This window comes from Mustela nivalis (genome assembly GCF_964662115.1).
Source record: "Mustela nivalis genome assembly, chromosome: 15".
NCBI lineage: Eukaryota > Metazoa > Chordata > Mammalia > Carnivora > Mustelidae > Mustela > Mustela nivalis.
In genome coordinates, this window is record NC_139034.1 from 84101004 (window position 1) to 84173092 (window position 72089).

General features: G+C 42.7%; 2 long non-coding RNA genes across 2 annotated transcripts; both read left to right on the forward strand.

Annotated features, from left to right (window-relative positions):
* The first annotated feature begins 1597 nt into the window (after positions 1–1597).
* On the forward strand, positions 1598–3338 carry LOC309848739. The gene is made up of 3 exons (XR_014303251.1): positions 1598–1680; positions 2341–2411; positions 3149–3338. It is a non-coding gene; the product is annotated as an uncharacterized lncRNA (long non-coding RNA).
* Positions 3339–27207: 23869 nt separating this feature from the next.
* On the forward strand, positions 27208–29353 carry LOC309849075. Its single transcript, XR_014303471.1, has 2 exons — positions 27208–28636; positions 29098–29353. It is a non-coding gene; the product is annotated as an uncharacterized lncRNA (long non-coding RNA).
* The last annotated feature ends 42736 nt before the right edge of the window (positions 29354–72089 follow it).

Sequence of the window (72089 nt, forward strand, 5' to 3'; positions counted from 1 at the left end):
ACACTACCCTACCAGACTCAGGGAACAGGGCAGGATAAAATACCATTAGGTAAATCACAGACCATTGTAGAATTGCACCAGCTTTCCAAGCAAGGCCTGTTTTCGGCTCCAATCCAGGATTCCATATTGAATATAGTGACCCATTGATTCTCTGTAAACTATTTCTCAGTTCCTTGTCCTTCATGTCCCAGGCACTTTGGAAGAGTACTGGTCAGTTTTTTATTTTTTAGAGATTTTATTTATTTATAAATAGCGTGGTGAGCGGTGGAGGGAAAGGGACAGAGAAACTCAAGCAGACTCCGCACCAACCTTGGAGACGGATGTGGGGCTCTACCTCATGACCCGGAGATCACAGCCTGAGCTGAAATGGAGAGTCAGATGCTCCACCGACTGGGCCACCCAGGCGCCCCTACTGGTCAGTTATTTTGTTGAATGTCTTCATGAAGTTTGGGTTTGTTGTTCCTTTTGTTCCTGTCTGTGCCATTTTCTGATCTGAATTCCAGTTCCAGGCCTGTCCGGAGATGGGGCTAGCCACAGGAGGCCTGATGTTCCCTTGGCTTTGAGGGGGCATTTATGTCTCTGAAGATTTCCAGATGGAGTGACACCAAGTTCAGTAGACTTTTGCTTTTCACAGGTAGGATTCTCACGTGAGGATCCTTGGCAACCCTACTGTTCTTTCCAAAAGTCTCTTAAGCAAATTCAAAACAGCTGGAAACAACTGCATGCCGAAGAGGAAGAGAAATCATTTCAGTGAGTCAACCAAACCTGGGTCTGATTAGCGCATGCATGCCTCATGGAGACAGTGAGCTGGGAGTTGGGGTACAATAATAATAGCTAATAATAGCAAACATTGTTTAGTAATTACTGTGTGCCAGGCTTGTGCTAAATGCTGCACAAATGATCTAATTATCCCTCACAACCACCCCTTGAGGTAGATAGGAAATTGCAGGACTGGGCAGTTAAATAATTTGCTTATGATCATGCAGTTTGGAAGGCATCACTGTCTGAAACAGAGATATTCTGTTGATGAAGGAACAGAAGCAAACAGTACTATCTCAGCCAGGTTAGAGGAGGGTAGATTGGACGGTGGAGTTAGGGGACATGGGAAGAAGACCAGAGGAAGTCAAGTTCTCTCGAAGCTGAAATGGTCCACAGCTATTATTCAGGTCAACAAACTTCCCCGTTGAGCTATCTCTGCGTTATTCTTCTGTCGGATCAATAACTGTCTTTCCTTCCTTCTTTACCAGGCGGCTCATTCTATTTTTGGACAACCGTGACTGCGGAGGTCTTTATCCTTCTCCTCTGCTGAAGCCTGCTTGGTCCTGGTTAAGCTGTCTGAAGCTAACAAGATGTATATAATGTCACTTTCACTTGGCAAGCCTTTGGACATTTGAAGATAAAAATAATGTTCTGCTTTCCTCTTTTTGTTCTGATTTGCATGTTCTTCATGTAATATGACTAACAGTGGTCTCACCACGCAGGTCTCTCTCATTTGGTTAGAAGTAGGCAAATCGTAGAAGACAATTCAAATTTGAATTTGACATGAAAAGCAAATGAAAGCCATCGTCTAACTAAGGGGACTTAGATGTCAGGAAAAGGGAACTGAGTAGCCATTCGAGGGTGAGAACCAAAGCCACGGGTTCCTCTTGTGTGTGCAGTGACGGTCTGGAAGAGCTCAGGGTAATGCCACTTCAATAATTATTCCTTTCAAGGTTTCCCTTAGAAGAACATGTAACGTAGATTTCCTGAGGACATAATCTGGAGCACATCTGCATTTACAGACTGGATTCTGCCTGGCACTTAAGATGTTTTCCCATTTAGGAGACGTGATTGGCAAATGAGACTTTTTATCTTTTGATCCCATCAACGGGTACCCTCAGCAGGAGTTGGATGATGGATTTCTCTTGGAACACACGATCGTTCTGAAACTTTACGGCTCTTTCCGTCCCTTCTTTCTTTACTTGTAACTAAGCCTTGAAAGAGAACTTAACCTGCTAGATATACGCTGCATTTGGTCTTTACCCAGCAAACACGATCATTGCAGATGCCTGAACTATACCTTCTCCTTGAAATGAAATTAAATGTAGAGTCATTGAAAGAAGAAAGCAGCTCCTACAGTGTATTTGAAAACCTTGGTGTTTGCTATACTACTTCAAAATAGTGTCTTTTAGCAGGCAAAACAAGACAAGGCAAAGTCTTTTCTTTTTTTTTTTTTTCGTTGCCTAATGATAATTAAATAATCAGTAAACTTAAGTGTTAAATACTATTGAGATTCTGGATCAGCTAGAAATCAAACCGAGTCACACATAATTCTCTTCTAAACTTGAATTCTCTTTGCAGCTATTCTGCAAGATGTCCTGAAACGCTGACAATGTGTGACCGTCCCATTTCTCAAGGGCATTCCCTGGAAGGTGAGGCAAGTGATTTGAAACGTCTTGGAGATTTCAGGAGTCCATGCACGAAAGAATCAGAGCAGTTAGATCCTTCAGTCTCCTTAAAATTTGTTATTTAACAGAAATAGGAATTGATTAAATAACTTCAAGTCTAATAGCCAACAGTTTATTCCATTTATGTTTGGAAATGCAGACATATCTGTATTTACTAAATGGAATTTTCTCTTTTTACTGGCAGAAATTCTTCAATTTCTTCCCCATGAAATGTGTAGATGTCAAAATTTTATTGGTATACAGTTAAAATGAAGAGCTCATCTTAGTAATAATATGGTACAGAAAAATGAGCTTTGGATGCTATATGAATGCTTTGAAAGATTTATGAAAAAAACATGCTCGAGACTTCATTTCTCTGGTGTATTTTTAGCAAGATCAGGTGTCATGGCGTTTAAATGAAAAATTTGCTCCGTGTAATTACTCATTGATCAAAGAAACGACTTTGGTTTGGGGGTGAAAATAGCAAATTCAGTTAAAATGTTCTGCTACAATACTTTTGAAATCATTTTGTAAGGTGTTCGCTAAGGCATAGGACCGTGATTCTTGGATACTACGACTTATCAGTGTATCGTCTGAGTAATTCAGTTCCATGAGCTTGAAGAAAGTCTGTAACCCTCCCAGAATTGAATTTTCTCCTCTGCTTTTGTGCAGTGTCACCAGTTTTCTGTTGTAAACAGTAAGAGCATAATTGTCTTCCACAGGGACCACAGAGTCTGGGGCCAGCTCCGCCTGGGGTCATGCAGCCACATCAGCATGAACTTGAGCATTATCTGAGCTCAAGTGATGCCCAGTAGCTGATTGGGTTGTGGAAGAAAAATATTGGAATAGGTAACTTCAGTTTTTACTTAAAAATGAAGGAAATCAAGCACATTAAATATTAAATATACTAAATGGACTGATAGCTTTCCTTGCTTTCACGAGATGGTGCTTCTCACGCAGAGTCCCTAATGTGTGGTGAAGGCACAGTGGGCTCTTTCTTATTTACCCTTGCCTATACAACTCATAGGGTAGAGTGAATAGCTTGCTTGTTTCTGACTTGAAATCAATTCTGCTTCCTGCTCAACTGAAATTCGGGGCAACGGAGTTGGGCTGTCTGGTAGATGCCCATTATTTACTTGTCAAGTAACATCACAAGGCATTGATAGATAAAAGATGAAGCATTGTCTTTGTGTGAAAAGAAGCCAACTTCTGATATTTAAAAACACTATAAAACTCGACTCTTTTTCTTGTTTTTTTTTTTTTAGAGAAGAACATTGTCAAACTCAAGAAAATACATTCCTTTAGCTTTACAGTAAGAGGCTAATTTTGTTGTGCTGTTAACCAAATTCGCCAATTTTTTTTGTTTCATTTTTAAATTGGCCTCTGACTAGGTTTCTCTGTCCTTTTTAGTCATTGTCCCTCTGTCTGTCTTTTCATTCTGCTTCTCCCTTCTTATCAGTCTAGTCTCGGGGCAGTATCGCAGCCAATGTTAGACTCTTGGTAGATGTGTACTTTACGTGAATGGGTATGTGCTATTTTTGCTTGAGCAGCATTTTCCCCCTTTCTTCTGGGAATAGCTCCTCTGTAACTTTGGAAGGCCCCTCCTGTTACCAGTAGGGCTGTCAATCACACATCCCCCAAACCTCGATCAGTGTCCTGGTGGTGGGGCTGGGCTCAGACCAGGACTTGGTGGAACACAACCAGAGACGGGATCCCTCTATCTGCTGGTATCTCTCTGACTGTTAGGACCAGGGAGACTCGGAGCATTCCATAGCCAGCTTTGTACTACACGAGGGAGGCTTGCCCAGTTACAAAATCAAGGAATGTCCAGGTAAGGGGAGCAGAGGGTGACTCCATGTGGGAGTCTCTGTCCGTCTCCACTGGACACTAGCTACGCCGCAGGATTCTCCGTGCCTCCAGCAATTCGATTTCCTAGTTTTGCTTAGACTAGCTGGTGACGGTGTGTCTTACGTGCTGCTCCATTGTGTCTGGGTAAGATGGCATCGCAGAGACAAAACCGTATGATCTCATCAGTGCGGCTACAAGAATGACAATTTCATTGTGTTCAAATAACAGCCGTCAGGTGGTCAGAGACTCTAAAATCTCATCCCCTCTCATTGCTTTGGTCTTTCTGAGCACTTGGAGCCTCAGTTTTCTTGAAAAGAGAGGGAGAAGCATCTACCTGACCTTCTCACACAGAGACTCTGGAAGCCAATAAAGCATAAGAGAACATTTACAAACTGTCGGCCTCTATAAAAATGTAACCTGTTGGGACATACTGGGCGTCTCAGTGGGTTGTGCATTTGCTCAGGTCATGATCCCAGGGTCCTGGAATCGAATCCCACATCAGGCTCCTTGCTCAGCGGGGAGCTTGTTTCTCCCTCTCCCTTTGCCTGCTGCTCCCCCTGCTTATGCTCTCTTTTCTGTCAAATAAATAAAATATTTAAAAAAAATGTTACCTGTTATTACTGGTGGGAGTGTCCAATTCCCCAGGCTGTGTTATAGTTTATGAGGACAATCTTTCCTGTGGTGCTTAGGCAGATTTCTGGAGTTGCTGGTACATGGAAGGCTGTGAAGGTGACACGGTTTGTTCCAGGTCATTATAAAGCCCTGACTCCTAGAAAATAATCTCCTCCCCATTTAGGTGCCTCTCAAGGCTCACGGGTACCTCCCTGGCTCCCTGTGGAGCTGGTAACCGCTGATCAGCATAAGGTTTCCTAACTTTGGGATGGTTTCCAGTTTGTGGAAAAAAACTAGGGAAGGACCCTGTTAATGAGGGTATTCTTAGGAGTCGGGGAGACACTGTTGGGGTTAAGAAGAAGCTATGAGGAATTTGAGAGGCAGGGCGGGGGGTCGTGGGGGAAGGTAGGGAAAAATGGAGCAAGATGGGGCTGGAGAGGGAGACAAACCATAAGAGACTCTTATCTCAGGAAACAAAGTGGGGGTTGCTGCAGGGGAGAGGGTGGAGGAAGGGGGTGGCTGGGTGATGGACACTGGGGAGGCTATGAGCTATGATGAGTGCTGTGAAGTGTATAAGACTGACGGTTCACAGACTTGTACCCTTGAAGCAAATAAGACAGTATATGGTAATTAAGAAGGAGGAGGAGGAGGAGAAGAAGAAACCACTACTGACTGCGTGCTTACTCTAGCTGGCCCTCAGCTAGGACCACGGATCTCACAATAACCTCAGAAGATGGGGGTTCTCCTACAACAGATGAGTTAACAAATACTAAGTATCTCTAACAAGATGGCAACAAGCTGCAGAGGCGAGCCCCCACCAGAGACCGCCCAGGCTCTGTTCCCGCGTTGCTATTTGTGAAGCAAAGACCATCTCGTTCAGCTCGTTCTTCCCCTGGGGCAGGTCAACAAAGGCACCAGGTAGATGGCTGAGGGGGGCTGTGGTCGGTTCGAGTATTTCCGGTCCCATGGGGAAATCCACGTTCATGTCAGAGATCTCCACAACTCCGTAGAAATATTTAAAAGAGGGCAAAGTTTCTAAAAGCGTAATCACCATCTTTTAAAAAGGCCGTTTTGACACAACGTGTGTATGTATGTCCAGACACACACACATACCCACTAAAGTGGAAGCGCAGTAGGTCTATGTTTCCTCTCTATAGGACTACATGATACATAACTCAATAATTAGGATATAAAGTACCCTGAAAAATAAAAATGGTAGAAAACATGGAAAACACTGCTTTAAAGAGACATAATGAGTCCCATTTGGGAGGGAGAAAAACAGACAATAAATCAGTTGAATAAATACAGACCAAAATCTGGATAGAATTATCTCAAATGAGTTAATAGCCTAATTCAAAATAATATTTTAGGCTTCCAGCCACAGGCTCACAGATTCACTAAGTCTGTCCTCAGCATCAGTTTTCTGAATCTGTTCTGTATTTATTTTAGTGGAAATGAGTGAAGAATTAAGACATAACTAAATTACTTTTCCATGATGCATATGTTACGGTGGTGCCCTAAAAACATAGTTTCCTCCAAGTTTAATTTATCAAGTGGAGTGTAAGATTAAAATAAAGATATTCCTTAGACATATACAAATATACACATATGTACACAGATAGACATTCACTTCTCATGAAGCTCTCCCTCGTACTATGGACAGAGAACAAATTATGTCACCAAGAATGGGATTTGTTTTATAAAGTGATTTCTAAGATAAGTAGTTGTTGGAGGAGATTCCACTGGCATTCTCCCCTCCAAACTCAGACTCAGCAAACACAAAATCGGCTTTTCATTGTATAAATTAATTTTAGCAATATCCATAAACAGAAAAAGGACGTCAAGAAGGTAAGAACCTTAAAGTCTGTCATCTTTTGAAACTACTCAAGAGTATAACATTTTAGATACACGTAAGGGGACTTATGCTCAGCCCTGAAAAGAAGGAAATTCTTTCTCCAAAAAAGAACAATCTCTAGACATTTGTTTAAGTTATCCAATATTAATGTCATAACTCTTCTATAAACACTGGCTTTCCTTCATATTAATTGGATAACCAAGCTGGAGAAGGTATCTGTAGGCTGCATAGCCAAGATTCGTATCCAAAATATATAAAGGACTCTTATGAACCAAGAGGAAAAAGCTTAAATACCTAATGGGAAAATCATGGCAAACGACATGAAAGAAGCACTAACGGAGGATTGGTCCCCCACACCAGCCTCCAGGGAGACGCAAGATAAAACAGTAGATTCCTACTTGTCTCATGAACTTGTGGGGGAACGGGAAGGTGTACACATCCCTGGCAGAATTGCGAGTTGCTATCACCTCTTGAGAGAGAAACTGAACAACATGGAGGAAAATTGAAGGTGCCAGCCACTTCACCGCTGGGAGTCTCATTCTAGGGAAACTTCCACGCGAATGTTCAAGAAGGCGTGTAAAATGATGATCATTGCAGCCCTGCCCATAGCTGCAAAGAGAAGAAGCAACTACCCATCCTTGTCTGAGTGTGAGGAATAAAGAAACGAGGGCATAAGCCTAGAATGGGACAGCAGACCACTGACGTAGAACTAGATCCATGTGTAACGATGTGAATCATGTGGAAAAACATAATGGAATCTAGAAGCAGGCAGTGAACTGAACTGACAGCATAAAAACATTTCTATAAAATTGACAACACAGAAGCAGTGGCAGATATAATTTGTATGTGCAATTCTTACACAGATAAGGCACCGAAACAACCATAATACACACCGCTGTTAGATTAGATGCTACCTCTGCAGAGAGAGACGAGTAAGAGGTGGAAGAAGCACATTGTTTAATTTAAAATATTTAACTTCATCTCTTCAAACTAAGAGATTGGAAGCAAATGTTGAAGAAGGATTGCGTTCGTTTAATGTCTGTGGTAAGTCAGTAGGCATGTGCTACATTTTTTGGCACTTGCCCACAGGTGTGAACTATTTAGAATTAAATAATTAAAAGTGTAACTAATTGAATATGACTTCTCCTTGAGTGTACTAAAATATAAAGCTTTGACTCTTTTCTTCAGCTTCCCCATTAAACTTATTTTCCCCAAAGTAAATTCTGAGCAAATCTTGGGGTGTGTCAGTGGCTCGGTTGTTAAGCATCTGCCTTCGGCTCAGGTCATGTCATGATCCCAGTGTCCTGGGATCAAGCCCTGCATCAGGCTTCCCACGTGGCAGGAAGCCTGCTTCTCCCTCTCCCTCTGCTGCTCCCCCTGCTTGTGCTCCCTCTCTCGCTATGTCTTTATGTCAGATAAATGAATAAAATCTTAAAAAAAATTCTGGGCAAATCTCATTCTGATACAGTCATAGAAGAGAAGTCTTTGCCGCCATTGAGTGCGTGCGTGAAGGTGTGGCACATCCCTTCCGCCTCCCTTAGGAAGCTCCTGACCTCTCCATCACGCCTGGTGAGAAGGCAGTGACATGCCTGTGGATCCTGGGTGGGAGACATCGGTCTGAGGAAGGTGTTTTGGGGGTATCAGGCGGGGGCACGTGTGAGGACACGTGTAAGGGGACAGTACTTGACCTGCGGGTTCTGCACCATTTATGGGGCCAGGGAAGCTGCTGTAGGCACAGCACAGCCCCGTCTAGGTTGGAGTCATGAGGATGCCTCTTCATCTGTGGAGTCTGGTCCCAGATCTGCAAACAGCACTACGCTGGAATCCGGGAGCGTGGCCTCCATCCAAGTGGCCTGCAGGTGGAGTGCGCTCAGGGCGTGGAGAGAATGTCCCAGGTTGAGAGATGAGGGTGTATACTGGACGATAGAGCTGAGGTTGGTATAGGTATAGAGTGCAGGTTTTGGAGCAAACACTGCCCACTGCCCCAACGGTGCTGCTAAACTCACCGTCTTCTCCTTGCTGCCAGGCTGGCATCAGGTGTGCCCAGCAGTGGCAGGGTGCCAGCTCGAAGAGGAGTCCTTTGTTCTGGTGGAGGTGGACTGGAGCAACTGACAATTCTTGTCAACAGCTCGAGGCAATGCCAGTCATTACCGAGCTAGAGGAAGCACCTCTAAGTCGGGGTGCACGGTATATAAATGTATGAGGTTTCCAGAGGGTCTGGTACCGTCTTTGTTCTGATCTCCTAAGGCCAGAAGTCGGTACCCCACAACTAAAGGGGAGTCGGAAATAGGTGTGGAAAATGACCAACAGGTTGCGTTCTCCAAATACAGTTGGCATGTAAAACAAACAACAAGCCTGAGTTGGATGGCTTCGCATGTTTATGAAACAATAAAGAGAACGGAGTTTGGGAAATGATTCGGGCCATGTCACCCCTTCCACCCCCAAAAATGTAGTATATGTTTTCTTTGGCTTTTTCACAGTCAGACGTTAGCTCTGTGCCTGGTCCGGTATCCAGCATGTCGCAGAGCTGGGAAAACTATTCGTGATATCCCCCCTTCTAAGCCCGCGCCTTGGTGTCCTCTCTCCGCTGCGTATCAAGAGCGAAATAAGTATAGAAACTTCTCCTTTGAAGATTCTACTAGAGTCTGTTGCTGGTTAAATTTCCCTTGCAGAAATCAAACAGGGTTTCCTGTTGCATGTTTACCAAACCCTTTTTCTCCATAAAGTACAAAATACAGTGCTGCAATTTTCCCATTTGTTAATTTTTCCCATTGATCTCATGCCTTCCCTCTAAATATCTTCTTTCTTGTAGTCCACCTCGTTTAGCGGTAAACGCAGAGGATTACAGACATTCTTGTTAGATATAAAACATTCCAGGAAATTTAATTTCTTTAGTCATGGATTTTAGTTGTAATGATACTTTGCATTTGTATAACATCTCTGCTCTGAGAAATCCAACCCCCCTGATTCATTATCTGGAGACAAGCATTATTATCATAACTTTGCATCCTGTGTAACTGAGTCACCGGAAATGAACCAGAAATAAATCATACCTGGAGTGTAACTTGCAAAAGAACCTAACAACAAGGAGACATGATTGCATTGAGCCCTGGAAACCTTCACACTGGGTGGCAATTGGGCTGGCTTACAGTTCGGGGAGGACGAGGGTCTCAGTTGGATCTGGGGTGAAAGTAGAGCTCGGGAGGGGGCAGGGGGTGGGGGCACAGAGACAGTGAGGAATGCTTAGGGTTTTCCCTGATGCCTGGTAATGTTCCCTGAAAGCCTCTCCCTGACCTTCCACGGTGCCCCTCTGCCTGTCCAGGCAGCAGGAGGCCACACTTTCTGGGCCTGAGAGCCTTGCTGGGCGCTGGGCCAGGGCACAGCTCCTTCCCTGGGCTCTGCTCCCAAGTCCATGGCGACGGGCGTGGTCCTGACCTCAGCTGAGCCGCTCATGGCCCTTGGCACCCGACAGATCTCTGGTCCTGTCAACGCGCCCGGAATCTCCAGTGGTCTTAGCCTTCTCCCATAGGGATTTTTCTCTGATCAAACTAGTTTCCCCAAACAGACCTGACGTTTTGGAGAAAGAGGGGTGAAGAGGAAGCCATGACGTGAGGGGTCGTCCCTGTGCGCCGCTCGTGCGGTTGAGGTCAGCCCTGAACTTCTCGGTCTCCCCAGACACTCGTCTCCCCTGGAGAGTTGAGAGCAGAGAGGCTCTGCCGCAGTTTACTCCACTGAACTGGTCCAGAAACACTTGGGACCACGGGGATCCCTCCGGGCACGGGTAGGAGCGGCGACGCAGGGGGGTCCACCGATTCTCCTCCCACAACCTGGAAGGCACAGGCTCACCCCACCCCGCATGGGGCTCCATATTCAGCCAGTTTCCAGCCATTTCCACTTGTGTTGCGTGTTTCAGTGGAGAGATCTAGGAATGAGTTCTCCAGCAAGCAGGGCACACGGACCCGTTCTTGAAAGTGAGATAATCACCCCAAGCAGGGAGAACGCTCTCTGCCCAGAAATTATATCATTGAGGGAGGGCACAAAAACACGGGCGTTATCTGCAACTCCCGAAACACTAGATACTCAACTGAGCTCCTTCATTTAAAAAAAAAAAAAAAAGCCAACATGTAACCCAGTTGGCACAGTCACAAAGGGATTCTGCCACAATCCAGCCGTGGATTCGTGTCTCATGAATTTAGAGCAAGTTACTGGAATTTTGAGGGGCTTTCTTATTTGGCTTCCCCGCATTTTATTCAATTCGCTGCTGTGTTGACCAGGGAGGCTCTGGCAAAAAGGAAAGCAAACAAGAACCAGGGGAAGAAGAACATGCAAATGTGTTGTCTTTTTTATTGATTTTTTAAAAATTTTTTATTTTTTTGGTGGATATCGAACATAGTACAAGAAACTCTCATGAGAACTTCAGGAAAGGAAACACACCATGTCTGTCAGTAAAAGGGGAAAAAATGTCACTGGGCCAGTGAGCATTGATTAGAACAATAAGAACTTCCTGGTGCCAAGAGTCAGAACAAATGTGTGAAAGGGGACGGAGGGACATTACCATGCAGCGCCTTTCACAGGAAAATGCTAAGTAAACGGAGGGATTCATGTCAATATTTGTGTGAGGAAACATGGGTCGGTCCAATTCCAAGGCCTGCTACAAAAAATTCCTGAGAAACTTTGTACAGTATTCACAATAACAGCAAAAATAATACACTTGAAGTCGGGGGTGGCCATTTTCATGGTAATGAAATGTGTTTCAACACGGATCCCTCATTGTGAGCTTTGCGGGGACAAGTCTCGGGGCTGTAGTCAAAGGGAGGCCCCAGGCCTTGGCCCCCCTCCCCCCACTGCTTGCATTGTGTGTCCCTGGGCCTTTGAGAGCCTCAGCTGGGAGGTTCTCGGGTCCTCAATGGGCAGGCAGGGCACACTAAATTAGGAGGGATCGCAGCTTCCTTTCTCTACGAACAGCAAGTTATGACTTGTTGGATGTTTTATTTGTTCGGATCACTTTTAGCAAAAAGTTGAGCACAGGGACCCACATATAGGGCAGCGAGGCCTCCAGTCAACCCAGTGGGAAGAAAATTGCCAGCATTATTGAAATGAAATCGGGCGGTGCCTTGTGTCAAGGGGCACAGCCTCCCGCACGGAGGCTCCGGACCCCGCTTGGGGGAACTTGCTTGCGTCTTTCTCCGCGTCCACCTCCCTCAGAAGCAGGCGTCTGGGTCTGGAAGGAAAGCGCGACGATGCGCATCCTTGGTCTGAGGTTTTGAGAGGTTCCTTTACTCTGGGAATCCGAAAAGGAAAGCAGAGAAATCCAGAGGAAAGAAACAAAAAAAAGCTTCCTCCGTTCTCTTTAGCAATAACAAAGAGAGGGAGGGGCAGAGGCTAGAGAGAGAACGAGAGGGAGAGAGAAGGGAATAAGACTCTTTTCTATTTTAACACTTTAGTGTATAATGGCGTATGAATAATATCATTTTTCTGCCATTTATTCAGATGTGAAGGAACTCAGTGAATAATAATAGCTGCTGTCAAAGGTATTTATATTTAAAAGGTCTTTATGTAAAAAAAAAAAAAAAATTTGTCAGGACTGATTTTTCTCTAAGAGAATCCCACCATCTCCTAGCAACCAACCTGGCCATCTTTTTTGAATAGATGCTGCGTTTACAGTGGGTGCGTAACCTTTATGGGGAAGCACTTGCAAATTTAGCAGTCAGGACTCATATGCATTCAAAGCAAGTTGTTAAATGGATCCCAGAGCCAGACTGGTGATAGAAGTCTCAGGGGGTCTCTCTCTCTCTCTCTCTCAGCAGAACCTGGCACATGTGATGTACACTGTGTCCCCTTCCTCTGTTGCCCAAGGCTCGTGTGTTCTGCAAATGGAAATCGGCCCCTTAAACAACCTGTTCACAGAACTTTTATCTATTTAAAAAGAGGAAAAACAAGCTAACCCAAGGAAAGACAAAGGTTTTGCTTTGCAAATTACTCGACTAATAGAAAGATTATCTCTCCAGAAAGAGAATGTCTAGCAGGAGTTCATTTATTAAAAAAAAAAAAATTGTTTTTGAAAAAGAGTAATGGCAACATTTGGAATTCAATCATCTCTTTTGCTACTGTGTTTTCATTATTTGTAATATATTAATGTCATTTTCATTCCTTCTAAATCTTACAGTAGGGACTTTCTGAATAGTCTAAAAACATTGGCTAAGGCTCCTAATCTCTCTCTGAGATAAATATTGTAATAACCGAATTATAAACGACTCATCTGAGACACAAAATTCATAGAATGAGAGTAGATAGAGACAGGAGCAGAAATGGTTTCCTGCGACTTCTGGGTCTAAGAGGCGGTTCGAGGCAGAAAAGATATTATCATTACAATGAAAGGCAATATTTGTTTCATGTAAAAATCACACCTTCTTTGAATGAGGATATGGTTTTAAAAAAAGAGCATGTAACTAACTAAAAATTTCCTTAAAAGGCACTGCTAGACCCAGACTTCTGTAGCTGAAGTACTCCTAGTATAAAACAAAACAAAACAAAACAAAGCAAAACAAAACAAACAAACAACACAAAGATCTCCATTGCTGGTCTGGGCTTTGCAAAAAGGAGAAACCCTGAGCTCTTTCATCCTTGCTCCTACGCTTGGTTAATGACGTTAGGCAAGGTTGTGACGCGGGCCATTTTGTCTTCAGGACCTCCTCTTTCCTCTTCCTGCACTTTCTCCCCCTGCCTTCTCAGGTTTCTGCCTCTCTTTACCGTCCAGACCGGAAGCACTCCGCTAGCCGGGTAGGTTTCTTGTTTATATCTTGAATGTTTTACTCAAGTTTCCGTTCACTCGCCTTCCATGTAGCTGTGCATTTTTGGTCTTCTCTTTCTTTGCTCCAAAAGGATCTTGTTCCCTTTATTAAAACATTTTCAGGAATGTGTAATAACAGTTCTTGAAATTCCTATTGGGCTTTTTGCAGCTTCAAAGGGACTTGGCTTTGTTGTTGATCTTCACTGAGATGTTATAGAGGTATAGAGTGTATTTTATACCGCCACCGTGTGTATACATAAGGAGACCGAGGTTTGGAGAGATGACCTGACGTACTCAAGCTTGGAAAAGGAGTAACGGATGGTACTCGAGTTTGGGAGCAGGAAGACCCTGTCGAAATCATTTGCTCTCACCTGTAGATCACAATACCTTGCAAAAAGTAGTTGGAAAGGTACTTCTGGAGACAGACATTAGGTGACATGTTGGCCAGGGTGTGGAGCAATAGGAACTCTCCACACTGTTGGTGGGGAGGCAAACAGGTGTAATCCCTGTGGAAAACAGTACAGAGGATCCTCAAAAAGTTAAAAATACAACTACTCTAGGATCCAGTGACTGTACTGCTCGGCCTTTACTCAAAAAATACAAAAATACGAATTCAAAGAGATACATACACCTGTATGTTTATTGTAGCATTACTTATAAAGCCAAATTATGGGAGCAGCCCAAAAGTGCATTGACAGAAGAATGGATAAAGAAGAGGTGGTGTGTGTGTGTGTGTGTGTATACGCATGATGGAATATATATATATAATGGAATATTACTCAGCCACAAAAATGAATGAAATGTTGCCATTTGCAGCAACATGGATGGAGAGAGAGAGTATAATATTAAGTGAAATAAGTCAGAGAAAGACCAATACTGTATGATCTCACTCATGTGTGGAATTTAAGAAATAAAATACATGAGCAAAGGGGGGAAAAAGAGACAAACCAACAAAGACTCTTAACCACAGAGAACACACGGATGGTCACCGGGAGGGGGAGGCAGGGGAGTGGCGGAGATGGAGGACGGGCATTAAGGAGAGCCCTTGTCGTGAGGATCGTCCAGAACCGTACAGAATTGTTGAATCACTATATTGAACAAGCGAAACTATTAGAGCACTGAATGTTAACTGTGTCGAAGTTAAAACAAAAAACTTAATTAAAAAAGAAAAGTATTTAGAAGGTGTATAGTTAGACGGGGTTTGGCGAGGAACCCTGATCTAGTCCTTTGGAGGTCACCAAGAAGGCGGGGAGAAAAGGACAAATCAAATTTGCTCCTTCCAGATGTCACTGGGTTAGAGAGACTGACTAAGGGACCTGTCCCGCTGGAGGAGGCTGGCCGGCGGCAGCCCAGAGGCCGGTAAGTTCTTCCGTCGTGAAACCAGCTTCATCAGCGTCATCACTAGGCTCAGAAGTGCAGTGCTAGGTCTCACCCCAGACCAACTGCGCCAGAATCCCGGGGGGATACTGCCCAGAAATCTGTTTTCACAAGCCCTCCAACCAATTTTTGTGCTCCAGTTTGATGATGCTCCTCTCGACTCCTGCTCCCTATGATGTCTGACTAGAGAGGGAGCCTTCATTCCCCGAGTCTGAAATCTCAACCCTAAAAAGACTCCCTCTGTCTTTTGTTCTGAGACTGCCACATGTGTATGTAGCTTCTTTTTGGGAAAATGTGTTTTTACTTCTACTTAAAATTGATGATGTCCTAACTTCCTTAAATGCCCTTGCTTTGCTCCCAAAGTCTTTTTATCTCCAATGTGAAATTCCTAACTATGTGTTGAAACGTAATGCGTTTCCAGGTTTCTGAGAGGTATTTTTACCTTTTCAGAATAGAGGTGGAAAGAGAAAGGAGAATGGTTCTGGAATAAAACAGAATTACACAAAATAAATTAGAAAGGAAAATGTCTCGAAATGTATGTTAGATATTGCTATCGATTTGTGCTGGGAGTGCCTGTGCGGTCCTTACACAGGACACAAATAGATGGGCTGTACGAGGCTCTCGGAACCGCAAAGCTGACTCTGGCTGCCTTCCTGTAAAGACGAGTCAGCGGATCAATTCAGTTCAGAATCTAGTTAATTCAGAGAGAAAGATCGGATTGGTCATTTGCGGTTCTTCTGTTAACCTTCCGACTCACTCACCCAGTTGCACGAGGCATTCTCTTTTAATGAACTATTTTGAGACCCTAGAGAAGATTTAAAAACAATGTCATTGTAATTGACATGATCCGCTGTCCCCGTCATTACAATGTTTAGAAGACACTCTATTTTATTCTTTTCAGCCTTTATTTAATCCCGAACACACATGTATACACATTCAGATAAACTACCCTTTTTAGTAAATGTGTCACAAAGCTTTGTTTCTAACTATGGAGGAAAATAAGACATCTATCACACTGTTTTCCTCCCACTTAAAAGCTTTTGCATTATACATTTGCACAGGGCGAAACCAGATGGGCGCGCTGGACTAAGGCTGAGCGTGCTCAGCAAAGCTTTCCAGAGTCAATGGTCACTCCAATAAAGTTTCTGATTTCTATCCACACATCCTCAACTCAGATAATAAAATGTGGGTTGAGGGGCAATTTGAATACAGTTTTCTGTGTAATCAAAAAGCACATAATTGAAGACTGAACTCAGGCTATAGCTTAATGTACTGTTTCTGTGTTGTTCTATTTTAATAGCTCCATATGGAGACAATAAAGCGACAAGACAAATAGTCTGTTGGTAAATTTCAGAGCTTCTCTCTGATCCCCATTTATTCTCTCTGGTCAGGTTATCGGGCCCATCCCCCAGTGTCTTCCCCCAATTTATAGAACTTGAACAAATACATTTTTCATTTATACCTAACTGGCAGCCTGACTGAAAATAGTCCAGCTACCACGAAGAACTTTTTCCTACGTAGCTTCTCTTTTGAAGAGAAGAGGGAATAGTGATTCAACTAGGTTAGAGAGACACAGAACTTAGTTACCGTTAAATGATACTTCTTACTTTCTCCTTCTCAGGGTCCCTTTCAATTTTATTTTTAGTTTGCAGACTAATATCTTTCTCTAGTTTCTAGTTGAGCTTTCTTGTTGAGCTCACTGCTCTTTGGTTTCTTAAAACACAGGCAGTTTTCTGGGCATTTATAAAGGAAAGTTTTATCCTGATTTTCAGGATTCTGAGAATTTTTTTAAAGAAATAATTCAAAATGCTTAAATGAAAAGCATTCATTGTGGTATTTGATCTGATAAGGTATCATCATCAAGGCTATTTATAGTTTTCACTTTTCTTCATTAATGTGCTACCCAGTAATGCAAAATTGCTAAGTTCAGAGTTTCAGTTCCTAAGAAGAGGATTCTGGATATGAAGAAAATTACTCTGGATAGAATTAGGATAAAAATTAAACACTTCAGCAATCAAAAGAACACTTCAAGTGTCTCTGCCATCCAATGTGATTGTAAGTTGTTGAGTCAAACAGTCTAGAAAAACAATTTTAAAAACCGTGGCTTGTGGGTCCCTGGGGGGCTCATTCACTTGAACGACCCACTCTTGGTTTTGGCTCAAGTCATGATCCCAAGGTCATGAGGCTGATCCCTGCATCTGGCTCTGCATGGAGTCTGCTTGAGGTTGTCTCTCCCTCGCCCTTTGCCCCTCCTGTTCATGCTCTCTCTCACTCTCAAATAAATAAATAAATCTTAAAAAAAAAAAAACATACATACATACAATTGTCTAGTGGCTAGACAGAACTCTGCCTCACCCTTCAACACACATGGTTATTCCAATCCCACTTGGAGAATTCTCAAGGTAGGATCCTTGTAGCTTCTTTGGTGGTCTTTGTTCTCCTAATTGTCCTCCTTAGTAGACTCATACGAGTATAACACAGATGTCACCATCACTATTAGGATGTATTTTCCAGTGTAAGGGAAGCTGATTCCTTTATTATTTCTTTTTGGAAGCAATATGTCAAGGGCCATGATTGTTGGTCATACCATAAGTACTATAGGCAACTTGCCCCACACGGTCTTCCTGAGCTCAGTAAATAACTCTACAGAATCACTTGAGAATAATTCTTAATTCTTTTCTCTCCTTCTTTATCCACTTTTAAATCACCCCAAAACCCTCTATACTCTTCTAGGAGCTTTCTAGTCTCTCCTTTCATCCCCATTCCTATGCTTGCCAGCCTTGGCTGAAGCCATGGCAGTCCTACCCCTTTCTTATCTCAGTTGATTTGTCTGTCTTCTGGTCCTAAATTTCTTCATTGCCTTGTTTTGGATAAACCCCAAACCCTGAAACAAGTGTAAATGGCCCTCTGTGCGCGGTTCCAACCATGACTCTACCCGCAAAGATGGATTCCACTCCTTCCGTGGACTTCGTATCATCTAGCATTCCTTCGTTGTAACAGCTGGACCTTGGTATCATCTCCTCTCACTAACCTACAGTCTGTCCAGATTCAGAAGACAAATCATGTCTTATTTAATTGTGTATTCCCAGTGCTTGTCACCCCATCCACAGTAACTCCTGAAATCATCTCATGATAGAAAAGAATGGTCATTTTGGGCTGTGATGAGAGATGGCTTAAAGAATTATCTAGGATGATGGTACTGGCACAAAAACAGACACATAGATCAATGGAACAGAATGGAAAGCCCAGAAATAGAACCTCAACTCTATGGTCAACTATTCTTTGACAAACCAGGAAAGAATGCCCAGTGGAAAAAAGACAGCCTCTTCAATAAATGGTGTTGGGAAAATTGGACAGCCACATGCAGAAAAATGAAATTGGACCATTTCCTTATACCACACATGAAAACAGACTCAATATGGATGAATGACCTCAATGTGAGAAAGGAATCCATCAAAATCCTTGAGGAGAACACAGGCAGCAACCTCTTCGTCCTCAGCCACAGCAACTTCTTCCTAGGAACATTGCCAAAGGCAAGGGAAACCAGGGCAAAAATGAACTACTGAGATCTCATCAAGATCAAAAGCTTTTGCACAGCAAAGGAAACAGTTAACAAAACCAAAAGACAACTAACAGAATGGGAGAAGATATTTGCAAGCAACATATCAGATAAAGGGCTTGTATCCAAAATCTATAAAGAGCTTATCAAACTCAACATCCAAAGAACAAATAATCCAATCAAGAAATGGGCAGAGGACATGAACAGACATTTCTGCAAAGAAGACATCCAGATGGCCAACAGACACATGAAAAAATGCTCCACATTGATTGGCATCAGGGAAATACAAATCAAACCACAATGAGATTCCACCTTATACCAGTCAGAATGGCTAAAATTAACAAGTCAGGAAATGACAGATGCTGGCGAGGATGCGGAGAAAGGGGAACCCTCCTGTATTGTTGGTGGGAATGCAAGCTGGTGCAGTCACTCTGGAAAACAGCATGGAGTTTCCTCAAAAAGTTGAAAATAGAGCTACCCTCTGACCCAGCAATTGCACTACTGGATATTTACCCTAAAGATACAAACGTAGTGCTCCGAAGGAGAACATGCACCCAAATGTTTATAGTAGTAATGTCCACAATAGCCAAACTATGGAAAGAACCTAGATGTCCATCAACAGATGAATGGATAAAGAAGAAGTGGTATATATACACAATGGAATACTATACAGCCATCAAAAGAAATGAAATCTTGCTATTTGCAATGATGTGGATGGAACTAGAGGATATTACTCTTAGTGAAATAAATCAATCAGAGAAAGATAATTATCATATGATCTCCCTGAGATGCAACATGGAGGGTTTGGGGGGTAAGAAAAGAATAAATGAAACAAGATGGTATCAGAAGGGAGACAAACCATAAGAGACTCTTAATCTCACAAAACAAACTGAGGGTTCCTGGGGGGAGGGAGGTTGGGAGAGGGTGGTGGGGTTATGGACATTGGGGAGGGTATATGCTATGGTGAGTGCTGTGAAGTGTGTAAACCTGGAGATTCACAGACCTGTACCCTTGGGAATAAAAATATATTATGTTTATAAAAAGTTTTAAAAATTAAAAAAAAAGAATTATCTAGGATGGCTTAATCAGTTAAGCATTTACCTTTGGCTCAGGTCATGATCCCAGCATCCTGGGATCGAGCCCCACATCCACCAGGCTCCCTGCTCAGCAAGGAACCTGCTTGTTTCTCCCTCTGCCTCTGACCTTTCCCACTACTTGTGTGCTCTCTCTGTCAAATAAATAAATAAAATCCTTAATTTAAAAGAAAGAAAAGATCTAGGACTTCATGTATAATATATTTTGTCATCCTCTACTAAGCTTAAAAGATGCTTTCCTGGACCACTACAGTTTTGTGTTTTGTTTTTTTGTTTGTTTGTTTGTTTGGTTTTTTGTTTTTTACTTACTTCCCCGCCTTCCTGATTTTCCATTCTTCTACTCTTGTTATTAATTCCTTGGGACAGCAGCCAGTGACGATGCAGCCTTGGCATTATTCCTGCCTCTCAAAGCAAGCTAACACAAGAATGAAGTCCATGCCAGAGATAAGCATTGCTGAAACGTGGGGAAAATGTAGACCTGCATCTCACATTATCAAAGCTAGACACTTCTTTGAATTCATAACTTATGCAACTCAGTAATTTTCCTTAATTTCTTTAGTACCTATCCCAGACCTGGAGGTGTTAGGATGCTGGGGATCAGTGAAAGCTCTCCAGTGGAAGTGATGGCCAGGTCCAACTTTGAAGGGCCGGGGTTAGAGCTACAGAGTGGTTGGGTAGAGGATCAGACAGCTGACATCCTAGGGAGATGGAACGGTATGTGGGATAGTAGAGGTAAGATATGCTCCAGAAACCAGAGGAAGTTAGTGTACAGAGGCGATACTGAGAGATGAGGACAGAGAAAACAGACGTTAGGTTAGGCAGGGCCATAGAAGCCACTGTAAAGAGTTTTAGATTGTGTATTTGGGCAACAGGAGAAGCAAAGGGATTTTAAGCAGCAGAGGGCAAAGTCATACTTACGCTTTGGAAAGATAATTCTGGAAAGTGGAATAGAAATGGACAAGAAGAGAGATTGGAAAAGCAGGACACTCAGAATTCTGGAGAGATGGTAGTGAGCGTAAGCATACCACCGGCCGGAGCTGAGAGCCACTTAGCAAATGGAATGGAGGTGACTTGTCGGTTAGTTTGGAGGGGAATGGAAAAGAATGTCGAAATAGGGAGCCTGCCCTAGTTGCTGGCAAGGGCAACTGAGTTCCTAGCTATAGCTCTCGCTGAGCTATGAAAGTTTCATACTGAGATTCGTTGATGGTGAGAGCTGGTTGGCCATCCAAGTAGAGCTGTCCATTGGGCATTTGGGCCTGTAGGTTTGAAGTTCAGGAGCTCTTCAGCCGGATCGTCATTCAGAGAGATACAGTAACTGAAATTTTGGAATGAATGGGACCAAACAGTGAGAGTATGAGAGTGAAAAGAGAAAACACTTTAGGACAGTAACTGGAAATACTTCACGATTCAAGGGGCTGGCCGAGGTGTGCTTAGAAGGAGCAGTTGGAGAGATAGAAGGGAAACGAGGGGCATTTTGGGGGGGATGGGCATGGAAACCCAGAGAAGAGGGAGTGGCCCACCACACCACAGCACACCAGTGGTGACAAAGAACAAAACAGATTTTTATGACAGTGATTTCAGCAAAGAAACCAGGTAAAAGGCAGATTTTAGTAGACTGAAGACCAGATGGAAGGTGAGGACTAGAAACATAGAGACCACACTCCCAGAAAGCTTGTGTATGAGAAATAGGGGTTTGCTAGAAGAGGAGAAGATCTTGACATTGGGACTCCTTACCTTCCTCTCTTTATTTACATTAAAAAAAAAAACTAGCTGGCATGGAACTGGTTGAACACTGGGGTTTGAAGGAACAGCATAAGCAGCCATGTTGATATGGCAGGGAGAGGGTAGGGTTATATGGGGAGGGGGTCACCCTGGGGCTGAGATTCAGCTTTGGTGTAGTGCCAGGAGGTGTAGTCTAGAGGGAGTGGAGCCTTTTCATTATTATATTTTCACAGAGATGACCAAAGGTGCTTAGCAAGTGTCTGGTGAAGGGAAAGGCCTTCAGTAACTGGTTGAATGAGGCAAGGCTTTGAAGACACAGGAAGGAACAAAGTCTGGAAGATTGGAGCCCGTGAGATTTTTGGGAGACAGGTGCACTTATACGTCAGTTGTCTGGCTTAGTGGTGAGAAGCTGAGGAGAGCTGCTCTCCCCACCCACCTATGCACTCTGTGAAGGAGGAGGGGTGGCGGACTACTGAGACGCTGGGTCAGTGGAAGTTTGTGGAAAACTGAAAAGCTGGGAACAGGCTCTGTGGTAGACTGGAGAGAGAGGTGCCGAGTTCTGGTGGGGCTGTTCAGTTGGTGTGTGTGATGGACGTGAGATTACACGGGTTCCAGCTGTGCTGTCCAGTGTTGGTGTGCGTGACAGACCTAAGATTACACGAGTTCTGGCTGTGCTGTCCAGTGTTGGTGTGCATGATGGACATAAGATTACACAACCGTGTACACAGACACACACATGGTTTACTTGTGGAAACGTGACATCGGCAGGAAGAACGTCATCTCTGGGATGAAGCCTGTTTGAAATGTTTGCTGAGCCCCTTCACTGAGTTGGTCAAAGTGTCACATACTCGTGACTGTTGCTGTGCGCTGGCTTATCTCTGCCTCCCAAGCCTGAATAGCATGAGGGCAGCAGGCCCCGGTTCTGAGGGGGCAGCTCTCTTCCTGTTTACTGCTGCCTTAGACCACGGCGACTTTCCAGGTCATTCTAATGAGATACAATGTGTCTTGGGAAAATACTAGGAAACCGGGAATTTAAAAACAAGAAGGTCGGGTGACATGAGAACTCTGCGTGATGGAGTCTGGCAAAGTGAGAACGCTGACCAGGAGTTCACCAGAGGGCGAGGAGGAGCCGGAAGGGAAACCCTCAAAGCGACTCCTGGAAATGGTGTAGCCAGTGCAAAGCCTCTAGAACTCCCCCTCCTGATGTCTTCCGATACCTCCTTGCTTCAAGTTATGAGTAGTCTTTTTTTTTTTTTTTTTTATCATGGCAACTGTGTGGGCAGACAATCTCCAATCAAGCTTCCGACCCCTCATGAATTCGTAATAGAGTCGATTGCTGTCACTAAATATAGGACAATTTACCTGCACTTAGAAAGGAATTGGCCCGGTACACTGAGTGACCACAGGGCATTTGTCTATTCCACTTCCCCCCTGGCTGTCTTTTCTTTTAAAACCTTCACAACAGCATGCATCCCGAGTGTACAACAAGCAGAACTCCCAGCTTCCCTGAGCAGTCTGTGGACGTTGGTTCTGGAGGAGCTGGTGGCTTTCCCCCATGGCCCACTCCTTCACCACTTAGGGAACGGGAGGAGCAAACTTATTCATGGCTTTCGAGCTATTCCTGTATCAGGAACAATATATTCTTAAGCACTACATGCATCCGAGATTTGTCGCGATGTGGTCCATTTATTTTAATTTGGGACTGTCAGTGGGAAAAAAAAAGAAGTAATTAAACTTGTGACTAGCATGGAAAGCCATTTAAGTCCTAACGTTACAGCCTGATTCCGACTAGTTTCACTATATTTCTTCCACTTGTCAGATCAAAGTCCCAACTCCTAGAACTCAGCCATGCTTTGATTAATTACTTCACACAATGAATTTGCAAATTATAGTTCTATGTGATTTATGTCATTTTTAGCTTCAATCAGATTTTGGCAGGGAGGGGAGGGCTCTCTTCAGTGAGCCAGTCAGCCTTCACCTTGGAGAAAACATGTTTTTAAACTGCATTATAGTGTTTTGTGGTTAGAAAAGAGTTATACATAAAGCTTTTCAATCATATGTTGCCTCTTAACTAGAATGTAGAAGAAACCTGTTATTCTCATTGGAGACCACACTCGAAGGTTACAATTTAATTTCTGCTCTCCACAAGGTCCCTGAGCCATACCTCATTTTTTCTCTTGTGCCTCAGTTTCTCTCCTGTGCTGGACTGAGTCTCTGGCTCCTCCCCACCTTCTCCCCTCCAGTTTCCTGTCGAGAGAAATGAGGGTAAATTTATTTGACACTATTACATTTTTTTCCTCCAAAATTAAACGTGGGGATTGATTTGGATAATTTGCAGTCATTGTTTAAAGGTATTTTAATTTTTCTTCCACCTTCTTCATCCTTTCTCTTTATTTTTCTTTTTTTCTCTTATATATTTCTTTTTCTTTTAATCAATCATTGGATGGACTTTCAGCAAAGCTTCACCAGAACTTGCCACATGGCCTTTGGAATTGAAGTTAGAGAAAGCCCCTCCCTGCTTCCCCAGCCGGATCCTTCATGGAAACTGGAAAAACCACCCATCTGTCACCTCAATCCTTGCTCTGGGAGAGAGGTTTCAGGTAGGGGCTGACAGGCTCTTGGTCCCTGCATTCTGAAAATATTAGCTTAGTAGGGACCCTGCTTATGTCCCAGAGAATCAGGTCTTGATTTTCAAAGAGCTGAGGAGCTTCACAGAGTAGGCAGCTGCCCCAGTCCCTGGTGACTTGGCCAAGTAGGAAAGGAAAAAATCCTAGAAATAAAGATCTTTCAAGAGATTTTCAACTGTTAGCCAAACAAGATTCAGAGCACATTTACAACAACTCACTAAGGTACATGTTTATAAATGGGATAAACCAAGGAACTCGGATCCCAAGATAAATATGTCAGCACACGTAGTCTTGCATTCATTAAAAAAAAAAAAAAAACAAAACCTCAAAACCATAATATAAAGATCATAAATATTAATATTCCCCTTTTTATTCAAAATTGTATTCATGAGAGAATTGTTGTCCATATGGCCCAAAGAGAATAATATTGCCCAAAATATTTAATAAGAACTTCTTTAGTATGAAACGGATACAAACCACATTACAGCTGATAAAGAAAATAGAGGGAATAATCAGTTATGATTCCACCTGACTTAAAAACTACTCCTAATTCTCCAGGTGCCTTTCTTTCCAGGCCCTTTTTCTTCAGTGCAGGTGAACTTTTACATTGTCCTCAGAGCTTGAGTATATTTTTCTCTGTTAATTACTTCCGTCTATACCATAAACATGTTTTACATCCTACTCTGTATCGTATTTCTTCAAGTAAATACACTGTAATTTATCTGACTATTTCACTCTTTGGGGTTATTTAATTTTTTCCCTGTCTTTTAGGATTACGACTAATACTGCAGTCAACAACCTGGGGTGTGCAAATATTTTAGGTTAATTTTTGAAGCCAGATTCCTGTAAGTGCAACTCCCGGGACAAAGTTCTTGATACATACACTGCCAAATTGTCTTTCTTTTAAAGGGTTCCTTCCATGTATAATATCAGGAACAATACATAGAATACCAACCTTGTTACACGGTGCTTGACATTGTGTTACTATAAAAACTTATTTTTATTGAACTGTAACGAACATGCAGCGTTGTGTCAGTTTCAGGTGTATGATGCAGTGATCGGACAGTTCTATCCGCACTCGGTACAGTAAGGGCGCCCCTGATCTCCATCCCTTAGCTCACACACCCCTGCCCCACTTCCCTCTGGCGACCACCAGTTTGTTTTCTGTGTTTAAGGGTCGGTTTCTTCTTCTATTTTTTTGTAAAGATCTTATTTATTTATTTGAGAGAGAGGGAGAGAGAATGAGCGAGCAGTGAGGGGGCAGAGGCAGAGGGAGAAGGGGAAGGAGAAGCAGACTCCCGCCGAGCGGGAAGCCCTATTTAGGGTCCCCGGGATCATGGCCTGAGCTGAAGGCAGAGGCTTAACCGACTGAGCCACCCAGACGCCTCTGTTAGTCTATTCTTGTTCTTTGTTTCTTAAATTCCACATACGAGTTATATCAGATGGTATCTGTCTTAGTATTATAACTTAAAACACCGATTTATTCGTGTTTTGGCAAAAATGCTTCTCATCGGTGTTTATGTCTTTGATTAATTGTGAAGGTTTCTATGTTTCCCATGTAACTCGCCGGCTGTGGCTCTGCCCCTCTGAATCACCTGTTCCCTCAGCTGTACGCTTCCAGAGGTCTTTTACCCGTCACCTCTCTTCCCATCTCAATGATTATTTTCAACCCTCATCTTAGGGATATATTTCTTGAAACATTTTCTTCATTTGGCCTCTCCTGTGCCCCCTTCTCCTATTTTCTTCTCTCGTTGTCACCTTCTTTTCTCCTTTTTTGGGTTCCCCTTCCTCTGTGGCACCTTGAATATTGGGAGTTTCTCTGTTCTGCACACTCTTCTCACTTTCTTCCTCTTGCTGGATGATTTCATCCATCCCCATGGCTATAAATACAGTTCCTGTATAGATGACTTACATATCCAGCCAGAGAGTTCCTCTGACTCATACTTCTAATTATCTACAGCACGTCTCTAACTACACATCTCGAAGTTAACATAGCTGAGGCTGAACTCCTCATTCTCCCCCAAATCTGTTCATCTCCATCTTCCCCATCTGCGTGATGACACCCCACCCTCCGGGCCGCTAGGCTGAGCAACTCTGGCGTTCCCTCTCCCTTCTGCTCAGACCGTCAGCCCCAACCCCCTGCGTCTGCATGTTTCCTTACACGTCTGCCGCCACCTTCAGAGTTCAGGCCATTGTCCCTGGCCTGGACAATCGCAATAATTTTTAGTGAACTTCCTCTCCGCTCCACATTTCATTTTTCACTATGCAGCCAGAATTTTGTTTCAGAAGCAAAATTAGACTGTGTCTCCCTTGCTTAGTATGCTTCAAACGCTTTCCATCTCACTTATAATGAAATCCAAATTCCCTGATCTAGCATAGGCTTTGCCCCTGCCTATGTTACCAGCTTTCTTTCTTGCCTCTTTCCTTCTTTCTGTCCAGTCAGCTTGACCTTCCTGATCTTCTCTTTATTTTTTTATTTTTAAAAAAATTTTGAGACAGGGAGCAGTGGGGGAGGGTCAGAGGAGAAGGAGAGAGAATCCCAAGCAGAATCCATGCTCAGCGCGGAGCCCATCTCAGGGCTCCATCTCACACCCTGAGATCATGACTTGAGCCGAAAATTGGATACTTAACCAACCGAGCTACCCAGACACCCCAACCCTCTTGGCCTTCCTTAGGCATGACCAGCGCTGTCCTGAATCTGGGCCCTAGATGCTCCTGGATCATGGGCTCCCTGAATCCTCAACTGATCTTAACTCTGCTTTGCCTTAATGCTACCTTTTCAGAGAGAATTTTCCACACCTCTCTATCCAAGATATTTTCCCCATCCTTTTAGTTTCTGTAATAGGATTCGTTCCCTTGGTAACCCTCACGGCAGTGGGAAACCGGACCGTGCATCACTTTACTTGCTGTTCCCTTGTCTCTCATTCTGACTGTGAGCTCCACGGGGCAAAGGTTATGTCTGTTTATCTCCTTGTGCCCAGGCTCCCACACAACACCTGTCACAACACAGGGGCCCCTGGGTGGCTCAGCCGGTTAAGTGTCTGTCTTCAGCTCAGGTCATGATCTCAGAAAGCTGGGATTGAGCCCAGTGTCTGGCTTCTCACTCAGTAGGAAGCCTGCTCCCCCCCCACCCCCATCACCTCATCCTGCTTTGCTTGCTCCCTTTCTCTCTCTCTCTCTCCAAAAACAAAAACAACAAAAAAGCCATATCTTCTTAAAAAAAAAAAAATAGCTAGCACAATGCAGCCCTCACTGCACTGAGTGGATGTGCACCACCAATAATTTTTTTATTGCATTTATTTATTTAGGGGTGGGGTGGGGAAGGGGAGAGGGAGAAAGAGAATCCCCCACAGACTGCACTGCGTGTGGAGCCTCACATGGGCCTTGATCCCAGGACCCCCAGGTCCTGACCTGGATGGAAGCCATGAGTTGGACAGACGTTCATCTGACCGAGCCAGCCAGGAGCCCAGATGCGCGCCCACAACATTTTATGTTACCTCTGACAGTGAGAGCTCACTGAAAGACTTTGATGACCGGGTTGGGGTTTGGGAAGATGGTTCAGCAGAAGCCGGGGGAATGGATTACGAAAGTATGAAATTAGCCAAGTGACCCAGTTAGGTAGCTCTCGTGGCCTCGACGCTAGAGAGGACAGCCTGCACTCAGGACATGAGCCATCTCCTTACTAAGTACGGGGCTGAGTGCGGACAGTAGAGTCCATTCAGGTGACAGCCAGCAAGCTGCCTTGCGAGAGTGGATGTGGCGGATTGGTGGGGACAGAAGATAAATTGAGGTTGCAGACAGAATGCGAGAGCTGAGGCAGGGGTCAAGTATTTTGGGGGGGGCTTGGCTGGAAAGGAAAGGAGTGGCAGGGTGGGAAAAAGAAGGGTGGTGAGTTTGAAGGAAAGATTTTAACTGTAAAGGAAGCAGCTTGAGGACGCGCCCTGATTCCACAGGGGACCCAGATGGTGTAGAGACGGAGAGGCTGGATGCGCAGAAAGGCAGAGGCCGAGCGGGAGCAAGCCCGGTTGGGCTGGGATGTGTGGAGTGCGCTGGGCGTGCGGTCAGGCCTGAGGTGGCGAAGGGGAGCACGGCTTTTCCTTTGAGCCTGAAGGGAACAAGGCTCCCCAAGGGTGGGACGTGGTTTTCTCTTCCACTGGCCTCTTCCCGAACTCAGCTCTCATTTCTGAGCACAGAGAAGCCCACCGGTGCATCACAGGTTACTTGACAAGGTGGAGATTTGATCCCATAAGGCGTGTTCACACCGATTTACGCCCAACTCTGAAGGCCACTTACAAGTCACACACATCCCGTCTTGAAGCCAAGAGCCAGCCTCCGGATTGCACTCTGCCACGCTTCTCCTCGGCTGACGTTCTGGGCCTCCCACAGCTGGGCAGCATTGTGTGTTTCCCTGTAGCACAACACGTCCGCAACCCATTACCCCACTGCTCGGGGGAGATGGGCTCAGCCTCCTTTTTGCTCATTTCCTGAAGTAGGAAAAGCAACGAACTCCAGTGAGGATGGGCGACTTTGTTTCTCTTACATCCTCAGATCTCCTGCCCACCAAGACATTTCTACATTGACTCGTGGGTCCTTTCAGCTTTGTGGGCACCGAACAACATGCAGGGGAGCAGGGGCCAGGACACAGCCAGGATCGACAAAGCTTCCAGTGTCCTCACAGCAAGCTGTACCGATGAACCCCAGTTCAGCCAAGGTCATCAGACCACAGGTGTGTTACTATCAGGGCGCAGGATGGTCCTGGCGCTTGCTACCCCCAGGCTCTTAATCGTGATGGCTGTTAGCTGCCTCTCATTGTGACGCTTGTTAGCATGGGAGAAACATGAGAGACAGAATCTCAGTTTAACTCTTGCTCTGAGCTTCCTTTGGTCTATCTTCCTGCTGAAGAGAGGATGGTTTGGTTCTTGCTGTGAAAGTCATTTGATCTAGATCCCATCTCCTGAATTGCGTGGTGGTGTCTAGTTAATCCTGATGGGACATTATTACTGACCGAACAAGTTCAGGGAGGAAATGGCACTTCAGGAAAGAAGTGTCTTTAAATGATGGATTTCAGCAAAAAATATGAGAATTATACACATATATAACGTATATATATACACAGACACACCTACACAGTATTTCCTTATGTCCCATAAACTCAGAAAAATTCTCCTTCTCTTTGCTTGTTTACAGCTGAGCTCTTCTGGAAGTTGGCACAGGGAGACACTGAAACAGTCAGTGTGCAGAGGTTATGAGAATGAGCTGATCCCCACACGCAGAAGTCTTCTAGATGGGCAACATGCCCCCAAAGGTTTGATGTATGATGAAAACTCAGAATTTTCACACTTTCACCTATGAATGGAATTAATCCGCAGCTTGGAAATGCAACGTTGATTCATATATGGTAATTGGCTTACATTTATAGCTTGCATTAAAATGTTAAAGGTTGTTTAATGGGGTCTAATAACACAGATTCTGCTTCGAGACTTCTGAAAATACCTGCATGGGTTTGCTTGTCCTTTAGTATAACATGACACCAGTAAACAGGTGGCTGCAAGTGGCCTGTAAGCTTAAAGGACAGCCGAAGAGTGTTTAGCCCAGAGTCCTGGCATGGTGACCACCGGCTCTGCATGTCTGCCTCTTATATAAGTCAGGTCCTTAGATTTGGGAGCAGCACTCCACGGATCTCAGAACGGCATAGACTCTCAGCAGAATGATCAGATAGTGTCTGAATGACTTTGCTGCCTTCCCACATGGGTGGTCACCCATTGTAATTTACAGGGATTATAAGAAACAATGTTAACCCAGGGATAACTATGGTGTGTGTTTCTCTTATTGCTTTCTAGTAACTTACGCACATACAGCATGGAAAATCTATACTGTCTAGTTTTATATCTCTTTTTTCCCCACATAATATCCTTTTGTAGGCATATCTCCTATACATTGAAAGGCCTCAGTGCTATAGTTCACCTTACCAATGTACCACTAATGTATTTATCTTTTCCTGATGTTTGCCATGAACAATGTTTCCATTTTTGCCACAGTAAACAATGTTACAGACACGGTGTCATGACTGAATGTGCCCATCTCTATTTTCTTAAGATAGATTCTGAGAAGTGGGATCAATTTTAGTGCTTTAATCCATATTCATTACATACTTCTAGGAAGCATGTACCAAATTATAGACCTAATATGATTCTTTTGCTAAAAAAGGATACCATCATCACCATTATCATTGTCAAAAAAATTTTAAAAACCTTTTGTTAATTTGATAGGAACGAAATGATGTCCCATTGTTTGAAGCTATGTATCTCTGCTTACCAGTGATGAGAGTAATCACTTGCCATCATCCACTTGAAATTTTTCTGTGATTCATCTACTGATGTTCATTGTTCTTCTTTATTTTTTTAAGTTAAAATGATGATATAAATCCCCCTTATCTCTCAGTCATCCTCAGCCTTGGCTGCACATTAGAATCGTCTGCAGTGCTTTGATAAATGCACCAATGGCCAGACTCCTCCCCAGTGATTCTACTTTAATTGGCCTGGGTTGGGTTACTAGCTCTGGCATCTTTTAAACTTCCCTGGTGGTTCTGCTCCCAGAGTAGAGGTCCACTGCTCTAGACCCTCTGGGTATCAAGTGGCTCTCTTATTTTTTTTTTGTTTACATTAAAATATTTTTACAGATATTTACATTTTTTTAAATAAAGTCCAGGCATGCATTCTACGGAGCCTGCAGTATATGGTCAGCCATCAAATGACCTGGGTCAGATTCCTCCCTGTCCTTCACACACGATGGCATCTCGTGCAAGTTGTGTCCTCTCTCATGGTCCCTGTTTTCTCTGCTGCAAAGCAGGGTTCATTTAGAATATATCTCATACATTGGTTAGGGAGATTAGGTCAGTCAGTATTTGTGAAGCATACAGCAGTTTCTAGTATGCTGCAAGCATCAGATAAAGTAAAAACTGTTTTTTTTTTCTTTGATTGTTTCTCTCACGGTTTTATTGTAAGAAAGTCTCTTCTTACCCTGAGATCAGGTGCATTTTAGTGTATATTAAATCCTAGTGTTTGGGGGTTGACTTTTCTATTTGTCCTTGCCTTTTAAATCTCCAGCACTGAGTCCTGGGATGAATTTGGTGGAAGAAGGAAGAAACAACTCTATCTGAGCCCGCTGGGGGCTGATGTACGATTTCCCCAAATCTGAATTCCACTAAACCACTTATTTCTGATTTTAGGATACCAGTAAAATTTGTTTTCTGACATTATCTCTTGACTTTCAACACCTACATAAAATGGCCTTACTGTGTACTTTGATGTATTTTGGAAGCATGTCCTGTGCTTGCCTTGGGCCTCATGGATCAGTGTTGCTCTGTGCACCCCTCCAGAGCTCAAAGACAGACCAACTGTCAAGGGGCTGCAAATTGCTTTCCAAATGCCTAACGATGACAGCTCCCACATACCTCTGCAAAAATCAAAGGGAAATAATATTATCCCAGGCACATGAGATGAGTGGATGCAAAACGACCCAGAGCCATTATTGTAAAGTATTTTACTTCCTCGGTATCTGGGAAAGGTGATTAATGATACGAAGATTGGAAACTTGATTACAGGATTTTGAAATGAGCCATAATAACATTATGAAAAAGCACATCTTGGTAGCTTTTAGCCTCTCACTTATCATCACCTTCTGCACACGCGTTCCTTTCTTCAAATCCCCCATGTGTTGGATGCCGACCTCATTGTTGCGCATTCAGAAATAACACTGCACGGTAAGTTCAATGCAAGTTGAATGGTTGCGAAAACAACAGTCAAAGTTGTACAATTTTCACTTTGGGGAAGAGGGTACACAGCGCTGTTCTCCACTTACCAACCTTCCACTAGCTCCTTGGGAGCTGCTTGCCACGCATAACTTGCTCTCAGGAGTGATAGCATCAGCAAACACGGGAAGAGGGGGCTGGGATGTGCTCAGCTGTGGCGCCATGGGGATACGGCGAGCCTGGCCTGGTATGTCTGCGTCCACCCCAGTCCTGTTGTCCTGTCTTTATGTCCCAAGACGCTATGGAGACATATGGTTCGGTTGAGCAAGGGTGTGGATATTTGCATTCTTTCTGTCTCGTAAAATCCACCCAACAAAGGCTTCTAGGGTGGGTCCATTTTCTGACTCTGGATCTCTAGAGAAAGAACCAGGTCACCCTTGTTAACTTCGGTGGCTCTGCTGTTTTTTGTTTTGTTGGTTTTTGTTGTTGTTTTGTTTGTTTGATATTTTTTAAAATCACTTTTAAAATCCGGGGTTCTTAAAATCAGAGGTGCTTCTATTGGCGAAGGTGCTGAGCGATGAGACGCGAGCGCCCGAGCCCGCCGCTGAGCCAGAACCAGCCGGAGGGCACTGCGCGTCGGCCGACCCAGAAGCGATCTGGGGCATTCAAATGTACCATCTGGGTCACTGACTTGAGTGCCATCGCTTTAGTACGTCTAACACCGCACATAAACGAAAAATACTGGACTGTCCTCTCTTCAGTCCGTCCCTCCCCGTCGACTGTAAGCTGCGCGGACGCGGAGGCCAGCGGGGTCCCCTGCAGCGCAAGGAGACCGCTCGTTAGGTTTCCGCTCGCGCAGCTCCGGGGCGTCGGCAGCGGCTCCCAGGCCTGCGCCGGAGCCAGACGCGGCCTCGGGCTTCTGGCGGGGCGGGGTGGGGGCGGGCGGTTCCCAGCGCCGCAGGAAGGCGCGTCCCCGCGGGTCACGTTCCCTGTTTACCGCGGCGCCCGCGTCTGGCGCGCACTTCTTTGTTCCCGCGGGGGTCGTCGCGGCGGCGCGCGGAGCGGGGACAATGCGGATGACCCCGGCCCCGACCGGCAGCGCGCTCTGTCCAGATATTGTTGTCCCTCTCCGGGCCCGCGGCCCATTTTTAGTAGGAGGGAGGAGGAGGGGAAAAAAAAAAAAAAGATGAAAAGGAACAATGGAGACAAATTTAGACCCTGATGGGAAAAGAAGCGCGGAGGCCGGAGCGGCCGCCGCCCGCGGGGCCACGCCCACCAGCGCCCTTCCCGGAGCCTCGGGCGGGATTCCTGGCCGCGCTGGGGAGCCCTGGCGGCCGCGCGGGCGCGGGTGGGGAACTCGGCTCCCGGTGCACGCTTAACCTCGCGTCCCGGGCATCCCTTCTTAACACACACACACACACACACACACACACACACACACACACACACACACACCGGGGGGAAAAAAAAAAAGGGAAAACCACCAACCCTTCCCCCCAAGCCTTGCATTCCAAACAGAAGCCCGATACACCTCGGTTAAGATCCTTATCAACTGTATTTTCCCAACCATTCAGCGCCGGCATTAAACCTTGCACCAGATGTGCCTCCGGCCTTTGCACGGCCCCTGGCCCGCCTCTTCTGACCGCGGGGACTCCCGAGGCCCATCCTGCCCGCCGTTTTCTGGCTCCCAACAGCTACAGCTTTGGCTCCTCTATTTCTGGGTTCTCCGCTCCCCCTCACGCTAGACGATGTAAATTTACCCAGTGATGTGGAGAGACATTTATCAGCGTGTAAGACGGGTGGCTGGTTCGGATGGAGCCCAGATTGGGTGCTCTTTATGCAGGGATGTATGTGTCTGTGCCGCGGTGTAGACAGTCCGTGCAGTTAGCAATAACCGTGCAATCTTCTCTCGGACTGTCTTGTTAATGAACTGTGAAACGAGGCAGCTGCAGCCGTACATACGTAATACTATGTCCTCCGGGAATGAGGTCCGCTCTGTAGTCACCTATCCCGTTACAGGGGAAGGGAGGAGAGTGGGGGGTCTCGTTTCGGCGGGGCACAGTGTCTTCTGCATTTTAATGTCGTCGCAAATTAGATGCACGCTTTTTGGTGGGAAATACAACGAGTAGAGCCATTATTACTGCAATGATCATAAATATCCAAATTTTCAGGCAGATTAAAAAAAATCTCTGAGATTTTATACATTAGTGCTAGACCGCAGCCGTGGGAGCGTGTTTCCGTGCCAATCCGCGCATAAGAATTCACTAAACTTGCCCGCCTGCCGCTGAGGAGGCCAGTGCTCCGGCCTGCAGGCTTTTCTGCCGGTTTCCCTCCTGAGGTCTCCACTTCTTGAACATAGAAGGAGGAGGTGAGGGCTGGGAGGGAAGGCATAGCAGACCGGGGCTGAGAAAGAGACACCCAGTGTTTTCTGGCTTCTCTCTAATCCTGAAGAAGAATAGGGCCGGCGGATTGCAGGGGGGCACACACCTGGGTCGTCTGAAATGGTTTACTGCAGGGAAGGTGAAGGGAGGTCATGTGCAAACACATGCTCTTTTGAATGAATCTTCTATAATTTTGCCCAAAATATGAATGGCTTTCTCACGCCCCCCAAACTTTACCCCACCAAATCCCAGACATCTTGGTAGCAGAAATGAACACGTTTCGCTTGAAAAGTATCGGGCAAACTGTGTAAGGAAGACTCGAAATTGTACCCTTTGACTTTCTCTACTTCTCTCTCCTTCCACTCTGTGCAGTGCCCGACCCGGTGCTGCCAGGACACCTCAGTGCTGTCCTCGCTGGGGGGTGCCTGCCCTCCACAGGAGCCCAGCTCGCTGTTCCTCGTCCCCTCGGGACTCCTGTCTCCCTCCTAGCCCCTGTGGCTGCATCTTTTCTTCCCGTCCTTCAGCTTGTGACTTTTATTCTTCCTGCTCCTGCTCACGGTCACCGCACAGTTTGCTGCCACGTTTTTAGGAGACGAAGTGGAAATGAAGAGGTTGTGCTGCCCCGAGTGAGCCAAAGCTATGTCATGGCACTAAGGACAATTGGAAGCGTCTCCAGGCATCCGGGTACAACAGACGTCCCCAGCCCTACCCCAGTCTGAGACTTACCCTCTGGGCTGGAATCGTGTGGGTCATTACCTCCTCATTCCCTGTGACCCCATGAGCCGGTTCTGCCTCGGAGCATGGAACTGAGCTCTCACATCCGGGACCTCTTCTCCCATGAACTTGCCAGAACGCATTTCCTCAAATCTGTCATCTTCCCCTTCTTAACTTGCCTCATTTGGTGTCATAGCATAACTCGTACCTGCATTTATCTCACATTTCTTTTGTGCGTTTCTTGCTGGCCTCAGCCACTAGAACATCAACTCCCGGCGGACTGAAGCTTCAGCTAGTTCTCCAATGTATTTCAGGGGATACCGGACATCTTAGAGTGCGGTCACTTGTCTTTGTTGAATGAATGAATGAATGGATGGATGGATGGATGGATGGACGGACAACTGAGTGAGCAAGCTACCATCCCCGCTCCAAGCAAGTCCAGGAGAGGCAACTCCTGGCTGGAGGGAAGCACATGAGGGCATTTGTTTTGTTGCTCGTGCCCGAGGTTGGCGTCCTCGTGCATCTTTCCTATTCAATTCATTAATAACTGGTTAAGATTATGAATTCTCTTCAGCACAGAAGATTCGTCAGAAAATGAAAGGTTCTCACATTCAAGGTGAGGAGGTTCTTTGTACTCAACATATTTTTCCCCCATGGAAAAGAACATTGTGAGACTGTTGTTTCCCTTTCCTTTTCTAAATCGTTATCAAGATGTTCAAGGAAGTGATGCTAGTGATTCAACCAGTGATTCCCTCCCTAAGTCAAATTTTGGTTCTTTAATTAAAAGAAAACAAATTACACACACACACATACACACACACACACACACACACAGGGCAGGTATATACTTTTTCTTCTTGTTGTTTCTACCCCGGAAGGGAATAATGGATGAGCACAAGCTAGTGTACGACGTGCTGGAACTCTGTGCTTCCTTTGCACCCAGAGCCTTCTTCTCGTTTGTGGAAGAACCCTGATTTTGCAAACGGCCTCGTGTTTCATGTGGACACCGGGGCACCCACTTTGGGCCAGCAGTTGCCAGGGAGGAATGTGCACTGGCTTGTGAGCAGGTCTCTTTGGTGGATCCCAGGAGCCCTCGTCAGCTCTGTGCTGACATTGTGCTCTCTAAGGAAAGGTCACTTTATGGTTTGGGCAAGGTCTGTGGACAGACTGCCTGGGCTCAACAGCCTCTACAAACTTGCTGTTGACACCTCAGCTCAAGGCCTCAGTTTCCTCATCTGTGACCTGGAAGTACATAACTGAGTGTACCTATTAGGACTGCTGCATTATTTAAAGGCATCATGTACACTGTAGGGTCATGTATAGACCAACGGCGCCTGGCATGTAGAAAGTTCCTAAAACTGATGACTCTGTTTATTTAATGCACTGTAGACCTACTTGTGGGTTACAGAAATCCTATAACTGCTGGCAGGAGATATTGTCTGGTTCAATTGTTTTCAATTCTGCTGTATCCTAGATAGGATGTGGGAGAAAACAATGGGCAGTTGTTTTGTTTTGTTTTCATTGAGAAATGGTATTTATCATAGTCTTAGCTTATAAAACTATCCTTTGGTCATTACAGAAAGTCTAAGAAATTTTTAAAATATAGAGGAAAGAAATGAACTGTAAATCCTTAGCATGTATGTGCTTTTCTTCCCGCGTGCGCTCTGTATGTGTGCGTGACAGAGAAACAAAGTTAACCAACCTATACTTCCTTTTTTTAACCAATAAACTCATTGTTTTTTTTCCCATTATGAGTTCATTAATAGCCATGTTGCAAATACATAAAATAATAAAAAATACATCACTCTGTTCCACCCTCTAGAGATCACCACACAAAGGTAATGTATTGTATTTCTTTTGGGGACTTTCCTTTATGCAAGTTTTTGATTTGTTTTGAAATCTAATCTGCCCAAACAGTAGGGAAATGAAATGGTAAAACTCAGAGAATTGCCCTAAAATGACTTTTGCCATGAGAAGAGCTCGGGCTTGCGAAGGAGACCCCTGGGATCAAGCAGCCCACCTGTGCCAACAAGGCTCGGTCGCCTATGAATCCAACAAAGATAATAATCATCAATTGCATGGGATACAGGTTAAGCAAGGGCATAATACAACCTTGGCTTTTATTAATTCATTCACATTGTAACCCATTCAGTGACAGCTGAGGGAGGACCAGGAAGCGAATCCCAATCTGTGTGTACTTTGTCAACAGGGAGACTTCTACTCCCTTATCCTCCTGCTTTTTGTTTTAGATTGGGAGGGACTCTTAGGAGGACATTTCCAAATATTATGGTTGAAATCCTCGATCTGGACATTCCCCAGAAATGCATACTGCTTAGGAAAGGTCCAGGTGGGAAGGAGTCAGGAGGGCGGGAAATTTTTAATCTCCCGGTAATAACAGTGCCGGACTGAGCGCACGATTATAGCTACTGATCTGAAACCAAGCCTGACTTTTTCTTGACCACCTGTGGTTGGCCAGCACCAAGCCGGCCCTTCATCAGATTTTCTATCATGGAATCCCTTATATGAAAAATAAGAATCTTTTCCTAAAGAAGTTCAGAAGCAACAACTGTAAACAATGTGATTGTTAGAATTTTAAAAACTTGGAAGACTTTCTTAAGGGTTCTGTTTAATAGTATTCAAAGATGCTATTTCTCCTGAGTTCTTAGGTGATATTCCAATATCCTATCTGCCTGGGTATTTTTTTGTAGACTCCATTCGAGTTCCCCTAGCTTTCTATTTTAATATTGTTTGTGTGTGTTTTTGAGTATATTTCTTTCTTAAATAAGGATGGTTTTAACTACAGCTGGTGTTTTCCAACCTGATATGTGGTTTGTTCTTGATTTTCTCCCATCATCTGCTTAGGTAATGCTAACAGGCAGTGTGGGCAAAAGTATGAGACAGGTGTTTCTGAAAAAGTTATACTGTAGGGGGGGAAATGTTTATAATTTAATGTTAAGTGAAAAGAAGCATGATGGCATCCTATGTAATGGATCAGTTCTCTAAAGGTGATGCCCTCCCACACATATATGTAAGTACCCAGTACATTTGCTATTTGCCTGGAATGAATTCATCATGTCCCTAAGGGCAGGATTTTCTACTGTTTCACATGTTGTTCCGTGAACCACTCTGTATTTTCCAAATTTTCTACAATGTATGTACAGAACTGCTGGAAAAGAATATAACTTTATAGACACCTTTGCTAACTTTCCAGATGACTAAGTCATTCCTACATTTCTCAGAAATTCTATCTTCTTGATTTATCAGAACATATTTTGCCTGCCACATACGTATACTTAATTTTTTTGCTTGATTAGAAACAACCTGTGGTCAGGTCATTGTCGAATTACCCCAATCTAAGAGATGTTTAAAAATGCTGTTGAGTGACCTGCTCAGCTGTGTCAGAATGAGGACAAAGACATTCAAGTGTTACTAGATCCCTCCTCCTTCTCCCTGTCAAATCTATGGTACCTCTTGAATGAAATGGACCTTCTTCTGTTAAAACAAAACAAAACAAAACAAAACAAAACAAAATTAAAAAAAAAAAAAAAGAAAGGAAAAAAGCATTATAAAATCCATTCAGGCAAAGTAGTTTGTTATTGTATTGTTAGTGGTGAAATTGATCACAGAAGGGTTTTTTTAAACATTTTATTTATTTATTTGAGAGAGAGGGAGCATGTGTGTGTGTGTGCGTGGACACACACAGGGCGGGGGAGGGACAGAGAGAGAGGGACAAGCAGACTCCCCACTGAGCAGGGAGCCCAATGCAGGGCTTGATCCCAGAACCCCAGGATCATGACCTGAGCTGAAGGCAGATGCTTAAGTGACTGAACCACCCAGGCACCCCAACGTCACAGAAATTTCAAGTATGAAAAAAAGTGATGGCCTGATTTTCCCATCCGGATGCCCAAATATGGATAATTCTGGTGTTTCACACACTGGACTCAGATCGCTTCATTTCTGTGCTATGGTTAGTTAGCAAATAATTAAATTAACTTTGACATATGTCTATATGATCTAGTTAAATAATGTCAAAGTCCTATTTGCCTCAAAATGTGTCTTTCCCTCTGAGGTTCTGTCTTGATGCCTGAAACTCCAACCAAATTAAGCCAATGATTGTAGGACTAAATTCATTGTCTGTAATGTGTTTCCATTAAGATGCAAATACAACACACGGCAGATTGGCGGGGGTGGGGGGCGTTAATATATGAGGATCTGCTAGTACCTTGGGCTTGACATACATATCAGATTAGACCACGAACCAGCAAAGAACGTCCTTCTGTGAGAATAGGACAGGGAACAGATATGTTTTCAGGACAGAACTGAAGAGCTCTAAGGCATGGGAAAGTCCTCTAGCACAAGCTGGTTGGGAGAGCCCTACATAGCCAGCCTAAGGCTGGATCAGTTTCCAGAGCCTGCAAATAGTCTTCTAGGTGAGAGGCGGTATGGATCCCAGAGACGTGTGCTGATGGGCTGACATACTGTCTTGTGAACAGAGCAGGCTGATTCACAATCCCATGTGGCTACTTGTGGCTTTCTCCTTTGGAATAGTACTGGTCCAAAGTGGAAAGTACTGGGGACAGGCTATGGGGTCAGTGTTCTCCTCCAGTGTGACAAATGCAAGGGGACCCCGGGTGTCTACATCCTCATACTTCTCTCTGTGCCCAGTACGAGAGCAGAAACGCTTCTAGGTCTCCCTCATGCACACACAAACACACACACACAAGGGAAATCCTTCCTGGTAGAATGGGAGGCAAGCCAACTTGCTAACACGAGGCTAGCCATACTGTTAACAATACTCCCCAGGTAATCAAGCATGATTCCCCGCACAGACTGAAACCTAGCAGGAACTCCCAGGAAAGACGTTCACACTGTCACGAGAAGGTGAAAGTTCTTGGGAGAACGACTTGCCAGGGTGTGAAGTGAGGTGGTTCTTTAGGAGATCACAGACACAGTTGGCTTTCGACTCCAAATAACTCTGAGAAACATCAGGGAAAGAAAAATCATTTAGAGCAGAGCACAATATTTTAAAACATAAAAAAAGTGCCCAGCCTAGGCACCGGCGAAAGGCATAGCGTTCAGTCCCAGGTGGGACCTCACGGCAAGGATGCCTCTGGGAAGCCATGCTGACACTGGTCATGAACGAGCCAGCCCTCCGACATGCCCATGTCAAAGAGTCACAGACGTCCTGTGGTTCTCCACCGCTTGTGCTGCTCTGAAATCAAATTCAGTGCTTTGGCTTTTGCTGAGAAGGGGGACATGTTGTCTGGCAAACGAGCAAGTCCTTTGCCAAGTAACTAGATCTCACTCTTGCTAAAGGAAGAACATTGTTCACTAAAATAGTTTGTCTTTTGATGCCAAAGGAAATCAAATTGTAATCAAGGGCTGAGAACGTACTGAAGTCATCAAGGCTTCTTGCTTCACATTTGGCAATCTTGCCCGTTCCCAGGCTTGTGAAATATAATTTACGTTTACAAAAGGGAGCGGCTTTATTGGATTGGGAATTTGTTTTAATAATGGCTAAGTGAACCGCCGATGGAACAGCCAGCCTGGTAATCCACGCTCCCGTGTATCCCAAGGACATAGAGAAAAGCACAGGGATGGAGGACTTTGTTGAATTTGTTGATGCAAGGCAAGAAGCAGACAGTGTGTCTGAGTGAACTGGGAAGACTTCCTCTAATCGTATCGAAGCATCTCAGACACACTTGTGTGATTTTAGTTAGTTTGTTTGTTTTTCTGTTTTGGTTTTAGTTGGGGGGGTGGGGTTATAAGAGTAAGGATCTTTATAGGATCTTGCATTTCTTCATACTGCTCTAAGGATCCAATCTAAATTAAACCAAAATAATGATTATTGCATGCACACTCTCCCAAACTGTTCATTAACAATGCTGTCTCATTTAACCCCTACAACATGGATTTGAAGTTACATTTGGCTCATTTTAGGAACCTGGAATCAAGGCTCCTATTAGCTAAGTAATGTACTCAGTCTCATAGCTAGTTCAGTTATGGAGACAAGGTGCAAGTTTAGGTCCCAAAGCGAGACCCCAAAGCTCAAGGTCTTTCTGCTCTGCTTTGTGTGCCGTGCTTGGTAGACAAGTCAAGGAAGGAAAAGATGGAGGGAAGATGTTTATGTCCATGGCCAAGCTTTCTTTAAGAGAGGTTGTGCCCGGGAAGGCCACTTCTGTGCTTGTAAAATGAAGTGAAGAACTCAGGCAATTTATTTAATGCCCCAGTAATTTTCCTTGGGTGACTCTTGAGGAGCATAGGGCTGGATGTTGGCTTGGGTTATCTGTATAATTATACCCAACCCCCTGCACTTTTTTTTTTTTTTTCCTTTAAAGACATGGTCACAAGCAATAGCAGTGAAAACAATACTTTGAACCAAACAACGCCGTGTGATTTAGGGCAATTTATCATGGCTAAGCGAGGCTTTGGAATATGCAAAGTTAGAGACCTCCTTCCCCTAGAGGTTTGCAACCAAGCCCCCATGCCTGGTGAGAACAATGCGAAAAACAGGGGGGAAAGGAATTTCTTTTCACCTTGCATATATAGAGGAGAAAGCGTCTTCCAGATTCTAAGGAATAATCCAGTGATATCTGGCTTATTTAAACCATTTATTTTTGTGATCATAACATAAGATAGACACATGTTGAACCACTGTGTTGTACACCTGAAACAAATATGCTACATATCAATTACCCATCCATTCAAAAAAGACAAAAATAAATCAATAAAAATACATTGTATGCCAACTGGGCTCAAAAAATTTAAAAAATAAATAAAAACAAAAAACAGTAGAGTATTTTTGTAGAAAACCTCTTTTTATCAAAATGCAAGACGGTGACAGAGACTGTTTCCCTTCATAATTTTGGGTGCCATCCAGTTGACATCCAAGTTATTTAAACTAGTGTTAGAGTCACCCGAGTTTCCTCATCCTTCACAGAGGATGAAAAAGAAGAGTAAGAGAAGCTAGCTGATGTGATAATTAGATTATATAGAAATCACAGGGTAACCTGTGAGGCTGGTGCTCATCAGCTCCATTTTTATTTGTTTGTTTTAATTTGATTTGATTTCATCGAGCAGCATGCCACACCGAGCAGAGCAGCCCACTAGGCTGATGAGAGACGACAACAAAAAGCCTAGTGCTTTGAGGACTAATGGAGCAGGATGCTTCCTGATAAGCTCCTAACGAGCTTTATAGACGGAGCCCGTCTTCCTCGTTGGCGCAGAGTCACGCATGTTAGAAGCAGCTACTAGAAAACAAGAGCCTTTACATAAGCATCTGATTGCCAAGCCGTCCCCCGCTCTCCACTCAGCCGCTCTGCAGTATTTGGTTAATGGAGTCAATGCACTTTCTTCCGCATAAAGGGAATTATGATTCCACTGGAGGCTCAAAGGGGAAAATTAAAGTCATCAAAAATCTGATTTGAAGAGGCATTTTCTTTGAAAATGTGAAGCATGCTTTGATTCATCCCAGTCTTTGACGGCGGTGCTCCGGGGAGGGCTAGTTTGACTCTCAGTTCCGAAGGGACACTTTCCATGCTCCCCCCTCCCCGCCCTCCGAAAAAGAAGGGGCAGAGAGGAAGGGGGGGCCGTGTCACGGAGGGTAAGGAGTCTACACAGGGACTCTCTGCAGCTGCTCTGAAACGGAATCAAAAGCAGTGCCAAACACAAGCCCGAGGAAGCAAAGGTCAGCCGTGTGGGAGCAGAGGGGCGTCGGTCCGGGGCACGTTTGTGGAACTGAAGCAGCGCGACTTCCGTCCGAGGGACACCTCTGACCCATCCTGCTGGAGGAGGCCTGGACCAGGGCAGCCGGCCTTTGATCACCCGACAACATCCTCTGGGTGTGCGCCCTTGTGCCAAAGCTGACAGCCACTTGGGGAGATGAAGATGAGTAATTTTCCTTAGTGATTGGAACGTTCCCTGCATGGCTTCTGTGAAAGTCTATGGGCAGTGATTGCATTTTATGATAATGAGAACAAAGTGCATCATGGCTAATGTCAGGAGAATTTTCCCTTCTGGCAATAGAAAAAATTTTTTTTTTGCCTCTTTCTGTGTTTTGGCATCCTCGGGAAAGACAATTTGCCATAGACTTCCCCAAAGAAAGTCTTTCTTCAGATAAACTTTAATAATAGAAGAGTATACCTGAATAATAATAATAATAATAATAATAATAATAAAAGAATCCGGTATTTATAGAAACCCTTTAATAGCTTTAATGTCCAACAAAGAAAGAGCCAAGGATTTCTATCATGACAAGCAGACATTAGCTCAGACTTTTTCCTTGAGGTTATTAAGTAAAGAAGAGCCTTGTGATCTCAGGTCACATCCCCATGGTTAAGCTGGTGCTTGCTTCCCACTATTCGGTGGTGGTGTGATAGTGGTTTTACCGGATATCACCATGACTTGTACGTTTAAAATCAACGCATGCATGCTTAAAATGAGCTGTCATTATTGTTGGTGTTCCTATTACCATCTCGAGGCACAGCTTGCGTCTTGTAATGGTCAGAATTCAAACGGTCACAGCAGCACTTCCTGGGAATCATGATCTAATGCGAGAAACAATACAGTGCAAATAAATAGATTTCCTCCTCTCAGGCTGCTGGAGTTTTCCCTATTGTGTACGTCTTCCCTGGGCATTGAAAACTAGGAAATGTCTTCACAAAAGTTTTCTCTCATTTCCAGCTTAGAAGGCTCTTTCTTTCAGCAGTCTTTGTTTCTCAGTTAAATTCATATAGTTTTTTCTCCCCATTCAACCAAGGCCATGACTAAGTTCAGAGACACTCACCCCCAAAGACTGTATGAATCATTGGGGTGTTGAATGAAGGTCAGGCCGGACTGGTGGGGACTCCTTGGAAATGTCTGCCTGTTGTATTTATAGAACAGACTGGTTCATTTTTGCCTTTGGCTGACCAAAAAGATGAAAGTTTGGACCAAAGTGTGCACTTTGTATATTTTCATCAGGCCATTATGAAATAAGAAGGCAGAGAGGTATTTAAGCATCTGCCTTCGGCTCAGGTCATGATCTCCGGGTCCTGGGATCGAGCTCCACTTCAGGCTCTCCGCTCACTGGTTGGTCTGCCTCTCCCTCTTCCTCTGTGATCCCTCTCTCTCTCAAATCAATAAATACGATCTTAAGAGGGACAAAAGGAAATAACAGGGTATAATGTACCCTGCTTTCTGTTTTGCATTCAAGGGAAACTTGCTGCCCTCCTTCTCAAGCTTGGAGGAGAGAGAACCTTTCTGGAATCCCTCCCCTAGAATTTCTCCTGTGGTGTGGTGCCTGTGGGAATAGAGAAGAGTGTCTTATTTCCCGGCTGAGGGCCACCTCTGATCATCCTGGAGACATAGCAGATGCCACCACAGGAGCTGCCCTTGAACAAACCCAAGGAGAACATTGATTCATTCATTGAGTCAATAAATATTTATTGTGTGCAGGGCATTGTGAAAGACAGATGTGTTTTAGACATGCTCCCACACAACGGGGCTTACATCACTGCCTGTTTTAAACTCCCAGCAGGTCTACATGACTTCACCGCAGAAACGCAATTGTCTTGGCTCTCTGCACACTGCACTGTTCTTTTCCTGAACATCCCCAGACACCCTCTGCCCGTCGTCTCCGCCTTTGTCATATCCCCCGAAGCCTGGACACATTTTGCTAAGAACAAACGGTGTGTTCTAGTGACGGCAGCTCAGCTCTCATCTTTCAGGGTCTTCATCTCTAAAACGAGTATGGGCCATTTCAGATGGTGCTGCTGCCATCACTTCCCTCCGTGGGTGTCTGAGGGAGGCAGGACTGAGGTGGCAAGATCCAGGTGTTTGGCTCACAGAGCCACTTCCCTTTATCGGTTCTACATATTGCTAATATTGCTTCTAGTGCATGGAACTAGATAGTATCTTAGACTCCCATGGATATAAAGTTGTATTCGTAATTACTATCTAATTCCAGAACACTTTAATCACCCCCAGTGAAATCCTGGACCTATAAGCCATCACTTCCCATTCTCTCCTCTGCCCAGTCCCCGGCAAACACTAATCTGATTTCTGTGCCTATGGATTTCCCTGTTCTGGGCAGTTCATACAAATGGAGTCATACAGGGGGTGGTCATATGTAACTGTGTTCTATCGCTGGTCATGATGTGAACTTTGAGAATGTCTCATCCATGTTGTAGAGGGAATTAATACTTGGTTCCTTTTAACTGATGAATAATCTTCCATTGTATGGATAGATCACATTTTGTTCATTCACTCATCAGATATTTGGATTGTTTTCACTTTTTGGCCTTTATGACTAGTGCTGCTATGGATATTCATGTATACCTTTTTGTGTGTGAATGTATATTTTCAGTTCTCTTGGATACATATTTAAGAGTGAAATTGTTGGGTTATATGGTGTGATGTTTAACTTTGAAGAAATGTCAAACTCTCTCCCACGGTTGCTGACCATTTTACATTCCCACCAGCAATGTATGAGAGTTCTGATTTCCCCACATACTCACCAACTGTCTTTATTGTCCATCTTTTCAATCATAGCCCTCATAGAAGGTGTGAAGCAACATCTCACTGTGATTTTTATTTGCATTTCTCTAATAACTAATGATGTTGAGCATCTTTACAAGAATTTGTAAGCCAATTGCATATCTTCTTTGGAACAATGTCTGTTCACATCTTTTTACCATTTTAGAATTGGATTATTTGTATTTTTATTGTTGAGTTGTGTTCTTTGTATATTCTGGATACAAGAACTTTTTCAGATATGTAATTTATAAATATTATTTACTCTGAGACTTGTATTTTCACTTTGTTGATGGAGTTCTTTAAGATATAAAAGGGTTTCATCTTGAAGAAGGTCAATTTATCTTTTCTCCTTTCATTGCTTATATTTTAGTGTCATATCTGAGAACTATGCCTCATTCAAGTTCATGAAGATTTCAGTCCACATTTTTTTACAAGGTTTTTAAAAACTCATCTTTTACATTTATTTAGGTGATCTAGTTTGGGTTCCGCTTTGCATGTGGTCTAGGTAGAGACGGAATCTACTGTTTGGAATGTGGAGATCCAGTTGTCCAGCACCATTTATTCAAAAGATGATTTTTTTTCCACATTGAATTTTCTTGGCACCCTTGCTGAAAATCAACTGACCACCAGTGCAAGAGTTTATTTCCTGATTCCGTTGATCTATAGGTCTCTCCTTAGGCCAGGACTTCGTTGTCTTGATTACTGCAGCTTTGTAGTAAACTATGAATTCCAGAAGTGTGAATCCTCCAACTTTGCTCTTCTTTTCCAAGATTGTTTTGGCTGTCATGCCTTCGCATTGTGTCCTCACATAGTCTTTTTCTGTGTACATACATCACTCATGTTTCTTTTGCATGTCTGAATTTCCTTTTTTATAGACACCAGTGTGATTGGACTAAGTCCCATCCCAATGGCCTGATTTAAATTAATCAGTTCTTTTAAGAACATATCTTCTAATACAGTCACATTTTGAGATACTAGAGGTTACAGCTTCCACACATGAATTTGGGGGGGGGGACAGAATTCAGCCCAAGATGTTGCCATTTTGTTATGTTTTCTTAAAAGTCTGATGTCTATTTTCTTCATCTTTTCCTCCAGTATTCCTTTTGTGTGTGTGTGTTAAATAGATGTTTCTTTGTGTACAAATTTAATTCCCTTTTTGCTTCTTTCATTATATTTTTTGAGTTTTTTCTTAATGTCTTTCTGAGAATTAGAATTAACATCTTAGTCACTAGTAATCAAATTCAGATTAGTAACAATTTAAATTCAATAGTATACAAAAACTTTGCCTCTACAGAGCTCTGTTGTATCTTCTATACTCTGTGCATTATTGTCATACAAATGACATTTAAACCCATGGAAACCACTTTATAATTATTATTTTATCCAATTATCTTTTAAACCAGATAGAAGAAAAAAGGAGCTATAAACAAAAAAATGTGCATTTATATTGCCGTGTATATTTAGCTATGAGTTACCTTCACTGATGCACTTTATTCTTCATGTGCGTACTTGAGTATGGTATAATGTCCTTTCATTTCAGTCCCTTTAGTATTCCTTATAGAGCAGTTATGCTAGTGAGCAACTCTTTCAGCTTGTTTATCTGGAAATGTCTTAGTTCTCCTTCATTTTTGAATAAGAGTTTTTCTGAATACAGAATTCTTGGTTGACAATCTTTTTCTTTTAGCACTTTACATATGGCATCCCTCTGTCTCTGGCTTCCATGGTTTCTGATGAAAAACCAACTGTTAATTTTTTTTCCTCCAACTGTAAATCTTACTGAGGATGCTGTACATGCAAGGACTCACACTTCTTTCTTGCTGCTTTTAAGATTCTCTCTTTGTCTTTGTCTTTCTATAGTTTGATTATTTAAATGTATCTAGGTATGGAGGTCTTCGAACTTATCCTACTTGGAACTCCTTGAGCTTCTTGGATATGTATATTAATGTTTTTCATCAAATACTGGAAGTCTTCAGCGATTATTTATTCAAATGTTCTTTCTCTCTCTCCTTCTAGCATTATGACTGTGTTGATAGGTTGGATTGTGTTACACAGGTCTCTGGGGCTCTGTTCATGTTTTTTTTTGTTTTTTGTTTTTTGTTTTTAATTATTATTACTGTTATTTCTCGCTTCTCTTCAGACTGGATAATTTCAATAGACCTATTTCAAAATTTACAGATTTTTTTCATCTGCCAGTTCAAATCTGCTGCTGAGACCTCTAGTGAATTTTTCATTTTAGTTACTGTATATTTCATCTCCAGGATTTCTCCTTGGTTCCTTTTTATAATTTGGATCTTTTTAATCATATTTTTTTTGACATTACACCGTCTTCATATTTTTTTAGTTCTTTAGACATGTTTTCATTTAGTACTTTGATTATACATATAAGAGCTGATTTAAAGTACTTTTCTAGTAAGTCTAGTATCTAGGCATCTTCAGGGAAGGTTTCTACTGACTGCTCTTTGCAAGATGTGTGTTGGCCATCCTTTCCTCTTTTACAGAGTTGTTGTTCGATGATTTTATTGAACTAATTCTGTAAAATCTCTGTTCTTTGTTTATGAATACTGAGGTCTCTGCTCAGTTAGGTTAGTGGCCAGCAAATGATTACACCAAGATTTCTTGAAATGCCTTGAATGAATAACTATCTCAGCCCTGTCAACAGGCTCTTTGTGCCTCCTGGAGTGTCTAGCTTCAACACTCCAGGAGGTAGTTTAATACTCTTTGATAGATTTTACTTTCTATTTGTGCAGAAGCTCAAGGTCCACCAGAGTGACATATTAAGGCTTACTCAATTTTTCCTAAACCTGTCTGCAGTACTGCCTACACAGGTGGACTTCTTGATTGTCAGGATTATGACAGAATGCTTCAAAGATTCTACATACATCTCATTCCTCAGGTTTTCCCTTAAGTTTCTTGATCAGCTTCTCATTTGCCTTAAGTCTATCACTTCCTCAGGCAGCCACAATGTTAAGCAATTGCGAGTGATTGTTTTTGAAAAAGTTCTGGGAAGAGACTGTTTTCAGTGAGCTTATTTTGACTGTCAAATGAAGAGAAGCTTTACAAGCCAGGGTTCCCATGGAATTTCCAGACAGATCAAACAATGACAATTTTCTGTGAAGGGGGATTTTGGGGTAATTCCAAATTCTTTCTGCATCCATCAGTGGCTGCCAGGCTACTAGTTTTCATGGCTATCATGATTGCAAAGCTGTTGGTTTTCAAGGCTCCTGTAGAGCTAGAGAGTAAAGGATAGAAATAGAGCAAGTTAAAATGTCCCAAAGCTCACTGTTCTTACCGAGATTCAGCTGTTTTTATTGAACAAACATTCTTCAGATGGTTGCAAGTCTTGGATAATTTCCACAAGTTCTGACAAAATTGACTTTGATCATTTTCCAGTGTGGCCATTGCTTTTATGGAGAGGCAGACTTTCAGATGCTCTTGCCATTCCCGAAGTGACTCTCGGACATTGTATTCTAATGTGTATATGTTATCCGGTTTCCACTAATTCATTCTACACATTAGCCCAGCGCTTCTTTTGATCTTTTGTTGTTGTTGTTAATATCAAGGTAACTATAAAATCCAATGGATCTTTTGTGTTTTGAGTTCCAGAGTATTGGGATTTTGCATTAAGAGCTCATTGGTAGAGTATCTTTGGCAAAGAGTTACATTGCAATGAAAGCATATTTTGGCATGGCTTCCAGTCCTGGGACTCATATTTTTCGTATCTAATCAATGATTAACTTTTGGGGTAGAAGCTTTGGTGGGTAGCATGGTAGTGAGACCATATTTTTCTTGACACAGCTGTGAGCTCTATTTATTTTTCAGGTACTCTTTCATCAGAATCCAGCGGGTTCTTAGTAAAACTATGTCAGCATACACAGGGGAGAATGGAACTCATTTCTTCTTAAATTATAATATGGCTGTTATAATAATTAAATTAAAAGACAAATGAAACCAAAAGCTATTTAGTAATGGATGTTAAGATTGTAAAAGAAATTTTCAAAGAATACTGCTCTATTATTTCTACATTTTAGCAAATAATATGCAAACACATATAACATTATGAGTGGGAATTCAATCTAATTAAACCACAAATAGCAATCCTCATGTATTATGTATCCTATGTATTATGTCAACCATAAGTGACAGTCAAAGATGCCAGGGAAGTCATTCTCTGTCCCTTTTGCACAAGTCAGAGCATATAATGAGGGGACATAAGGGGTTGAACTGGGTGTCTCTTTTCAAATTGCTTTACTAATGTATGATTTTATCAAGGAGTTCAGTACTATCTCTTTGTATATTGAAGAAGGGTTGCAATGGGAGAAATTAATTTGTGTACTTACTATTTTTGTGTGTATCTGTGGAAAAAATGCTCTGTGTTCTTCTAGAGATATGCCAACTTTAATTCAAATTATTGGGGTAAAAATATTAAGAATTAAGTTATATTTACTGCCATTTATGGCTTTGATGAGATAACTCCTGTTCTGTGGTTCTTCAAAAACACTGGGAAGTTTTTCTAAAGAAGTTTAGGTGACTTTGTACTTGAAGGTAAATTGTCATATTAAAGAGAACAACAACAGCAACAACTTGTACCTAGGAGCTAAATGTAGACTCTTCTCAGGAACATATATACTTTCTATTCTATACACAGCCGTGAGCACCTGCTCTGTGTGTGGCATTTTGCCATGCCAGAGACTGAGGGAGAAATAGCAAACCAGGTTGCTCCCTTCTCCATGGAATTCTCACAGTTTGGGAGAAAGAACAGAGCAAGCAAATGTATTGTGACCAGCTGTTTTTGGTAGAAGACTCAGAAATAAGTAGGGTACAAAGGACTAAAGATAAATACGGTTGGGTTTTCCAAGGGAAAAAACCTAGACAGGTTGCATGGGACATGGGAAGTTAGCTAGAGGTGAGGCAGATGTGTTATATGGGATCATTTATTTGGGAGGTCTAGAACTGCACTATCCAATAAAACTATGATGTAAGCTACATCTGAGCTATGGCAGCAACATTAAAAAATGTGAAATAGAAAACAGGGAGATAATTTTTAAAATATGTTTTAATTAGCCCAGCATATCCAAGATATTACCACTTAAACATATAATCAATATAAAAATTATTAATGGGTATTTTGCACTCTTCTTTTTACTAGCTTTCAAAACGTGTGTTCCTTATAGCACATTTTGGACATGGAATTTTCACTAGGTATCATTAATCGGTATTAAGGTTTCATAAAATCAACAGCTAAAAATTAAGTTTACCTGCGTAAGTTGTTCTAAACATACCTAAGGTTTTCCAATGACTCAATAAAATATCAGCTTTTCAATTTCAATTTTAATTAATGAAAATGAAAATTTGAAATTCAGTTCCCCGGTCTCACTAGCCACCTTTCAAGGGTTTGTTTTTGTTTTTTGTTCTTTGGTTTTTCTTAGAGAGCTCGCTCTCTCTGGAACGGTGGAGGTGGGGCGCGGGGCGGGCAGAGGGAGAGGGAGAATCTTAAGCAGTCTTCACACCCAGCACAGCACCAACAGGGGGGGACTCGATCCCACGATCCCCAAATCATGACCTGAACCCAAATCAAGAGTTGGACACTTAAATGCCACCCAGGGTGCCCCCAAACCTCCCACTGTGTACTAGCCATACTATTGAGCACCTGAAAGTTTCAGCTCAGGTTATTGGCATAGGTCCTCTCCTTGAACTGGCAAGGTGCTTCGCTGATAGTGGGTATTGGAAGAGTATTTGTTGAATTAGACTAAATGAAGCAGTTGAGACCCAAAGATGTTAAATGACATGCTCAGCATTCTCCAGATAATAAAAGATGGTGGGATAAACTAGCACACAGGGCTCTTGCTAACCAGTATAATCCTAGAATCCTATCAGTGTTTGGGTTTCAGAAAATGAATCCTGGACATTGTTGCCAAATCTACTGGGTTCTTGAGTTTGGAGAGAAAACTCTAATAGGAAGAGTTCAGTTAGCAAATACCTGTATTTACACTATTAAAAGCTAGGAAATGCAATAATAATAGAATAAAGGAGCAATGCACTTCACTTAGCCTCTTTTACCTACAAGCCTTTACTGTAGCTCTGGGGAGAATCTAATTTGAGTCTGAATTGCTTCTTCCTCCTTAACAATAAGAGTCAGCAGAAGTGCGCAAAGGTGTGGGAAAGGGGTTTAGATTCAAGGTTGGAGGGGAAGCGAATGAGCTGGGAGAGGGGGCATGGTATCGGCTTGTGCAACTGCCTTCGAGAGGTCAGCTTGTTGGCTTCCTGGAGGAGCGGGTAGGAACCCCTCGCTTAGCCATACTTGGTTACAGAACTCTAAGAGCTGGAGAAAGCCGCCATCAGACTTCTCAGGCTGGATGGCATTTATTTCTCACAGTTCTGGAGGTTGGAAAGTGCAAGATCAGGGCACTGGCAGATTGGGGGTCAATTGAAGACCCAATTCCTGGATACCTGATCTCTTTGCTGAGTCATTACAGGATGGAAGGAGCTGGGGAGTGCTCTGGGGTCTCTTTAATCAAAGTACTAATCCCACTCAATAGGGCTCTACCTTCATCACCTCCCAAAGGCCTCACCTCCTAATATCATCACCTTCGGCTTTGGAATTTCCACATATGAATTTATGGGGGAACCTAAGCATTCAGTCCATTAGACATAAGCCTGCAGCCACATTGGACTGAGAGTCTTTCCTGGGGGAGATACATGATATGATGAATGAAAGAACGGAGTCGGGAGGCTTCCTTTATTTGTTTTTCCTGCATTGCAAAATTGATTCTACTCAACTTATCAAGAACTCTTCCCTTAAATTTTTTATTTAGAGGGAGGACAATTAAGTAAGTACAGTATCATTAGCTAGAATTTTTTTTTTTTTTGGTTCATCAAATTTTATTCGATACGATTAGAATATTAGTTTTCATCAGAATTGGGATGAAAAAAACAATAACCAGCCATGGCATTTTAAATAAATAGGGCCTTTTTCAAATGAACTACCTTATAGAAAGTCCGTCAAAATGTTTAAAAAGGACTGCAGGTTTTTTGCATCACATGTATTTATTTACGTAGCTTTTAGAATGTTTGTAATTAGAGAGAAAACGTTACCCGTTCACAGATGGATATATCTCCAACCAACATACCCAAGACAAATCACAACTACTCTTGGGGTCATATAGTCTCTTGCTCTCCTCTGAGGAACCCATGACTCCATATGGATGAGCCCCTCATGGTTGTCCCTGCTGATGTCATCGAGAGGGACCCACCTGTGTTAACTCCTATTCTTTCCAAACTTTACCTACTTCTCTCATTGTTCAGCTTCCTAATATACTATTTTGGCAAGGCAGATGGCCAGGACTTTTAAGAGAATAATGGGGTGCCTGGGTGGAGCGGTGGGGTGAGCAACCATCTCTTGGTTTTGACTCAGGCTACAGTCTTATGATGGTGCGATCAAGCCTGGCGACAGGCTCCACACTCAGTGCAGAGTCTGCTTGCGATTCTCTCTCCCTCTTCCTCTGCCCCTCCCGCCCATGCTCTCTCTCCCATAAATAAATCTTAAAAAAGAGAAAGAGATGCTACTATTATTTTCAGCATCATGATGGCTTCAACTAGTTGACATTGAGTTTTTTGCTTGGGAGCAGAATGGTATACCCCACAAATGTCTAAATCATCCTGACCTCTGATGTGTTAAAAGTCTGCTGTATTGGTCATTAAACAACTGTCTACGAGAACGGGAGCGACGCTTAATGGAAACTTGGGGCATAGTTGGATGGGGACATGAGTACTTTTGCTGGCAGCCATAGTCTTGAAAGTTTCCTGAGCTTGCTCATTTATCTTCCCCCAATTTAATAAGCCTGGATTTCTTCAACTTTTCAACTGAATATTTTGATATCTACCATGAACTAAAAATAACTCTGAATGGCATGCACTTAAAATAAATGGTTGTCTCCTTAGTATAATTAAAGAGATCAGTGTCATCCAAAATCCTCATTTATTTCAGGGAAACCTAGACAAAATCATCTACTTAAGTAAGGTATAGTCTATAAATTAGATTAATTTGCTAATATGCATTTAGAGTGATAAAAATTCTGAAATTTAAAATTGACATGAAAATCAGTCTTGATAATGCTTAGTGAAGTAAAGCTATTTTACGGAGGAACTTTTTGAAGTTATGAATGCTTGGATTTGGGGTAGAAATTGCTAGTAATAGCAATTATGGCATGTGTATGGATGGAAGTCTGCACTTTGCTGTGTAGAATTTCCTTCCCTTATACCTGAACTGTGCGTGGAGGGGGTTTGACGAATGTTCTGTCCTGACCTAGGGTGACTCCCTAGATGATGCCAGGAGCCTGAGTAGAAGTGCTGGGCTTGCATTTGGCCCACATGGACGTGATTGGGAGAGCCAGCCCATGGATTGGTCTCAAAAGCACTGGGATTTCTGAACCAGAATGCATCTCGAAAATACAGGGACATCAAATAATGCTATCGTGATAGTAAACACGAATTTAAAAAAATCTTTACATTCATGAAATATAGAGAGTAAATAAGAAAAGCTTTCAAGAGAAAAAAAATCAAATTAGACACTGCATTTCTTATCATTTGGAGCATATAACCTCTGACTATGTCCTTTTTACTTGGAAGCAGACCGATTTACTTGATTATGGATAGATAGACTCTCTCCATGGCTTAGAAAATTTGGGAACTTTCAACTCTATTTTGAAACTCTTATTTTTGTGATACAACAGGTAATATTATACCTAAGCAGACATTGTTACAGTAACACCTTTTTTTTTTTTTTAAAGATTTTATTTATTTAGGGTGCCTGACTCAGTGGGTTAAAGCCTCTGCCTCCAGCTCGGGTCATGGTCCCAGGGTTCTGGGATCAAGTCCCGCATCGGGCTCTCTGCTCAGCGGGGAGCCTGCTTCCTCCTCTCTCTCTGCCTGCCTCTCTGTCTACTTGTGTTCTCTGTCAAATAAGTGAATAAAATCTTCAAAAAAAATATTTTATTTACTTATTTGAGAGAGGGAGAGAGAGCATGAGCGGGGGGAAGGTCAGAGGGAGAAAGCAGACTCCCTGCTGAGCAGGGACCCCCCCCCCCATGTGGGACTCCATCCTGGGACCCGGTTCTGGGATTCCAGGCTCATGACCTGAGCTGAAGGAAGTCACTCAATCAACTGAGCCACTCAGGCACACAGAGACGCCTTCTTTAACTAACATCTTCAGGGAGTGAAGCTTCCACATAATCAAATGCTCCTGATAATGGAAGGTTCTCTCTTTAAAATAAAATGAACTTAGAAACAAAGTTTTATTTCTTCATTTCTTGTCAGACATGAGTTTACGAGGGCATTTGCACTTCTCAGCTACCTACACAGAATTAGTAAACATTGTCTAACTCTTTCTTGACGGCTTAGACATATTAAAAGAGAATTATAATTATAATATTTTCAGTCCAGTGTGCCTTCAAGTTCAGTGCCCATAAGAACAAACTATGTTCATCCCCATTTTCTCTGATCTGCAACTGAGCACCAGAAAGATGGAACTGTCTCGCCAGATCTCCTTACCACCAAGTGGCAAAATTGAGTTTACTAGCCAGCTCTCCTGATTCTGGGCTTGACCGTCCTGTCGCGTGCTCAATTCTGATATGCAGAGATAAGGCTTTCTCCACATTTTATGGATGTATTTGCTTCCACTCTGCATTTGTGGTTCTCTGAGGGTCTGCTAAAGGATCAGACTTAGCAGTGCGAGGACCTGATGTCCTCCAGGTGAGAGGGACCCCTCTGGGTGGGACTTGCTGAGAAGCCTTGATGCAATTTGCTTACCTCCCTCGGCTTCTTGGCACACAGATGCTAATCGCGCAGCAGGAAACCACACGGCCATCTGCAAAGGAAGTGGGCCCATCACATATAGCAACTGGGCTTTGCGTGGCATTTTAAATTAATTATATAATGACTCATTTTTCTAAGTAGATTGTATAATGTTGATTATAAAATAATAACGGACTCGCTGTGGAAACTGACAAAAATAGAAAAAGATCATGGAAAATGTAATATGCAAACTAGTCAGATGATACTACCTTCCGAGGCTCTTTAAGATGGTTTCCAAATATATTTACTCATAAACATGCAAATACATTTTGTGTTTATATGTAAATATGCAGGCATTATTTACACATAGAATGCTGTCATCTGTATTATACCATTTAACACTACTGAGATAAAGCTGTACCTAATACTTGCCTTATTCATTCTTCTCTTAGCATTGTTCTATGAGCACTTTCCCAGTGCTTAATAATTTTTTAGAACCTTTTTTCCCATTAAAATTGCAGGCATATGGGGCGCCTGGGTGGCTCAGTGGGTTGGGCTGCTGCCCTCGGCTCGGGTCATGATCTCAGGGTCCTGGGATTGAGCCCCGCATCGGGCTCTCTGCTCCACAGGGAGCCTGCTTCCCTCTCTCTCTCTCTCTCTCTCTCTCTCTGCCTGCCTCTCTGCCTACTTGTGATCTCTGTCTGTCAAATAAATAAATAAAATCTTTAAAAAAAAATAAAATTGCAGGCATAATTTTCAATCATAACTGTAGTTTAATTTGCATAAATCTGAACCTATTTTTGAATTTATCTTGTTTCCATTTTTAGCTATTATAAATAGGGCTGAAAGAATCATCTTTATATACAAATTTTGTCTGCTGTGTTTTGTTTTGTTTTGCAGAATTGTTCTTTTAAAATAGCCTGTTAGAAGAGGAGTTACCTTGTTAAAGAGGATAACTCTTCTTAAGGAACGTAACAAGTATTTCTCACATTACTTTTCAGAATGGCTCTGGGGATTTATGGGTCCATCTCCAAGACGGGAGAGACAGACTTCCCTTTGCCCCCCAACGACTGCATGCTCTCAGTATAATCATTACAAGTAAACATTCCCTTACAGAAAAATTAAAATAATATGCCTTTTATTTCTATTTGTAGTTCTTCAATTACTTCTGAAATTGACACTTTTTCTTAGCAACTTGTTTTTCATCTTGCACGACTACTCTATAGTTGTTCCCTTTATCTCTTTCTTTATAGGAGCATCTTACATATAAATTGTGGTCGTGTTTTCTATAAATATGTAAGAAACTCTTTTAAGATTGAGAGAGTGAGCTTAAGGCCCCTGATTTCATGACAGCACTTCTGGGAGCTAGAAGTATTCTGATTTATTTCTGAGCTCTTGATGTTGTTAGAAACGATGGACAGTAATAGACTAGTAAAAGAGCAAATTATGTAAAGCATGGTGTGTGTGTGTGTGTGTGTGTGTGTGTGTGTGTGTGTGTGTGTGTGTGTTTGGTAAAGATTTTGTTTGGGACACCTGGTTGGTTCAGCTGGTTGAGCCTTATAAGGGCTGGGCTCATGATCCCAAGGTCCTGGGGTCTAGCCTGCTTCTCCCTCTCCCCGCTGCTCATGCTTTCTGATGCCATCTCTGTCTCTCCCTTTCTCTGAAATAAAGAAATTTGAGAGAGTGAGAGAGAACACAAGCAGGGGAGAGATGGAGAAGCAGACTCCCCCGCAGAGCAGGGAGCCCGATAGGGAACTCCATCCCAGGACCCCAGGATGCTGACCTGAGCGGAAGGCAGATGCTTAACCGACCGAGCCACCCAGGCACCTCTAGCATAGCACATTTTGTAGTGAATGACAATTGAAGGTCAGATGGATTTTTACTAAAACTAATGCTTTTCCAGAAAGTTTTGCAAAGAAATAAGAAAAGTCAAGTTTTTAACTTTCTCTTTTATTTCAGCTGCATAGTTTTGAGCCTCTACCTACTTTGTATCCCAAACCCCATCTCTGTTTATGATACAGAATATCAAACTCAGAGAAGATCAATGACTTGGCCAGAGTATCATGAAGTATCCATCTTCAAAGTTTTGCTATTACGTCAATTTCTTTAATCTTACAAATAAGATCCCACCGTATGTGCTTTGGCATTTTCTGACAATTTAAATATATGTTTTAATAGTATGACTCAACCTTTTATAGAAAGGACATTTTACAGAATTACTTTTAAATAACTGCAGAAGAAATAAATAGCTCCAGGCTTATAGTTGCCGTGGAGTAAGAACAGGGGTTGGTTCAGACTGACTTTCTGAGAATTAAAATCGTACACCATGAAGCCCTACACTTAACTCTGTAATTAAAAATTTATTTCTTTCTTCAGTAAAATAAAAATGACTAGTTTTTCTACTTAAGGGGGTAAAAACCCCACAGACTAAAGGAAACTATAGGAAACTTATTTTAGGAAAATAGTGGGGAGGGATAGCAGGGTCTTAGTCATGACCTTAATGGCTCAAAAAATTCCTAAATTAGGGATAGGAAAAAAAATAGGAAAATTAAACAAATTCTTAAGAGAGTACATTCTTAAGAACTCCACATACAACAGAATGGGTTGTAGGCAGAGATTTTTAATAAATCTTAGTAAGGCGAACACTGCCCAGTGTGTATAAACCTAGTGACCCAGGTAAACAGCCAAGGGCCGCGGGCCCTTAGCTCAGATGGCCAGAGAGCACATGAGCGCCCGCAGTGACGGAGCTGTCCCCGCGTGCATTCATCATTTATACTCCACGGGGTCCCAGGGGAGTGTGGACCAGCCAGGCCTAACCTTGTCAATCTCAGAAAAAATTAAACCAAAACAAATGAAAAAAACCATCTTGTGACAGTTTCAACATGTTTCACTGTGTGATTCAGCCCAGGCCAGGCCATTCCCCACACCTCACGCCCGCCCATTCCTGGGATACCAGGCTTGTGACCACCAACTGCCTTTTCACCAAGGAAGAGAGGTTCTGGAGAGATCGGGTGCAGGAAGATTTGCGTGAACAGTTACTGTGTTCTTACCCCTCTATAAGGCGGGCCCCCTTCTCTCCAGCTGGTACAGATCTCAGGGACTCGGGCACCCCGTGGGTCTCTCACTGTCTTTCACAGACTCCTGGTAGCCTGGGACCAGCCAACATATCCCCTCCAGGGGGAAACAGACCCCCCTCTCTTTCTTATCTGGTGGCACTCTCCACCCCCCGCACCCCACCACAGGCGAGTTCCCTTCTCTTATCTATTCAGAGCACCAGAAATTGCTCCCCAGAAGACACCAGGGCTCATGCTCCTGTCTCACACATCACAGAACTGGTTGGAAGGATTCTTTTTGAAAAGGTGCTTCTTATCTTGTTTTACTTTGAAACTCTGTCAAAGGAGAGTTCGGACCCAAGTTGCAGCCAGGCAGATACGAGGTAAGTTCTGTGTCTGGAACCGAGTTCCGAGCTGCTGGAGGCCAGCGGGAGGGGGCGGTGTGCGGAGGACAGGGTTTAAACCTCCCTTGACAGGGGGCGGCCACCTCCCTGTCACCTTTGAGAGCGCCTTCTGGATTTTTGAGGAAGAACTGCTGGTCAGAAGCTTTTGACAGTTTCTCTTTTTCTTCCTCAAAACGGGGTCTTTTACTAAGATTTTGTTTTTTATTCTTTAGGAACTTTGGTTTATCTAAAAGGCTGTAATCTGTGGTATCCTTGCACAAAGTTTTATAAATTAAAGTTTTTTTAAAAATAATTATGTGCCAGTGTGAGTAAATAGGGTATTATCCTTTCAAAGACACGTCCATGTGTTTTCTAAAGATTAAAGTGTATATGAAGTGTAATGATAAGATCCTAAAATATTGTCAGCATCGACACACTTAGCTATACCATATAGCATGGCTATGGGACAGTGAGAAAAATTTGTTTTATCAGCCCTCGGGAACATACGATCCTTTCCTCTTATATGGCAAGTTATCACTGTTCTGCTGTAGCTTGGAAATGCAATTCATCCAGGAAATAGTTACACAATGCTACTTCAAGGTTGAATCTATTAGTTTGGGGTTTTAAATTTTTTTCTACCTAAACAATAATTAGGGATTTTCTTTTCAACTCTTACCACAGAAAAGATTTCTGCAAGAAATCAGTTCTAGAAAATGGCCAACCTACTTCATTCTTATTAGTGGCTAAAGGTGAAAAAAAAAAAAAAAAAGGCCAGTGTAACTAAATCTTGTTACTTGTTGACTGGAAGTAGGCACATTTGAGTAGGAAAGAAAAATTTGCCAAAGGGATGTATTTTGGTGTTCTACCTCGCTTGATCAACGCACTGAACCTTAGGTTAGTGTGTTGAATTCTGTCTTTGTTTTGAATTTAAGCATCTGTGGGACAAAGGGTGCTGTGATCCCCAGCTGAGGTATTTGCCAGGTATCAGGATGGCATTGCTCACAGCGTGGCCCATGAGGGTCGCTGAGGTTCGACAAAGGAAAGTTGCTAGTGTCATGAGCTCAGCCTTCTTTGGAGTCAGAACTCTTTGTCCAGCCAGGACCCAGATATGATCGCTTACACATCGCTCCCGTGGCCAAAAAAAAAAAAAAAAAGAGAGAGAGAGAGAACCCCAGGATCTTGTGGGCATTAAGATGAGCAAAGCAACAAAGTCTAATTCTCACTGTGACTTTGTTTTTGCACAGTTTGGAAATGTTGGCAGCACATTCATAAATGGGACTAAATTGGAGAGAGGCAATGCTATGTTGGTCCGTGCACATCCCAGCAGTCTTCCCTCAGGAAGTCCCTTGCCTAAGTAGAATTTGGAAGCACCGTTTTTGCTGCTTCTGCAGTATTAAAATAATGTGAGACAAGCAGGCTGGAGGAATTTTGGAGTTCGGGGTCAGGGGTGCTACAGTTGTACAATGTAGCTTAAAACCCATCACAGCAAAAATGTGGATTGAACAGGAATTAATTCAGAAAGGAATTAGAAAGCCTGGCATGTTCTTAGAAGGTGTTTCAAATTGATTGGTTAATCCTTATGGCATCTGGAGTGAGGAATGACAGAGAGTAGCCCGTGGAGGGTGCAGGGAAAACTGGATGAGAACCCGGCCGGAGCAATGAGCCCATTAAACCCGAGACAGTGGTGAGGGGGTTTCTTACACTGTACTTGGTTGATAGACTGCAAGTGATACTTCATTTTGGGGAAAAATGAATTTGAAATGTGTTTGGCACAATTAAGAGAGCTTTAAGCCTTTGCATTCTGAACAAGATGAGCAGAATGGCTTCTGGGACTTGGTTTCGCCAAACTCTTTACATGGGACGTTTTCCACGTCTCCTTATTTACTCGACTTCTATCACCCTTGAAAGATGTCCCCAAATTCTGTCTCCTCCATGAAGTCCTTTTAGCTTATAAGAATAGCTATGATTTGCTGTGAAATGCTTTATTTCTCATTTTCGCGAAAACTTCGTGAACATTTGGAAAATAAAAAGAACTGGGATTTAGAGCATTTCTTTCCTAATGAAAGCCAAATCAGAATTCAACCTCATGAGGGCTCTGAGCTAATGCAGGTGTCCTCAGAAGTGACGATGCTTGCCTCCCGTCCGGCCTTAGCGTGTAATTAATATACCATTTCACTTCCCTTTATCCATCATCATTTAAATGCTTTAATATTAATCTTTTAATTTATAAATATTTCAATTTGTCAAAAGCAGAATCTGTAGTTATATTTCTAATGAAAACTCCGTAGTGGTGGGCACGGGTTACCAAGCGTCGATATTTAAATACTGATGGTTTGACTTTACTATTTAAAAAAATGGAGGACAAGGTCATAAGCACTAGGCCAAGGCCACCCTTTCCACAACCGGAATGACCCATGAGTGGTATGGACAGGAGAAACTACCTCTGTGCCTGGTCCTGTTCTGAACATTGTTGGTGCTTATAGAATCTTCCCTCTGGGTCAGCAAATAATCCTTGAAGATTATGATTGTGACTGTGTATGGAACCTGGTATGGAAAAAGGTATCTTTATTGAATAAATAAATAATTGAATGCAAAGACAACCCTTACATGCGGATACAAGGACAGAGAGAGGTCTTTTCTCTTTGTAACCAATCGTGTCCTTGTAGAGAAATCTCTGGATAAGTAAGCTTTAGTAGGGGCCAGTGTATGGCATCGCTCTTCTGAGATTTCTATTTTGCTCATGAATGTGTTGATGGTCATCTTCTTTTCTTCCTTATCTTTTAACGATATTGATCATGCTTACTTCCCAAGCGAATTTCCTTTCTCTGGAGAGATGCTATTTTGGTAGCTGTCATCTTTTCCTATAGAAATTTGAAATCTTCTTATTAAGAAAACATCATGAAGTGCTTCATCTCGAGAACTACCGATGATCTCAAAGCATGTAAATAATACAACCAAAGTCAATACAGAGTTGCGTCTCCCAGAGCCTCAGGTGAAGGCGGTTTTGAGTCGTTTGGCATCCGGTATTGGGGGCCCAGCCCAGGACTGCTGTGTAAGGAAGCCGGCTGCATCAAGGAGAGAGGAAAGGACTCTGTATCTGCCTGGACAGCAGGGAGAGCTCATCTGCTTCACTAAATTCTAAAGAAGTCAGTGAAGAGAGAAACATGCCAAAATAACACTGCGGCTTGGGTCACCTGACTGGCTCCATTGGTGGACCATGTGAGTCTTGATCTCAGCCTGGGGCTGTGAATTCAAGCCTCATGTTGAGTGCAGAGATTACCTAAACAATACAATGTTGAGAAAATAGAATACCACAACTCCGTGACCCTTCGTACATACGATACCACACATGAGCAAAGGGACACAGGAGATGGCTCGCCACTTACATCCCTAAAAATCATAAAATCACAGACTGCCAGAGCTTGAAAAGATTTTAGAAATCTTTTAGGTTGGCTCATGTTTGTTTGCAATGGTCTCTTCTGGCGTCCTGCATGAGAATCCCATAAGATCCTATGATTCTGATATAATTCTGATATAAGGTGAACTAACCGGCCTTGATTCAGAGTACGGGATGCATTCTCTCCTCGGTCCATTCGGCCGGCAAACAGGCGTTCAACGAGCACTATTTGTCAGTCTCTGTACCAGTCCTTTCCAGGGCCAGAGGGTGAGGAAGCCAAGGGCTTTGTTCGCGTCGGAACTCCACATGATTCGGACACCGCAGGATATTTGTTGAAAGACGAGTGTTCATAAAATGCTATGGAAATGCAGAGGAGGGGGTCAGATGCTTAGAAGATGAGTAGGGGGTCCTTAGTTGGAGAAAGGAGAGAAAAGAGGAATGGTATTTCAGACAAAAAAGGAAGAGGTGAAAACACACGGTGAGTTTGCAGGATGATCTGATGCTCTGTAAAGGTACCTGGGGAGGTAGGAATGAGATTTATCATGAACCTCAGGCAGGGCTGATCATCCTTGCTGCTGTGATTTTAGTATGTCAGAGTACTATGTGGCCCATTTCTTCTTTTCGGTTTTGAGCAGGAAACAGTACGCATTCCCAGAGCAGAGTTGTGTCATGTAAGCAGCCCTGGGTAGCCTTCGCTGTAATCTTGTTTTTCTTGACTTAGGTAAACAGGAGCCAAACCCTGACACATTGTCGAAAGCAAAGACAGCCGGCAATAATCACACTACAAAACAGAACATTTTTAAACTTTCATCTTTGGAAAAGAATAAAGAATAAAAAGTGACACATTTCCTGAATAGTTACTCTTGACACTGGAATATGTGACATGTCCCATCTTCTCCTTATGACCTTATGGAAACCACATCTTCAGTTAACGTTTGGATTTCGGTTTTCACAAGCCCTTGGAAAGAGTTCTACCATTCCATTTGACATTGAACTTAAGAGTTTAAGTTGATGGTAAAGTCATCAGAATTTTTGAGAAAATGCATTTAGTGAAATATAGACAGCCCCTCATAGAGCTGAAGAAGTTTCAAGTATTCGACCTTAAGAGAGTTGTGAAAAACATGATGGCTTTTAAAGGACAAGTAGCAAATTTAAAAACATGAATAAAGTCCCAGAACGTTTCTGTAAGACATACTAGTACACTGGAGAGCCATTTGCATCTTATTTTTGTGTTTGCATTTTCTCTTTGGAAATATACTTGGCAAAGTGCCTGCAGAATGGTACGGGGGAAGAATAATTAAAACCATTGTCCGCCAGCCCTTCCTTCACTTAACTGAGCCATTCATTCCAAGCAGACTCAGTCCTCTTGCTGTGGGACTTTTGCAAAGGTCAGTGTTCTGCCCGACAATACTTTTAATTTAAATAAAGCCACAAGTTTATTCCTTTATCTTTCTTCCAACTTTCAAAAGCCTCAAGGATTCCCAATTTCCTTTAAGGTTTAGTCTTTTGGTTCCTCCACCAGCATGAAAAATTTACATTTACAAGGCAATCATAGGTCTTCACCAAAAATTGGACGTGCCAACTTGTTATTCCTTCTTTTAAATGTTATTTTCAAGGCGCACTATAAAAGTGGCAAGAGAAATAGGGTAGCTATGATATTTTCAACAGAAACAAAAAATTAAGAGGTATGTAGGCACCACACTACCTGCAGAGGCCCACGGCTGGAATGATTCCCACCCAAACACAGTCCTTCTGTAGGAAGGATCTGTGGGATTACCTCAGTTCTCCAGTCTGCTTTCTTTACACAGAGCCTTCTATTTGCCCTGTCTCTTGTTAGTTGTGGTCTTTCCCTCAATCTCTCTTTTTTATTTTCTTGTGAAAACCGCTGTATGTAACTTCACATCTGTCCCTCAGATATGTCCGCCATTGCTCCTCAGTCCATTGTCGGCCAGTCTTACACCACAGGAGGGAATGGGCTCAGCAGTCTTCAGGCTGTGCTCAAACACAGTCGTTAGCTTGCTAGAAAAGGGACGTCTGGTGTTTGCATCCATTTCCCCAACCCTGCATTCTCATAAAAATGGAGGCTTTCTCTCTGTCCATTTGTTTATATCATAAGGTTCTTGGGGGCTGATATCCTTTTGGTTAATTTCCTATAGCAGCTAACTACTAAGGCACATCCAGGATATCAACTATTTTATTTTAATTTTACTGGTGAACAAGACTCACTGTGCTTAATCCAAGCTTAACATTTTTCTTGGGTAGCTCTAAGTGAATTTTAAGACACGCATTTATTAGCTCCTTGCAGTAAGCTGGAAAACATCCTTTGCGTAAAATCTCCTTTCCCCTGCTTACACATCTTTGTTTGCCCTTTGGATTTTCACAGAAATACAACAGTTTTCAATTCCGGAGGTTGGCGCTTTTTGATCCAATTCCTACTTGATTTGAAAACAGCGAATGACAAAGGAGGATTTGCCAAAGCAGCATCATTAGTGCCTCCCATTAAAAGTTTAGGTAAGGTTTCAAATGTTAAAAGATGCTGTCGTAATGGAAAAGATCTGACACCAAAGTGTGCACTTAAACAAAAGAAGTTAGAAAGTTTTAAACTGAGAAAGTCTGAGAAATAGGAATAAAAAGTATCATTCTGGGAAGAGTTTTTCACAAGAGACCACCAGTGAGCTTTTATTGACATTTCTTTGATATTCGGTTCCACTCTAAGTAAAGGAAGGCTTACACCGGGGTGTGAGGGGCCAGCTACCATTTTGTTTGTCATTACCATTTTGTTACCAACAATTTGTTCTTCACTGTCACCTCTATTTTTCTTGTCTCCACAGCTGAGTTTATCTTTCTTATTGACTTCTTAGATTCTTCTCTAAAAGTATTATTTTCGTTCATTTGGGATGGATTTCATTTTCATAGATTGACTTGATAAGATGCGTTATGTTGGAGACCAACATGAGGAACTCTGAATGAGCCGAAGTGAGCCGCACTGTTCTCTCCTCATGTACAACTCTGCTCCGTGTTCCCTAACTTTATTATTTTTGCCTTATTGCCCTTGAGGTCCACTGTTTTTTCTTAGCTGATCCATGGTGAACAGCTCTACTGTTCTTCTAGGACAAGCTTCGCCTAGAGCTCTTATGTCATTTCTCGAAAGCCACCTACCAATGACATGATGCTAAACATCATGTCATAATACTAAACATAATGCTAGAACTAATGAACTTTGAGTAGCGGGGAAGGAAAATAGCTCATCACGTTAGCTCAACTTTCCTGAAACACAAGAAACACAAATTCTCCAGAGGGAAACTCAAGAGGAGAAAGATTTCAGGCAGTACGCACCTCATTACAGAGAAGTTGAAAACTGAAGAGAGGTTTTTCTGGGGGCAGATTTCCTGAAGTAATTCGAGCACCACTGGACCTTGATTGGCAGACTGTGGAGACCTCCTTTTACCTGATTTAGGTCTCCGGGAATTTAGACCTAAAAAGTCTTAGTCGTTGATGTTCTGGTGTGTTGGCTGGATGGGCATCCCAGTGATCATTTTTCTTACATGCTTTAAAATACATAACTAATTATCAAGTATAGCCACATTTGGAAGCAAAAGTGACATTTGAGGGAGGAGAAAGCAGATGACCTAGAAGAAAGAGGTAAATGTAGATGATGCATGAATGTCTCATTTCTCTGTGGACTTAGGAGCGTGATGACTTATCTGTAGTTGGTTCTGATGCACTCATACTGGAAAGGTGAGTGTCTGTACCATCCTGCGGAAGCTCAGCTCCCAGGCCACATGCCGTGTAGATTGGTTTCTTTGTTTTAAAAAGTTGAACTAAGTTTGGACCAATGAAGACATTGCTTCTTCCTCATTATATTCAAGCTGAATATAGTTTGGCTTCAGTTCATCTTTCTAATCTTTACTAAACAAATTGACAATAACTATTTTACTCTGTAGTTGAAAGATTTCGTGACAAAGATAAAGGTACACACAATATAAAATCATGGCAAAGAAAAGACTCTTTGAGTAAGTTATCAAGGTGACTAGGTATATTATGTGACCAGTTCACCTTCAAGACAGTCCCCATTTATATCCCATACAAAAAGATCACGCTGAGTGAAATAAGTCAGGCAGAGAAAGTCAATTATCATATGGTTTCACTTACTTGTGGAACCTAAGGAATAACATGGAAGAGATTAGGAAAAAGAAAGGAAATATGAGTTGGGGGACATCAGAGGGGGAGATGAACCATGAGGGACTGTGGACTCTGAGAAACAAACTGAGTGCTTTCGAGGGGAGGCAGTTGGGAGGTTGGGTGAGCCTGGTGATGGGTATTAAGGAGGGCATGGATTGCATGGAGCACCGGGTGTGGTGCTTAAACAATGAATCTTAAGACACTGAAAAAAATAAAATAAATGCTAAAACAAAACAAAACAAAAAAACAAAAGGAAGTTAGAAGGAGAACCATCTGTGTTGTGACACAACGAAGACCGGATGGACTTGAAAAAAATTTTCTTAACTAAAATGTTTCCATTATGATCCTGTGTAAATATCACACCTGTGTCTGAATCCTTCACTGACACGGTATCTTCCACGCTCCCCTAGATGACCTGGAACACATTCTCAGCGCTCTAACTCAATGACCAGAATGTAATTTTAACAAGGTAGAAAGAGAACATAAGGAAAGAGATGGGTTGCAGTTACCTGAACTTTCCTCATCTCATTGAGATTGTAGAGACATACATTTAATTTTTTAATTAAAAGATGGTTGTTGTTTCTCAGATTTGTTTGCTAAGGTTTTGGAATAGAGTATGCACCAGGTACAGCAAGTATTTCTATTTTTCTTACGTAAGTTAAAGGATTCCCCCCCCCCCCCTTTAATGGGCATCTCTTACAAAGTCAGCAAAAGATTTTTCCGTAAGGACAATCAGAACTTCTAAGACTAAAGGATAAAAATAAAAAACCAGGTGGAAACAATTCAAAAGGGCCATTAGCTGTGTTAAAGAAAAGATTCCTTTAGGAGTAAAAGTAGCTCCATAGTGGAACAGACAGGGTCAAAAGCTTATGGGACCCGTGTGACTCTCAAACAGCAGCTGGCGTTCTCCTCCCGAGCTAGGAGCGGTGTAAGGTGTGTGTGCGTGCGTGTGCGCCCCTGATGCTGGCTGTGGTCAGGCTTCTCCAAGTGGAAGGTGCAGATGCTGATGCTGCTTTGTCGGCGGAGGGAGTGCCACGGGCAGAGCCCCACTGACCTTCCCAGATGTCTGTGGACTGACCTTCCTCTCTCTCTCACTGCTGAAGCCTGGGAGGGCAAGTTATCCCTAAGCAGTTCCTTGCGGTCACATGGCACGAATCTAGTGTGAGGTGGAAAGATGACTAAATGTCCAGGCATTTTGATTCCACATTCTACGCCTTATAGTAGAAAGTTGAAAAGTGAAAGACTGTTGTGAATTTTTACTTTTTCTCCAGAACGATATTTAAGACTTTGTTCTCAACAATTCCAGGATATTTACTGCCTTGGAGTTTGTTACAAACTCACCCGTTAATGCTCCTTTGAAGTCTTCTCAAGAATTCAGAGGAATTTTCAGCTCCTAGTTCAGGTTCAACCAGGGTTGCAGAAAAAAAAAAAAAAAAAGGTAAAACCCTGCAACAAATCTGGTGATAATTAAAAGCAAGCAATTTATTAATCATTTCTCTTTACTTAAAAATTTACTCACAACTTACAGAAGAAAAGTTTAAGGCATATTAAATGTTAAAGCATATCTAAAACAGTGATTAAAATACTGGAAAACGAAGCTGGCAGAGATGAATTATACCTTAATACTGTTGAACAGTGAACTTAGCTTTGAGTTTCTAGAAAGTATGTTTTAAGGACAAGATTAGATTAGATCAGATCAGATTAGGTCTTTGTCAGATGAAAGGCCAACAATAAATAAACGAAAAAACAAATAAATAAATCCTGCAAAAAATGCACACAACCAAGTAGAGGAATATAATTTTTTGAAACGTGTTTCAATTGACCTAATTCTGCAAAGAATGTTTCATATATGAATCCTAACAAAAACAGACAGTTTATATTCTGAAGGCTCACTTTTGACTATGGTTTTATAGGAGAATTTCCTGCCTAGGTCAAACCCTATCATAATCCACTCTTAAAGCTTTGCGTTTCTCTCCTTACCAGAGCTGTAATTTGTACACGAGCATTTTCTGTATCTTGCACTCATTGAATGTAACTTTGATGAGAATGGAGGCCAAATATACTTTTGTTCAGCCCTGTATTGCAGACACAGGGCTGGCATAAAGCAGCACCCAGTAAAGATTTGCTGAATGAGTGAATTTTTCTGATGAAAGCCTTCTATGCTACCCCTTCAAGCCTCAGGACATTATAGTGAATTTCAACTTGTGTAAAGAACTTTCCCTAAGAGAAAGGAGATAATATAATCTAGTTGCTTGGGGTTTGATGGTATCATTATTCAGGAATATGGCTTAGAAAATATGGACAAATGGGTAAATCACGCGCCCCTTAGATTGTCCCTTCAATTACCGGGTATCTCTGGTACGTTTTGGCAGATAGTGGCCCATAAGAATTTATGGTTACATTTTCTGAAAACAAAATGCTTCAACTGTAACTCATTAAAGAAAAATCAATACCAACATTAAAATGGAATAGTGCACTTTTTTTTTTTCAGTAGGAATTCAGAGATCTAGATTGCCTGCTTGCCTAGATGTAGAGCTCTGTCCCTTCTCTGAAAGACAGTGCAGTGCCCTGAATAGGGATGGGACCTTGGACCAGTCAATAAGTTCAAGTTCCATTCTGCCGTTTAATCTGTGAGATACTGAGCAGAATTTCCTGCCTGAGATACAGGTTCATTAATTGTAAGTGGGAGAGACATCTGAAACTTCTCAGACTTGTAGAGATACGGGACAATGAATGAAAAGTGTCCAGCACATAGTACTCTAATAAATAGAACTTTTAAAAAAGATTGTGTTTATTTATTTGACAGAGAGATCACATGTAGGCAGAGAGGCAGGCAGAGGGGAGAGGGGGAAGCCGGCTCCCCACTGAGCAGAGATCCCGATGCGGGGGCTGGAGTTCATCTAGGTAATCAAGCTGACTAATGATATTCAGCTCCACCAAAGACACAACTAATGCATCTGGAACCAAGATGACTTCTGGGGTCAATAATATATTAATGACAGTTTCCAGAAGTTTCCACAATACCGTCAACTACTAGAGTTCAATCAATAGTTGCTAAATTAAGAATGAATGAATAAACCAATATATCTGATTTGAAATCTCTTGATTTTCTTTTACCCTGGCTGGAATAAAACTCTGGGGCCAACAAATGCAATTCAGTTTACCTTTTACATTATTTTTCTCCAACTATGGGCTTAAATTTTGAAATCTGGGTTTTTCGAATAGCCTTGAAGATTAGTGAATTCACTAGTATTTTAAAAGCCAAATGTGTCTCGTCTCCTTTTTGCTGTTGTAGAGCACGTCTTAAAAGAGTCTCTATGTGACTAGGCTGTACTAACATAACATTATTTGCCCCCAAATTAAGTATTTAATGGAAAGAAAAATATTATTTATTTTCACAGCATATATTCTGGTAAATCTTTCTATTCCTGGAAGCTAGCAGGCATTCAAGTGAACTTGGGGAATAAATGAATGAGTGCCTTCTATTTAACTTCATTTAGAACCAACCTTAATTTTACTAGAGTCTAGGTGTCCCTAACTGTATAATTGCTTCAGTTAACCAAAACTGGAATATCCAAAATACCCTTTATGAGAAATCTATGTTTCGTTGAGAGGTCAACAATTCTCTTTTTGTTTGGAAAACAGATTTGGATTTTCATAACCAGCGCTCTCCCATCTGCTCTGACTATGAATTGAACACACAATTTATCATCTTGACAGGAGGGTGCCAGGTTAGAATCACTGAGCAGGAACAGTGTCTGGGGTCCACACGCTCCTGAACAAATCACTCGGCCCTTTGTCACTTGGCGCAGATCATGTAGGCAGTTTGGAGAGCCACACCGTGATACAGAGAAGGGCAGGTACCCCAAATACATCTTAGGAGCACTTGGGCTTTTAGAAAAAAGATATAGCTAAATGTGAAGTAATGCACAGATTCCTATATATCAATCCCTAAATCTTCAAGCAATTAGCCTCATAATCTATAAGCAGCTCAAACAAATGAAACAATCCAAGCTTAAGCTATTAAAGTCTTTATGGAAAAAAAGATATTTGGGGGGGGGGCCCATCTGCCCCATGATTTCCAAATCTTTGAAAAGAAACAAAAATTGATGGAAATCGTTTTGAATTTTAGAAACTGACTCTAGAGTCCACGAAGAAATAACAGACCATGAGTAGGCTTTTCTTAAAGTCAGTGACTTTGTACCTTTAAGAAAAACAGACTGGAATCATCCCAGGAACATCAGATGTTTTGAAATTCTCCTGGGAACTTGGGAGTGGAGGAAACCCTCCTGCTGTGCTCACACCTGCAATTGTTACCACTTGCTTACTAATGCTGATAAAATATGAGCTGCGTTGTTGCTGTTTTTAAATCTACTTTGTGTAACTCTTGCACAAGACTATAAACACCAAGGAAGGGACAAAGAAATTGGGACAGCTCCTTCGTAGGTGACAGCCGTGGCTCTCGGGTGCGTACAACCGTTGCCCCATCCCTCTTGTAAGCACGAAATCTGCTGTTATAAGGATGGCCATCTGGAGGCATTCAATTCGTTTTTATTTTGAAGTCCAGTTTCTTCAACTTAAAGGCTCAGGAGAAGCTGGTGGAATCTGGTCACTCAACCCTGGCATTGCTCCTGAAAGTGCACCTGTGCCCAGCAGCCCCCAGGGACAACGGCAGGCCCAACCCCAGATGCCGACTGCAGTAAGGTGAGATCAGAGTGCGAACAGTGACAGACCAGCCGCCCCAACTTGTGCACATGCCTCATGCACCTATCTTGCCAACAGTGTCTTTTTTGACTCTCTTTCAAACCAGAGCTAGAGCCCCAGATGCGAAGGTTGGGCAGCACGATGGTCAATAGCTCAGTCCTGTCATTTTTCTGGGTTTCCGTTGGAGCTCTGTCCCTCTGCGCCGAAGTGACCTCATCCAACAGTGCGAGCCTCATGGGCTTTGGGTGTATGGATGGAGTCAGTGTGAGAAAAGCTGCTGGAATGTGCTAGGTGAGCAGACTGAATGCTGCCCTTGGGGTCTGGCGTGGACCTTGTACATCCTGGAGGAGAGACTCACAGAAGGAGATACTGAGTCCCAAAGAAAGGAAGTGATTTGTTGCTGTTATACTGGCCTAGTCAGGGTGGGGGCCCAGGGCTCCAGCTACTGTCCTGACTTCTCTCTATTACCCCACTTTTCCATCTTTCTTTTTAAAATTTTAAAAGGAACGAATTTTGGAGGGGGATTTTATTTTTTTTTTTAAATTCCAGGACACATCTACATTAGCAAGATTTTCTTTATTTTGAAGATAAAGGTTAGCAGATAAGCCACTTTCTATATCTTATTTTCCAGCCACAGCTTTTTATTGGCATTAAAGTCATTATCCAAAATTTTTATACTCACATCTAGAACCTGTGTGAATCATTAACTGCTACAGGATCCCATGAGAGCTAAACCCGAGCCATCCTGGTAGAAACGTTGCTGGAGAAAGCTTATTTGCGCCCATAGACCTAAATGTCGACATTTCCTCGTAAGCTTTTAAGAAGCGTTAATCGGACCGTATGATTTCAAAAGAGGGGATGACAAGGATCTTAGAGGAATAGCAGCTTTAAAAGAAGACACTGTGCTTCTTAGATCCTGGCATTGTATACTCTCGTTTGTTGTCACAAAAGGAAAGAAAGGATATCAACCGAATTGACATAACATACCCTGCTTATAAATAAAATATCTTGGTGAACTGAGTTGCTAAGAAGTCTAACATAAAGGATTCACACTGCGTCTGACCTTGCAGTGACAGCAAGCTGTTTAAGGACCATTTTCAGCTACAAGTCATACTACGTCCACTCCGATATTTGCGTGACGCTTTGGTTTTATTAGTAAAAACAAGATCTTATTTTCTATTTCCCTGTTAGGTCAAAATGAGTAAAATATTCTTAGGTTTTAGCTCATGAATGATTATTGTGTGTCAGTGGATTTTCTTTTAGATACATTTACTGCATTTTTCTACAGAATGGTAAAAATGTAGACTTCAG